Source organism: Gymnodraco acuticeps, unplaced genomic scaffold, assembly GCF_902827175.1.
Source record: "Gymnodraco acuticeps unplaced genomic scaffold, fGymAcu1.1, whole genome shotgun sequence".
Lineage (NCBI taxonomy): Eukaryota > Metazoa > Chordata > Actinopteri > Perciformes > Bathydraconidae > Gymnodraco > Gymnodraco acuticeps.
The window spans coordinates 273,153-337,995 of NW_022991325.1; the positions used below are offsets into that span (position 1 = coordinate 273,153).

Below are 64,843 nucleotides of genomic sequence, written 5' to 3' on the forward strand. Positions count from 1 at the left end.
TATGCTTTGAATTAAGTACTGATTGTTAAACAATGTCATAAAATAAAGAATTATCAAACAGTTATACAAATAGCAAAATTCTTTATAATGTTTGCCTTTTTCAATCCAGTTGCGTTTCTCAGTCTAAAAACAATAAGAGAAAGAAGAACATTTGGTAGCTTTGTGGGGCGGATGAGTGGAAAATGGTCCCCCACCAATCGGAGGGTCAGTGGTTTGATCCCTAGTCCCTGCGACCAACATATCAAATGGTCCTTGAGCAAGATGCAGATTGCTCCTGTAGGCATTTTCCAACGGTGTAGAGACGGTATGTAAGTCGCTTTGCATAAAAACCCTATGCAATGTAAAGCTGACTTCACAAAGCCGCACAAGTTAAAATATGTAGTTATAAACAACCGGCAACTATTGTTTTAAAATGAATGTTTAAACTCGTTCCGGCACAAAGCTGTATAGTTTTTCAACATAAAATGTATATATAATTATCTAACTAATCATATTACCAACACACAAAAAAGAACTGTGCCTTATTTCCTTCCTCATTTCAAACAGTCTCACAGTTTTCACTCCCATTCAAATCCTCAAAGTATGAAGCCTGGAAAGAATAAAGCCCTGGTTATCTACTGTATTGACATCCATCTTTTTCTTATACAGTATACACAGTAACTAAACAATTTGTGACATCCATCATAAATGATTGGTTTTCTTCTCTACTTTTTACAGTCTTCTAATTCTTGGTAAACAAAAAACAATCAACAAAACTTCTGAAAATGTACTTTTTATTTATTTATTCGCCCTTATATACAGCATACATTTTATTATGGACAAATAAAGTACCATTTGCTGCATCCTAATCACATACAAGTACAACACACAAATAGTTTTAAATGCACACTTATGTCCCTCAATGCAATTCAGGGAAACAGCTGCTAAACACTAAAACAAATCGTGGATGGTATTTAGACCAGTGGTTCTCAACTGGTGGGTCATGCGAGTGAAAAAAAATAATTGAAAAAAATAATGTTTTTTTTTTTGTTGAAAAAAGTCAAACTTTTGTTTTGAAAGCCCGATTTTATAACGCTGCGCATGCAGTAGGCATTGGACTGGAAATGCTGGAGAACATAAACGGTTTGAAAATGTAGTGATCATCTTCTCATTCATCATTCTTTGCTGATGTTTTTTCGAGTCTTCTGGCCAATCAGAATCAAGATAATGGCAGAATAACTTGGCCGTAGAACTACTCTTTATACATCTATGGGTACATATTCAGATAAAAATGAACACATAATGAAATATGATCCCCGGTTTGCTGATTGACAGGTTCACAGAACAATGGGGACTATCTACCCTTACCCACAATTTAAAGTAATTCACACAGACTCTCTCCTCTTTGCTCTTCTCTCTGTGTGGAGCAGCACGTTCAGCTTCAGAACAAAGTGAAAAACAAACAATGGCATAAAATATTATTAAATATGTCGGGTAGTAATAGATTTATTTATTTTCTTCTCCGACCAGAATGCGTAGAATCCCCCCAGAACCCCCCTCCTGGGGTTGGGTTTTCTGCATTTCACGTTTTTCACGTGTGGTGAATTTGCAGGATTGACTCCAAGTCTGCCTTTTTATTGAATACAAGTCAAGTGTGCCTTTTTTTGTTATACAGTTCAACCTTTATTCTAGAAGATTGATGACCATTATCAGATTAAACTTTCTTTAAAAGCATACCGGGGGATGCAGGCCTTTTTTTCACAAAACTGTGTCTCAGAGCTTCTTAACATTTAACAACCTATGAATGTGTCATACTCATTTAACAGGAAGAAACTGAGCTAACTGACGATACGAACCATTTTTACCGTAACAAAACACTAGTAACTAAGGTAAAGGAAGTGACTGGGAAGAAAATATCTCCATGGAGAAAGGCCATGACCGTGAGAGCAGAAAAAAGAGAGTGTCGAAAAGCTGAACGTAGGTGGCGAAAAACAAATCTCCAGGTTCACTTTGAAATCTATAAAGAGAGACTTGGCCTTTATCATTTGGAATTGAAAAACGCACGACAGTCTTTCTTCTCTGACATCATTACCAAAAACGCACGTGCCTTGTTTGCTACCGTCGACAGACTAACTAACCCCCCAGTGTCAGTAGCCTCTGAATTTCTATCCACCAGGGCGTGCAATGACTTTGCCTCCTTCTTCACTGACAAAATTCAGAAAATCAGAAAAGCAGTCAGTGCCTCTGCATCAGGAACAGCAAATGTGTTGTCCCTATCTCCACTTAACATCAATTCAGACATCATGACACAATTCCATCAGATTAATGATAAAAACAGAGGACATTATACAACTTCTGAAATCCTCCTCCTGCTGCCTTGATATTATTCCAACAGGATTTTTCAAAGATGTTTTTCGTTGCATGGCCTCAGATCTACTTCATATAGTAAACACATCTCTTCACTCAGGTATTTTTCCACAGGCCCTGAAAACTGCAGTCATTAAACCGCTCTTAAAAAAGAATAATCTAGATGCTTCAGTAATGAACAATTACAGGCCCATATCAAACCTGCCATTTCTAGGTAAAATCATTGAAAAAGTTGTTTTTCAACAGTTGAGTAATTTCTTGCATTTAAATAACTGTTTCGATGTGTTCCAGTCAGGCTTTCGTCCAAACCACAGCACTGAGACTGCTCTTGTAAAGGTCTTTAATGACATCCACTTAAACACAGACAGTGGCAGAACTTCAGTGTTAGTATTATTAGATCTCAGTGCTAAGTTTGACACAGTCACAACATATTACTAGACCGACTAGAAAACTGGGTGGGACTTTCGAAAACAGTTCTAAATTGGTTTGAATCCTACTTAAAGGACAGAAACAACTTTGTTTCTTTGGGCTGTCAGTCGATTAAAATATTTAATCGCGATTAATCGCATGATTGTCCATAGTTAATCGCGATTAATCGCAAATGAATCGCAAATTTTTTATCTGTTCTAAATGTACCTTAGAGGAATATTTTTCAAGTTTGTAATACTCTTATCAACATATGAGTGGACAAATATGCTTTATGCTAATGTTTATTATCATTTGAACAATGACAAATATTCTCATGAATATTAAACACAACAACCTGTGTGTGTGTGTGTGTGTGTGTGTGTGTGTGTGTGTGTGTGTGTGTGTGTGTGGTGTGTGTGTGTGTGTGTGTGTGTGTGTGTGTGTGTGTGTGTGTGTGTGTGTGTGTGTGTGTGTGGTGTGTGTGTGTGGTGTGTGTGTGTGTGTGTGTGTGTGTGTGTGTGTGTGTGTGTGTGTGTGTGTGTGTGTGTGTGTGTGATGGATCGTTGGAGCTATGTGCGGCATATGCTCCAACGGGAGCTGCCTGGACGCTGCAATCATGTTGCACTATCCGTGCTGAGTGTGCTGACTTTTCGTACAATGTCCCACTGTCTGGCTGCCTGCATAAAGTCAAGTGCTCGGCGCAGTTGTGGTGAAATGTCGCTCCTCTGTTTTCATTTAAACAGCTCCTTATATCCGTTAGCGCAGCTAGCTAGCACCAGATGCTAACAACAACAATGCACGTAAGGTCTCTCTCTCGCTCGCTCGGGCCACACATACACACACCCTCCCGGTCCTCCCAATAGCCAGTCGGTGCCTGCCGGTGAGCGTGGAAGTGTGGTCTGCTGCAAGCGGACGGCAGGAGCGGGGCTGTCAGCATCAGCTTGTAGATGGTATTTTAAACTCGATGCGCTCTGAAACTACGGAGCGGCCGAGGAAAAAAATACACATGCGTTAATCGCGTTAAAATAATTAGTGGCGTTAATTTTTTTTTGCGTTAACTTGACAGCCCTAGTAAATACACATCTGACAAATATGACATGTGGGGTACCTCAAGGCTCCATCTTGGGGCCTCTTCTCTTTAACATCTACATGCTACCACTGGCTCAGATAATGAAAAACAACAAAATAAGTTACCATAGCTATGCGGATGACACACAAATGTACGTAACAATTTCACCAGGAGACTATGCTCCAATTCAAACACTGAGTAAGTGCATTGAACAAATCAATGACTGGATGTGTCAGAACTTTCTCCAATTAAACAAAGATAAAACTGAGGTAATGGTTTTTGGAGCCAAGGCAGAACGTATAAAAGTTAGCGCTGAGCTTCAGCCTGCAATGTTCAAAACAACAGATAAAGCCAGAAATCTAGGTGTAGTCATGGACTCTGACCTGAGTTTCAACAGTCACATTAAAACAGTTACTAAATCAGCCTACTATCACCTAAAGAACATATCTAGGATTAAAAGACTAATGTCACAGCAGGATTTGGAAAAACGTGTCCATGCTTTTATCTTCAGTAGACTCGACTACTGTAATGGTGTCTTCACAGGTCTCACTAAAACATCTATTAGAAAGCTGCAGCTAATTCAGAACGCTGCTGCTCGAGTCCTCACTAACACTAAGAAAGTGGATCACATCACTCCTGTTCTGAAGTCTTTACACTGGCTTCCTGTGTGTCAAAGAATAGATTTCAAAATACTGCTGCTGGTTTATAAAGCTTTGAATGGTTTAGGCCCAAAATACATTTGGGACCTACTGCTAAATGATGAACCTTCCAGATCTCTCAGGTCTTCAGGGACTAGTCAGCTTTCTGTCCCCAGAGTCAGAACTAAACATGGAGAAGCAGCGTTCAGTTATTATGCTCCAAATATCTGGAACAAACTCCCAGAAACCTGCAGGTCCGCTGCAACTCTGACTACTTTTAAATCTAGGCTGAAGACTTTTCTTTTTGCCGCTGCTTTTAATTGAACTATTCACATCTTAAACTGCACTGTAACTTTTATCCATGTATTTTTTTTATTAGCTTTTCTTTTTAATGACTGATTTTAAATGCCATTTTCTTAATGTCTTTCGTTTTTTGTAAAGCACTTTGAATTGCCTTGTGTTGAAAGGTGCTGTATAAATAAACTTGCCTTGCCTTGCCTTGCCTAGTCTCACAAGAAGCGTCTAAATGAGCCCTGAGCGAAACAATGCATTTAGCACAGAACTCACGGTATAAATACTTTATTACTTATCGGATCTGCACAAACAAGATATCAGCTAGCAAACTGAGATTCCACAGATTCTAGAAGTATTAGTATCATCACTGAGCGATCAAAACTCGCGGCAGGGGAAGCAAACCCAGACATCACACCACGTAGCTTTACGGAGCAAAAACGGAAAATAGTCTTATCTTTGCTGTTATTCTGATCAAAAGTTGTGTTCAATGGCATTAAAACGATAAAAACGCTGCTGAAGGTTAATCCAATGTGTCTGTGTCACTTTGAAATGATTACTGATAATCCATCATTCCATTTTGATCAAAAACAGAGATTTCATATTAGCTGTTATTAGCACTATTAGAGCTACAACCATAGACCGTATATATAAAGGCTACAACCCAGCTTCCGGTTTTGGGCATTCTGGCTGCACATCACTCTATTCACCAATGGGTAATGTTTAGATGGATTTTAGGAACTTCCCTCTCGATTCTATTGGCTCTAACGGTTAAAAAGAGGTGTCAATCATCAAAATCGACCGAGGGGGGCCAGAGATATGTAAAATGCACCCAAATGACCCCAGAAGTGTTTTTCTTTTTCTAAATCTCTCTAAAAAGGTCACTTGTTTTGCATCAATCTTGATACAAGGTACTTATTATATGTTGTTTGGATCCCTAAAGCTTTTAGTCTACTATCCCATCATTCAAGGGTGGTTTTCACTTTAAGTAATGTGTTTTTTTTTGGACGGACACTATCATTTATATTTTTTTACTATGTTCAATCTGAATTTGCTTTAAAATAAAAAAAATTCTATATTAATTCTGACTTTTCTACATCCAACTCACAGGTTTAGCATTGCTTTGAGAAAAAAGATTATTCATTTAACCCTTTTAGAAGTGAAGTTATGGTCATTTGTTCTGGGAATGTCATTTTCGAGCCTGAGGCCTGAAAAACAGGCTCAGGGGTTAATACTAATAATAATCCTTATATTTATTATAGCGCTCTCAAAGCGCTTTACAAATACACATTACACATCATACATACATGTAATGTTAATCTACTGTGGACAATACCCACAGGAGCAAATTCGGGTGAAGTGTCTTGCCCAAGGACACAACGGCCTGACGCAGTCGGGCGGGAGCGGGTTTCGAACTGGAGTTCCCCAACGCCCCCTTGATCTGATGATCAAACGCACAGACCACTGCGCCACCCGTCCCAACAGGATTACGACCCAGTTAAACAACATTGGTGCTGCTTTCCCATTGTGAACCGTTAGCATTTTGCTAACGCGGACTCACCCCACCTGAGTCACTCTCACCAGTTTAGAGACGCCCATGGAAACTGTCAACATGTACAGAACAGGAACAGTTTTTCTTTTAAACTTATATGAAGGAATGTGTGCAGCCTGTCAGAATCGTTTCTCACTGTCTCATTAGAGAACAGAACATGTTCATCATGCCGTACTTGTCTTAAATCCTCTCTATCCTCTATGATGACATGGTTGTGTCATTACGATAAAACATAGTTAATGTTGGTGCACAGGTCTGTGAGATTGTGATGCCTTGGCAAAAATGGCCTTGCCTATAGAGTAGTCTTATATTATATCTGCCGTTTTATGTGCACTTTTTCATTTGATCTCAGTGTATTGAGAGTATTGAATGCGTTCTGCTGTCAATAACTTTTGAAGTACTGTCAATTCCCAAGCTTTGAACATGCACACACACATAGAGGGTTTTAATCTTTTTTTTTGTATTGCACTAAAAGATACATGTTATATTACAGGGAATATAGTTCACAACAAAAGAGCAAAAACAGAAGAAAAGGAAAGCCTAAATCAATTATACCTAGGAAAGTGCACTCAGTAAAGTGATGATCTCAGCAATGTTGACTGAAAATAAATTTAGAAGAGCGGTGAGTAAGGGAAAGTCCCTATGCTGCTCGACTGGCTGTAAAATGCCTTAAGCTTAAGCTAATATTGGTGGCTGATGATTGAGAAGCATACATCTAGAATATGATTTAATTACAGTGTTTTATCTTCTGTGTGGTAGAGGTAAAACCCTGCACCTTTGTCATAATAGGAGATTTGTCTTAATACCTTGCTATTGAAATAAACTAACCACACCTGTCCTGGTTTAGGGTGTAACCTGAGTTACATTGACTGCACTGTGGCATTGTCTGCATTGTCAAGCATTGAAATCAACATTGTATAACAGCTGGCAGCTTCCCAGAGCTGTCTCAAACAGCTGCAGACTGTCCTTTAAAGGCAGCACATCTGCTTTATAGTGACAATGGCCTCAAGTGATTTTAACACTTACAAATGTATACACCTCTCTTAAATGACTGACACCATGTCCTTGTCCATGCAATGCAGTGAAACCTGGGTTGCGGTCGAATAGTCCGTTTTGCTTATGAACCTTCCTAACGGAGTGAAATTACCCGGAAGTACCTTAGTGGCAGCCATGATAAGTGCTGGGTACTAATAAATGGGTACTAGTCGAGGGCCGGACTGTTTCAATGTTTATTGCAGAACTTATTGAAATAAACGTATTGCACATATTAAACCTGGAACTAACAAAGCTTCAATTATTGCCTATAAAAACAACATTAAATAATCAGTTGCATTCATTTCTTATGGCTCTATCTGCAGCTTTTCCCGAGTCATTTCTTATGATTACATTTCTCCACAGGCCAACAACAGCTTCAAAAAAACAATTTCCCTCAAAGAAAAAACCAAACATGCCCTGTTGTCGTGAGAGAAAAAGTGCAGAAGGAAACATCAATTTAGACTGAGTTTGCTGCTCTGTGATGCTAGTTCAAGCCAGATACTTGGCATCTCATCTTGGGTGCAAGTTCATCAATGTTTGGGCTCAGGCTCTGAGCGGAGGAAACCCTCAGGATTGAGTGAAGGTGTGCGTGCAATATACCAGCGGGCCAGATCTAATAGTAATTAAAAATTATCCTGCGGGCTGAAATTAAATCCACCACGGGCCTGATTTGGCCCCCGGGCCTTGAGTTTGACACATGTGCTCTAGATGATAGGAAAGGAGGTTTGAAACTTCCTTTATAACCTCCTTTAGCTTAGGAAACAGAGAAAATGCTTCCCCACAATGCCTTGCGGACGCAGCATTTACTATCATACAACATTCGGCCGTTCACGGAAACAACCGATTATGACCGAGAAATTATATCATGAAAGTTACGGTGCTTATTAAGCATTTTAAAACATATGTGGTAAGTTGCCAAAGTGCTTTGTTTTGAGCGTTCATCAGTATTATAATCAAAAAGAGAAATATGAACGTTACTTTTTTACTGAAATTATCAAATAAAGTCAACATTTCATAGTATTTACTCAGCTCAGTCAGCTGTGTGGGGTTTGTTAAACTTTTAAAAGATGTTTGAATGGTGATATAGCCTACACAGTGATAGATGTTAAGGACTAACACGTTGATAATAAATACATTTGTATTTATGTTAAGTTCTTTTCATACAATCATACGTATTGGGATTCATGTGGATTAATACGTGTCGTGTGAACCGGAGGGTTTCCTTTTTTATTTAAATTCCAACCTTGTTCATGAAGAATATGTTTCTCTGTTGTCCACGTTCATAAAGCAAAAAACAACCCCATCAGAGCACGGTGCAGAGTATCTAGATGCGTTTACAGTAATCCGCCGTTCTTATTATACATCCATGTTGTAGTCCGCTGCATAGAAAACTGTAGTTTCCCCACAGCAGACGCACATTTATGACGTCCGCTCGCACATCATAAATACGTCGGATAGTGAAAGTGCAGTCGGATTCTCAAAGCATCGCAGTCTCTTCTCCTAAATCTTTTTTAATTCTCCTATCCACTATCCCTTAATCCCTTGACGTTTCACACAGAGGTCAAGGAATAGATGATAGGAATAGACGATAGGGGCTGATTTTTGGACTATTCAACTGCAGCCCAGCTCTTCAATTTGCATGCTTTCGCCATCTTGTAACATGGCTGTTAGGACTTTCCACAGCCCCGGAGGCCCCTACAGATTTGAACTAGCAGCATGTATTCACAGGCCCCTGGAGCATAGCCAGAGCAGCAGCTTGTACAAAGAACTCAGTCTCCCATTACTCGATCTCTATCTTACAAATGTCTCGCCTCAATATCTGACCTAAATCTAAACTCCGACACACCAAACCTGGTTTTGTACATTATCATAGATTACAGGCACTTCCTAGAAGATGCTCTCATCTATAGAGAAATTAAAGATACATTTTTCTTATAAGGGAAAATTGCACCTGTTCTGACAAAGTAGATACGGGCCAATTTGCGTTATTATCTTTTGCTGTCCAATCTCCATACTCTTACAATTGTGACCTGTAAAGTCATATAATTATGTCCAGCCAACACCCAGTTATTTCAATTGCATATTGGCTTGCAACATACTTCATAGGTCAGAGTTTCGGTGTTATGATTCACCAACACTCAACAGGCTGTTGTTATACAGTATCAGCAGAGTTCCGGCTATAGCTTGGTTTCAGTCACGTGACTTCTATGACGCGCGAAATTCAAGTGGAGGTCAGGAAGTGAAAACGCAATCATTCATCAACGCAGGAATCATGGAGGACACCGACTATGTCAAACAATTAAATGAACCTGCACGCCGCAGATATCGTGAAAAAAATCACAGCACACATCGGATACGATCCGTATCAGCTGAAAAAAAACGACTTTTCTCGTGATTTATCCGATTTGCCCGCTGTCCAGGCGATGGATATCACCAGCTACCTCGTCCTTCATACCTCCTACTACACGGCTAGCCAGATGAAAGCGTATAAAGCCTGGAAGCTTTCAACTACTTCGTGTGTGGATGGGTGAATGACCTCGGCACCAAAGAGGCATTAAACAAATGTCGCCTTGTTTTTGCCCGGGTGGGTGTTAACTACCTATACCTTCTTACCTCTAAGTAGCATTATTAGGAGACATCTAGCTAGCTAACTTTAGCTACATGGACTCATGTAAGGCAGTGTTACGGCTGTCGCCTTGCCTTCAGCATTAACTGGCCTGTGAGTGTGTTGTGTGTTTATATATGTGTATGTTTGTTATGTGTTTAGCTTAGGATATATTGTGTTTTGTGTGTATAGACAGCTCAGAGCCTTTGAACAGCCTGCACGTTGTTTATATCACTCTATGTTGAGGTTAATATTAAAAACAACCTCTTTACCAAGACCATCTGGTTATGTGTTGCTTGTGATGTTGTTAAATGTATGTTACCAACTCGTAAGTTGTGAACTGGAGCTTCAATTGTGTAGGTCAACCATTCCCAGAGGTCTGGAGAAACACCATTAAAAACGTGGATTGTAGCTAAAGAAGATGGAGAGGTTGTTACAGCACACTGTAACTGTATGGCTGGGTAAGTCATAAAATAAATATCCCAACCCAAAGCATATTTGACACAACACTTAAGCTCAGACAAAATAATGCCTGCTATAATATTCATGTTATACCATTACTAGCTTTTACGATCAATCTAGTTATTCTAGTATGTCTCTGTCTATACAGTTTGTCAGAATCCTGCTCACATGTTGGAGCAGTTCTGTTTGCAATCGAAGCAGGTGTGAAGATGAGAGAGACTGCATCCTGCACCACTGAGAAGTGCAAGTGGCTAATGCCATCACATGTCAAAAAGGTATTCAGACCCCAGTGGTCAGTCAGCTGTTCATGCCGTCCTTGCCTGTCTCATTGTTACACTGCACCTACATGTATGTTCACATACATGTTGGTCTGTCTCTCACATGTGCAGATTCCTGCTGCTCCAGTTGCGATGATAGACTTTTCATCCGCAAAATCCAAAAAGCAAAAACTGGATGATGCCATTGCTGGAAGGACAGGTGAGAAGCACACATTTCAGCGTCCCACAGTCCAGGGTTCAAAATTGGAGCGAGGATCAGAGAGGTATATGCAGTTTTTCAAGACTTTGAGCAGAAATTCCCCAAGAAGTGCTGCACTGATGTCCAGGGAACCATATTACAGAGAATTTGTCCCTAAATCTGTGAGCAAGCTACCTAAACCACTACCTCAGTATAGGACACCAGAGATGCTACAGCTATCCCCAACAGAGTAGCAGAATGCATGCCAGGACTTCAGACAGGAAGAGCTGACACAGCCACAGGTCCAGGCAGTAGAGGAGGAGACCAGAAACCAGAGCTTATCAGCAATATGGTTTAGCCAAAGAGCAGGAAGGATCACAGCCTCAAGACTGAAGCAGGTTCTACAGACTAGTCTTGCACAGCCATCAAAGTCCTTGATCAAGTCCATATGCTACCCAGAGGCATACAAGTTCTCTACAGCTGCAACAAGGTATTTATTAGGGATTAGGGAGCCAATCAGAAAAGCAAACTGTATACAGTTTTTCTCAGACGCGGAGGGATACCGACTTGTTGTGAAAAGTAACTTACAATTCTACCCGTGGTATACGCTGATTAGATCACGTATATCAGTAAGTTACAGTACAAGTAACTTATAACTAAAGTCATTATCATTACAAAACATGATTCACAAAATATTCAATGCATAAAAATACAGAATAAATGTGTGTGTGTGTGTGTGTGTGACGGGTATGGATGCAAATACGAGGCAACTGCCCGAAAGCAGTATGAAGGAGTACAAAGTCTGCACCACCAGGGTTTCAGCTGTAAAGACAGCGGGCTTTGGCTGAACCCTCAATGGCCATACATGGGAGCGTCGCCAGACGGAGGTGTCATGTGCACCTGCCATGGAACTGGTATCTGTGAGATAAAGGTAAGTTATTTGTTCAGTATTGTGCTACAGTAAAGCGGGTAAGTATAGGATTGTGACGTGATCCTGAGTCTGGGGATCCTCTCCCAATACATTTTGAGCTGCAGACACTTATTTACAGTACAATATATTACTTTTCTTTTCATTGAACTTTTAGTGCCCACACAGCAAACAAGAGGAGGCCAATCTTCGCCTGTGTGCTGGAGAACAGGGCTTCTGTCTCGTCAACGATGGGGGCACTGTGAAGCTGGACAGGAGACATGCCTACTACCATCAAATACAGGCTCAGCTCCACCTCGTTGATGTTGACTACTGCGACTTTGTTGTCTGGACTAAAAATGACCTCTTTGTAGAGAGAATTGTGCGTGATGTGGACCTGTGGGACAACATCATTCCCAGAGTTGAGCGTTTCTTCAGACTATGTGTTCTCCCTGAAGTGTTGGGACAGCAACTTACAAGGGGAAAGGTAAAAGTCATAAAGAGTTGGCGTGCTCATTTTTTTCCACAAGAACATGTTAGTGCATAACTATCAAGCCTCCTCTCCCTGTCTGCTGTTCCATTTTTCAGTTTCAGTTGCAAGATGATCAGGAGGGAGAGAAGGCGTGATTACCAGCACCTGTGGTCTGTCCTGGTCCCGGAAGTTGTGGTTCTCTCCTTGTTGCATTATTATTACGTGCCGTAGTGGGTGCTGGTGTTTGGGTGTGTGTGGGTGTCTTTTTCTCTCTCCCTCTGATCTCCCCAGGTGCTCCCAATCTTCAATCAGCGCCTCCATATAGGACATGAGGAAGGTTGCAGTCGCTCTCCCCTTATCTTAAGCTTTGTTTGACAAGTTGGCTGGTGAGCCCTTTTTCGTTGTGTTAATTAAAAGACCACTTTATGGCGTCAGAGATCAGTTTCCTCTCCTTTTTCTCTCGGCCGGTTATGTTGTGTGTCGCTACTTCCCTTTGTACCCCTATATTTACAAGGGAACGTAACATTTGCACAGTGGCAGCTCTTTAACCTGCATTACAGCACCTTCATATTCACTGACCACACTCACTAGAGGAAGTAGGGCTGTGTGATATATTGCTATTGTAAAAAAGATGTTTACTGAAAAGATTAAATGATACTAAGACTGAATAATACATGGTTTCTTATTTACATTTACAATAACCCTCAATGGCCATACATGGGAGCGTCACCAGACCAATTGTCATCTCTAGATGACATCTCTATTGTTGAATGAATTAAGCCTGAATGTAGATGAAAGTTGTATATTGAGTAGGGCTACACAATTTTCAATACAAAAAGATGTTTACTGAAAAGACTTGAACACAAGATGTTTGAACACAAAAAGATGTTTACTGAAAAGATTAAATGATACTGAATAATACATGGTTTCTTATTTACAAGACTACAGCTCCATGACTTTACTCCAATGGGACGACAGACACTGACAGATTAGACAAGGCACAGCAAATAACCCCAATCTTGTCAATTAATGCTAGTGCCTCACCTGGTTTTGTTAGCATGTGCTCTATGGGCACAGCCCTGCTTTGCAGAATCTGATATTTTCTTCTGACTAATCCTATGACTCTTTCAACATGAATACGCACATTAGCTATTTTTCTTGTCTCTTCCACCTCATATGCTGACAGCTGACTTTTCCCCCTGGTGAATGCAGGCATCTTTAGTGAAGCACAGTAAAATCCCACACTATCGGCAATATCGAACCCACGGTCTGCTAGGACAATATCTCCAGGTAACAGGTTTTTTAGGAGCCCACTCTGTATTGTGATCTGTTTATCACTAACTCTTCCTCCCCAGGCACAAGATATGTAGGTAACATAGCCTTGGGGAGCAACACCAATCAGAAATGTAACAGTATGGTGATGCTTGTAGTTGGACCATGTTTGTGCTCTAGCTAGTAAATTAGAGGGCCTCTCAATAAAAACTTCAAAACAGTCAACAATCACAGCAACTCTACATCCAAATGCCTGTCTGAATCCCATTGGCATTGTAGCTTGAAGTACATGTCGCTCTGGCCACTCAATTATAAATTCTGTACTCTCGTGAAGTATGTCAATTAACTTATGCCAAATTCTAGAAGCAGTGGAGAGAGAGATGTTGAACCTGAAAGCCAAATCTTTCAGAGGGAGATTTAGTCTCAGCCTCAGCAAAACTAAAATGAACTGTTCAAATTTGGAGAGCACAGACATAGGGCCACAGGTGCTGTAGGGCTCGCACAGTTGAAAAACCTGAAGTAAAACTAAGAAGTTGGGGAGCCCGGTGTAAAACTTTGTTTTCTCTTCGTTGTTCTCAAAGGACTCCTGGTTGAACTTTGTGTCCAGTGCCTTTGTCCGAAGATCTCCCAGCTCTGTTGTGTTCTGTCTCAGAACATCCTCCATCCTCTCGATGTCCTCCATCATTAAATCAGTCTGGCATCCTGCATCTGCATACAATATAGCAGTAGCAAGCATAATTAGTTATTTAAAATAGTCAAATATGAATGTGAATTTTTGTGGTTATCTTTTTGACAACCTTTTTACAGACATGCAAGTTCTCTGTTCCAATTATTGCAGATTCTCAAATTAGTGCTCTATTTTCTAAACCTAATTCAAAGTTTGCATTGATTTTCTGACAATCACATTTGTAATATTTAATAATAATGCTGGTGGTTAATTTACCTTGTTGGTCATTTAATATCCCACTGGTGTCCTCTGGTTGTGGGCTGTCAGACGGGGGCTGCGTCGGTTCTGGGCTCTCGGTTGTCTGCAGGAGATCCAACAAAGCCTCTGCACATTCTGATTGTCTTTGTTGGTCTTCCTTGAGCTCCATCCTCTGCTCTCGTCGAAGAGATGCCTCTGATCTGGGCTTACTTGTTGTGTGGTAACCGAGGCTAACAGTGGGAGCCCAGTCTACCGACTCAACGTCACCCAAAGCGCTAGGGCACCCTAAAAAGTCCCAACAAAGTCCATATTAGACTACAGGTAACTTAAACATGATCAGTATTACTAATAGGGGTGTAACGGTATACGTACCCGTACCGAAATTATTCGGTACGGGCCCTTCGGTTCGGTACAGGTGTGTACCGAAGTGTACCGAACGAATATAACGTTAAACGTAAAAAATTGAGAACGTGAATAACTTTTTGGAAGTAATCTCAGGTGCTGCGTCGCAGCATTCAGAGTAATTTGCTCACATTGGATTCAACGCGTCATAGAGCGAGCAAGTCATTTCATTGGATGAGAGGCATACTATGAGAGCTGGTCAGAGGGATGCGTTCAAATGTAGTCAGTAATTTGAGGAACTGTCAAAAATTAATGGCGAACGCAGATAAAGTTGAGCTCGAAAATCCTCCAGCATCATTGAAGTCTCCGGTTTGGGAACATTTTGGTTTCACAGTTACGTACAAGGATGACGGACAAAGACAGGTGGACTGAACCAAAGCTGTTTTTCGGCATTGTTCAACTAAAATTGGTTACGCGGCTGGCAATACATCAAACTTGCACACTCTTGAAAAGGCATCACCCGAACGTGAATATCACCGGTACCAAAAGAAAAAAGACTGAAGTGCAAACCCAACTCCCACTAGCATTTAAGCCTCCACCACTCGCAGAAAGATCAGACCGAGCCAAAGCTATTACAAACACCAAATATCCTTATGTTGCCATGTTAGCAAAGCGCTACCTGGCTGTATCGGCTACCTCTGTCCCTAGCGAGAGGGTTTTCTCCACATCAGGAGACATTGTTAGTGCCAGCAGATCTGCCCTTTCGGCAAGCAATGTGGACAGGTTCATCTTTCTTTAAAAAAACATGAAAATACAATGACAAGCAAGTCCTAATGTCAAACTGGCTGCTTAGGTGCTAGTACAGTACAGTTCAAATACAGATTATTTCAGTTCATCGAAATGCTGCACCTTAATGTTCATTTTATTATATTTTGTATTTATTTGAGTGAATATTCACAGTTTAATAATAATTAAAAACCCAAAACTAATAGTTTGTTTTGTGAGTACTAGTACAGTAAAGTTCAAATACAGATTATTTCAGTTCATCGAAATGCTGCACCTTAATGTTTATTTTATTATATTTTGTATTTATTTGAGTGAATACATTATTCACAGTTTAATAATAATAATAAAAAAATATATATATATGTTTTGTTTTGTGAAAAAAAATTCTGCTGTACCGAAAACGTACCGAACCGAACCGTGACCAAAAAACCGAGATACGTACCGAACCGAAATGTTTGTGAACCGTTACACCCCTAATTACTAAGTAAATACGCATTTAACCACAACCCAATAATACCTAAACAAAGCCACAAAAACCAAGTTAGCTAATACCTCTGATGAAGTGGTCGCTGCAGACCCGTGCATTAGACGACTCTGCTCCTCCCGACCGCAGATGTAGGTTTGAAAGCCATTTTTTCCGGCGTTCTTCGGTTAGCTTCTTAAATTGCTCAGCTTTATGGACGACAACCTTCGGCACTCGGTAAAACCTCTTGTTTTTCTCTCGGCCGGATCGATTGGAACAACCGTAAACTACACAACACACCGGCATTTTCACAATGGTAACAGCAGCTAGATCCTCTGTAGAAAATTACTTCCTGACCTCCAATGGAATTTCGTGCCAAAGGAACGCAACGGTGTGACGTCACGTGAAACCAAGCTATTGGCAGCACACTGTCAAAAATACAGTAGGCTATATCACCGTCTAAAGTAAGCGACTGCTTTTATAAAACTGTCATCAAGCATGGCAGCCTAAAAGTTACTGGCACATTCATATTTAAATAGTCTTTTGTTAATTAATAATAATGTTCACAATAAAACAGTTCCTTGTAAGCTAGCTGGCGAGGTGGTTTCTATGGAACGTACATAGTGCTGCGTACCGGTACGCCGAACCGGTACTGGACTTGTAAAAAGTTTAGGTTCAAGTCCGGTTAAAACCGGAACGTCGGGAACCGGTACTTACGTATATTCTCCTTTTTGTTGTAAACCATCTAAAACCTTCCATAGATCGAGAAATTTGCGCTGAGAAAAGACGAAAAACATTGTTTTGGCTACATGGCGGCCATTACTGAACTCATGAAGTCTCGCAACTGCTCGCGAGATCTGTGTGACGTCAAGGGAAGCTGGTTTAGACATAGTGGACACTGACAGCGTGGGATTCTGGTTGCCATATTTGGTAGTGTAGTTTACTGACAGCGTGGGATACTGGTTGCCATATATGGTAGTGTAGCTAAACTAACTCCTTTGTATGTAAACACAATGCCGCGGTGCTTTAAATCCAGTAAGGTGTGGGACCATGTCACGAAACTGCCGCTAGATACTGCGAAGTGTAACCTGTGCGGGAACGTGATCAAGTGCGCTGGGGGAACATCGAACATAGCGAGGCACTTGAGGAGAAACCACAACATTGAAACTACTCCACATGCGGCCTCAGCCACATTGGCGGCGATGTTTGGCGACAAAAATAACAACGATCGAGGTAAGCGGAACAATACTTTTTGGAGGATTTTCAGTTAAGGAAATAGGCATTCTTAGCATTATAGCAAGATATACTAAATCAAATCAAATCAAGTTTTATTTATATAGCACATTTATAAAGATTTTTGGTCGAGCCAAAGTGCTGTACATAAAATAAAAATAGCCTACAGTAGAGACACTTTACAGCAAATACAACAGCACAGATTGTTCAGAATATCAGTATGAGAAAAATGACACGCTCTATCCTATTACTAGTAGTAGCATCGGTCCGACTAGCCGACTAGGGCGTTTATTCAGCGTCATCTTTTATTATTATTATTATATATATATATATATTATATATTAGTATTATCAACTGATTCATCAATACAACATTTTTTTTTAAATCATGGCAAGTTTGCAACGGTAGGTATTATGACATGTATGATAGTCTTATTTATGTTGCATGATCACCTGGCAAGATAACTAATAAACAAGTAATACTATATTAAAGATTGCTTATTTCCTTTATTATTTACACAGTAACCCTGAGAAAGTAGGACTATGCTTTGGTTCAATTGGTTAATCAATTTTATTTTGCTTTCAGCCCAGGCCCAACCTCCACGTGCCCCACAGCCCCCACCTGCGTCCCACACTGCCACTACTGGGACACCTGCCTTATCACTAGATTCATTACCGTCAAGTTCCACTTCCACTGTGGCCAGCACTACTGTAACGCCTTTCACCTTGGCAAAGCTTACCAAGATGCCTGCAGAGAAACAGCATAAGATAACCGGCAGATTGTGTCATTACATTGTAAAATCACTGCGCCCATTCTCCATCGTGGAAGACACATACTTTCGGGCATTCCTAAGCGAGCTGAACACATCCTACAAAGTCCCAAGTCGTGGAGAAGTATCGGAGAGGTTCCTCCCCAAGATGTACGAAGCAGCCCTTCTCAATCTCAAGACTGAGCTGCAAGAGGTGGAGTACGCGGCCTTGACTGGAGATGGTTGGACATCTAGGGTGGCTGACCATTACTTAACACTGACTGTGTCCACTACATGAAAGACTGGGAGATGAAAGTAAGAGTCCTACAAACGTTGAAGGCAGAAGTTTCCCAGACAGGGGACAACATCGCGGCCGAGATTATACAGTGTTTGGAAGACTTCAGCCTCAAGGGCAAAGTAGAGGTAATGACCGCTGACAATGCAAAAGCCATGGTCAATGCTACTACCAGTGCAGGGATTCCACTGTCTCTAGGATGTTTTGCCCACACTGTGAATCTTTCCACACAGAAGGCCATGAATGTGCCAACTGTAGGCACAATGCTAGCTGTCATCAGACCTCCCATCATATTTTTCCGCAACTCATATGTTGGCAAGATTGTGCTAAAGGAGAAACAGAAAGCGCTGGACAGAACATCTCACAACCTAATCCTGGATTGCAAAACCCGCTGGAACAGCTCTTACATGATGGTCGAGAGATTTGTGGAACAGTACCCAGCAATAGTGGCTGCATCATTCGATGAGAGACTTAAGAAGAAAGACAGCTTTAAGAAGCTGCAACGATGCACAGACAAGGACATTGAGAGGATGGAACACTTCCTGGAGGTGATGAAGCTCCCTTACATGATAACTGTGGCCATGTCATCTGAGAAACGCCCAACATCAGGACAGGTGCTCCCCATGATCGACAAACTGGAAGTCCATCTGGCTGAAAAAAAAGAAGATGAGAAGTTCATCAAAGACATCAAATCAGCAATCAGGAATGATCTATCTACCCGGTACCAGGATGATGCAAGGAGAGAATTCCTTCAAGAGGCTACCGCCCTAGACCCCAGGTTCAAGGGTTCCCCTATTGTGACTGTGGATGTGTGGGATCGGATAACAAACAAAATCGAAGTTTCCCAGGCCCAAGTACAGGTGAAGAAGGAAGCTGAGGAGGGGGGAGCTATGCCACAGTTGCCACTACAGGTCAAACAGGATGGTCTTCGTGACACTGACACACCTCCTCCCGCTAAAAAGGCAAAGCTAACAGCCATGGAGGAAATATTCCAAGATGAAGACGATGTCATGGTGACCCACGTTGAGCCACCCCTGCCTGTCCGACTACGTATTCAACATGAGATCCTGAAGTTCAAATGCATGCCAAAGCTTAAATCAACAGATGATATTATTGCTTTCTGGGGGGGGAAATCTGATGAGCTACCATTGCTCAGTACATTGGCAAGGAAGTACCTGATTGTTCCTGGTACAAGTGTACCAAGCGAGCGAGTCTTTAGCACTGCTGGTGATATAGTGTCTGCCGAAAGAGCAACACTTCACCCAGACAATGTCAATATGCTGTTGTTCTTGAACAAGAACACATAGACTTGTACTACTCTTGCATATTGAGTCTTGTATGTACATCACTATGTATGTAGTTGTGTTGTGTAGTTAGTAACACATGTAGAGTTGTAGAAAATACATGGTGTAGACACAAGTTGGAAGGGAGCACAATAAACCTGACGAGTTTAAATTTGAGTTGATTATGAGTTTATTTTCAATTGATAATTAGCTTACAATAAGTTCACTTTGGTCACACAACTTGACACAAGTCCGGACTTATAAGTCCGGACTTGAACCTGAACGTCTGGACTTGAGTCCGGACCTGAACCTGAATGTGAGTCCAGGTACACAGCACTAAACGTACAGTGGTAACTAGCTTAAAGCTGGTGTCTTACAGTCTATAACAGGTATGGGCAAACTAAGGCCCGCGGGCCATATACGGCCCGTTGGGCTTTTTAATCCGGCCCGCTGAATATTGGTACAAAATTGTCCAAATTATAGTAAAGACCGCATTCATTTTGCCTTTTTCCTGCAATACCCGGCATTTCAGTTGATCCCACTAGATGGCGAACTCTAGACACAATTGACCTTTGCTGGAGTCGGCAACCCAGCAAGATCTAAGAACCAAATACGTCACGCTTACATCGGAGGAGGTCGAGATTAACATGAGCAATAACAGTTCATGGCGAGTACAGCGAAATACAAGTTGTAACCTATGGTTGTAACAAGCAGTAGCGCTGAGCAAAGTGACTAGAACGCGACCATACACTTATTAAAAACACTTATATAAAGACAAGCAACACTAACCAGGCTTAGTGTGATTCTGTTTATTTTATCTTACTTTAATGACCATCCGTTCACTGTTATTGACCATTGTGAAGAGCAGGCAGACAGTTTCCTGTTGTTTTGTATTATTGCAGCTATCGGATGGAATCAATACATGGGCTACATGTGGCCATCACAAGTAAAATCATAACGAAAACTACGCCGGTAAAATATGCGTGTAGAAAACGGCTTATGCCACAATATGATAGCAACAAGTAGTCAAGATAGTCTGATTAGCTTTGATTGCTATGCTAACATCACCTGTAGAATGCCAGAGAAACTTTCATAACAGCGTCAATTCAGACTGAAATACATTCACTGATGGGGATGGGGGATATTTATCAGCTGCTTGTGTGACAGTCAGACAGTGAATACTTTACAGCGGTCGCTGCCACGAGTTAACAGTAGAATAAACTCTGGTGGACGAGCAGCGCTCGGTAAATGCTGCTGAAACACATTAATAAACAATGCACCACGGCACTCTGGAGAAAAGTATAAGGTTGGAGAAGTCGTTCTTTAATTGAATCTGGCTTCGTATGATTAAACTACCCAACGCAGTCCTCCATTGGTGTTGTTGTGAGCGGTGTTGTGGAGAAAATCAGCGACGTAAAACGTTGTGTGGGTCATAAGAAGGCACGTAAATGGTTACGTCACCTTTGAACCTGCATCTGTAACAATGAGTGGACCAAAGAAAAGAAAAGTCGACATTGAGTGCAGAGTGTTTAATGAGGAGTGGACAGCTAAATATTTTTTCACCGATCTGCTACTGGCCCGGCCCATCTGACACATTTTAAAACTCATAGTGGCCCCCGAGCAAAAAAGTTAGCCCACCCCTGGTCTATAACCACACATTCATCCATTCCTTACACCATTCTACAAACCATTTCAACGCCATTATGTTTACTTCAAGATTCAAGGCTTTTATCGTCATTTGTATATAGCTACAGTGTAGATATATCAATGAAAATCCTAGGTCACAGGCTCCTCCAACAGTGCAACACAATAAAACAGATAAAATAGTTAAAATAGTGCAAGTAAATACAAATAAAATAGAATAGAAATAGTGCAAGGAGAGTCTATATACAAGTAATTGGAATGTGATATATTAGATAAATAATTTGTAAGTTGCAAACAGATTAATGTTTTATGTTCTTTCAAAAGTTCAGGTGTTTAACAGTCTTATGGCCTGTGGGATGAAACTGTCTCTGAGTCTGGTGGTTTTTAGTCCTGATGCTGCGGTACCGCCTGCCAGACGGCAGCAGACAGAACAGTTTGTGGCTGGGATGATGGGGTCTTTGATAACCCTTAGGGCTTTCTTCCTGAGCCGCTGGGAGTAAAGCTCCTCCATGGATGGCAGCTCCGTTCTGGTGATGTGTTGTGCAGTTTTCACCACCCTCTAACACACACAGGATTGAGGGCATTGCAGCTGCTGTACCAGGCCATGATGCAGCCGGTCAGGATGCTCTCTATAGGCCACCTGTAGAAGGTCAGGATGCTCTCTATGGTGCACCTGTAGAAGGTTAGGATGCTCTCTATGGTGCACCTGTAGAAGGTCAGGATGCTCTCTATGGTGCACCTGTAGAAGGTCAGGATGCTCTCTATGGTGCACCTGTAGAAGGTTAGGATGCTCTCTATGGTGCACCTGTAGAAGGTCAGGACCCTCTCTATGGTGCACCTGTAGTCAGGATGCTCTCTATGGTGCACCTGTAGAAGGTCAGGATCCTCTCTATGGTGCACCTGTAGAAGGTCAGGATCCTCTCTATGGTGCACCTGTAGTCAGGATGCTCTCTATGGTGCACCTGTAGAAGGTCGGGATCCTCTCTATGGTGCACCTGTAGAAGGTCAGGATCCTCTCTATGGTGCACCTGTAGTCAGGATGCTCTCTATGGTGCACCTGCAGAAGGTCAGGATCCTCTCTATGGTGCACCTGTAGTCAGGATGCTCTCTATGGTGCACCTGTAGAAGGTCAGGATCCTCTCTATGGGGCACCTGTAGTCAGGATACTCTCTATGGTGCACCTGCAGAAGGTCAGGATCCTCTCTATGGTGCACCTGTAGTCAGGATGCTCTCTATGGTGCACCTGTAGAAGGTCAGGATCCTCTCTATGGTTTACCTGTAGAAGGTCAGTATCCTCTCTATGGTGCACCTGTAGAAGGTCAGGATCCTCTCTATGGAGCACCTGTAGAAGGTCAGGATCCTCTCTATGGTGCACCTGCAGAAGGTCAGGATCCTCTCTATGGTGCACCTGTAGTCAGGATGCTCTCTATGGTGCACCTGTAGAAGGTCGGGATCCTCTCTATGGTGCACCTGTAGAAGGTCAGTTATCCTCTCTATGGTGCACCTGTAGAAGGTCAGGATCCTCTCTATGGTGCACCTGTAGTCAGGATGCTTTCTATGGTGCACCTGCAGAAGGTCAGGATCCTCTCTATGGTGCACCTGTAGTCAGGATGCTCTCTATGGTGCACCTGTAGAAGGTCGGGATCCTCTCTATGGTGCACCTGTAGAAGGTCAGTTATCCTCTCTATGGTGCACCTGTAGAAGGTCAGGATCCTCTCTATGGTGCACCTGTAGTCAGGATGCTCTCTATGGTGCACCTGTAGTCGGGATGCTCTCTATGGTGCACCTGTAGAAGGTCGGGATCCTCTCTATGGTGCACCTGTAGAAGGTCAGGATGCTCTATGGTGCACCTGCAGAAGGTCAGGATCCTCTCTATGGTGCACCTGTAAAAGGTCGGGATTCTCTCTATGGTGCACCTGTAGAAGGTCGGGATCCTCTCTATGGTGCACCTGTAGAAGTTGCAGAGTATCCTGGAGTCCATTTTGAACCTCCTCAGCCTGCGGAGAAAGAAAAGCCGCTGTCGAGCTGTTTTGGTGACGGTGTTTGTGTGATGAGTCCATGTCAGTTCCTCAGTGATGTGGGCACCGAAGCTGCTGACTCTCTCCACCATTGATGGTGATGGGAGGCGTGTCCCTCTCTCTGCTGCTCCTGGAATCCACAATCAGCTCCTTGGTTTTGCTGACGTTGAGATGGAGGTTGTTATCCTGGCACCAAGATGTCAGGTTTTCGACCTCCTCTCTGTACGCCGTCTCATCGCCGTCTGTGATCTGGCCGATGACGGTCGTGTCGTCAGCAAACTTCACGATGGTGTTGGAGCTGTGTGTGGCCACGCAGTCGTGTGTGAACAGGGAGTAGAGGAGAGGGCTGAGCACGCAGCCTTGAGGGGCTCCGGTGTTGAGGATCAGGGTGGAGGATGTGATGTTTCCCACCCGCACTGCCTGGGGTCTGCCCCGTCAGGAAGTTCAGGATCCAGTCACAGAGGGCCCTGTTCATTATTTTATGTTAATTTCAGGTTTTTTTCCAGGTTGTCAAGCTTTACTTTAAATAGATAGACATGTTGTTGAGCAGGTAATATTTTTTCGAGATAGGCAGTGCACATACTTGGGCTACCCAGGAGCACAACGTTATGGTCGCGTTCCGTTTTATAGCTGTTTTCAGTTTGCTTAACCTGTATCTGTTAACTGTTGCATTTTGTCAGACAGATGCAAAAGGAAAACATTAAGTCTGCTTTTTGTTATAGAGTGGATGGATGATATGGACTAAATTGCCAAAAGATGGGGCTGACCCTAAGCCTAAAGGCCCGGACACACCAAGCTGACACCAAAGAACTGACACGGATGGACCCCCGACTGTTGTGTCGCCCCGCGCGTCTCTGCGTCTTGGCCATGTTTCGCACTGGAACACACCGCAAAGACTTCAGCCAACGGCCAAGAAGCACGTATGAACTGCGCATGCGTGAGTGGCAATAACTCTCCTTACCAGCAGGCGGCGGTAGTGTGTATTTGTCAATCAAAAGAGGCAACAACCGGAAGACAGACTGCGTGATAACCGAGAGAAGAAGAACAGACTGCATGATATAAACAAACAACAAATAGCGTGTGCGTTCCATTTTCACTCTACAACGAGAAGCTCATGGGGCTTTCCAGAACCTGTCGAGAGCTGGAGTTAAATGAAATCCCAGATTTGCCTTCTTAATAGTTTGTTTGGGTCCCTCACTTCCGTTTCGCTTCTCATGCACTGATTCGCTAGTTGAACAGCCAATCAGAGTGATTTCTTTTGCCGACAGCCTTTGGCCGAAAACCCACCGATTCGACATGTTGTATCGTTGGGTTTTCGGCCAAAGGCTGTCGGTGTGGCTGAAAAGACACGACGGTGCGGGACACACCAATCTGAGTAGGGCATGTCGATGCTCATCGTTGGCAAAAATTGGCTTGGTATGTCCGGGCCTTTACCCAAAGTAAGAGTCAAGGGCCATACTCATACCTCATTCACACCAACGGTGTTTCAGGGGCTGGTGCTTGAAAAGCACCAGGTTTTCCTGTTCACACCGCAGTGGAGCAGCCTCTTAGCTCCGGAATCCGGTTCGTTTCAAGCACCAAAAAATTGTCCGGCCAGAGCAAAAGCACCGCATACGTCACGCTTACGTCGAGGCGGGGGCAGAGACAGGATCAACTCCTGAGTTTTATCCAGTTTGTACACAACGATGGAGAAACTTAACAAGAGTTTCAGTGTTTCTGCCATAGACTGTATATATAAAGGTTTCTGCTCATGGTGAAGCAACGTGTCTGCATGTTAAGGTGGAACCTGAGCATTCACGTCGATCACCTCTCATTATAACTCATTATAAATCTATAAAACTATAAATATTAAACTTTACTTCACGTGTTCATTTGAGAACAGCTGTTACATACCTGGGTGAAGGCATTTAAATGAAAGATACAACGTTACTCCACACTCATGATTCAGTGCACCTTAAGAAATAAGACCGACCTCGGAAGCAGTTGTGTTTTAAAAAAACCTTTATTGACACGAGTACACTTTTTTTATAAGAATATAACTAAACCACAGAAATGACTCTGGAAAAGCTGCAGATAGAGCCATAAGAAATGAATGCAACTGATTTCATCCGCGCGGTTTGGCTTTATGAAGCAGGCACGCAAACGGTTACGTCATGACGCAAACGATGACGCAATGACGCATTACCAGTCGGACTCTGGGCGGTGTGAAAAGAGCCAGAGCTAAACCGAAGAACCGGTTATGAACCTGAAAAGCTCTAGCACGGAGCTTGAACCGGAGTTGCGTTGGTGTGAATGAGGTAAAAGTCCAGTTTAGCCAGCGATCTAATGGTGTAAGCTAAGTAAAATAAATGTCAAAAACAGGAACAATTATGCAACATCTAAACCTTTTAGTCTTTGTTTCTTTTTTAACAATATTGCCATAGCAAGCTAACGTTAGCTTTTTTTGTTTTTTTCAGCCAGTATAAATGTTTGTGTTTTATTTTAGGTGTGTTAGTTGAGCTTAAAAAGTCTAAAAAAGTCTTACATTTGATAATCACAATTTAAGGCCTTAAAAAGTCTTAAATATGATCCAAAAAATTAGAAAGGTCTTAAATATGATTTAAAAGGTCTTAAAAATGTTTGGATTTGAAAGGTACTTCTGTGTTGCGATCACGTCTAAATGTGTTTTGGGGGAAAGGTCCGGGCTGCAAAGTAACCAGTACAGTAATAGCCTTATACTGTATAACACACTACAGGAAAGGGAAACCCCAAAAAGCCTAGCACGGCCATTTTTAATGTTGTACATTGGACGACTTCCATATATTTTTCTCTGTCACCATCACATTTAACTGTCACCTTAATCAGCTTCCTGCCATTCCAATCTGCTTTGATCTTAATAATAATAATCCTTCCATCCATCTTCTCCCGCTTATCCGTGGTCGGGTCGCGGGGGTAGCAGTTCCAGCAGAGAGCCCCAAACTTTCCTTTCCCTGGCCACATCAACCCAGCTCTGACTGGGGGATCCCAAGGCGCTCCCAGGCCAGCGAAGAGATATAATCCCTCCGCCTGGTCCTAGGTCTACCCCTTGGTCTCTTCCCAGGTGGCATCCTAACTAGGTGCCCGAACCACCTCAACTGGCTCCTTTCGGCGCGAAGGAGGAGCGGTTCAACTCCGAGTCCCTCCCGGATGACCGAACTTCTCACCTTATCCCTAAGGGAGACACCAGCCACCCTGCGGAGAAAACCCATCTCAACCGCTTGTATCCGCGATCTCATTCTTTCGGTCATGACCCATCCTTCATGACCATAGGTGAGGGTAGGAACGAAAATGGCCCGGTAGACAGAGAACGTTGCCTTCTGGCTCAGCTCCCTTTTCGTCACAACGGTGCGGTAAAGCGACTGCAGTACCGCTCCCGCTACTCCGATTCTCCGGCCCATCTCACGCTCCATTGTTCCCTCACAGAGATTGGATGGCCCTGAGTAGAGACCCCCTCACCCCATACTCCCGCAGCACCTCCCACAGTAACTCCCTGGGAACTCGGTCATACGCCTTCTCCAAGTCTACCAAACACATGTAGACCGGATAAGCGTACTCCCAGGCCCCCTCCAGGATCCTTGCGAGAGTAAAAAGCTGATCCATCGTTCCACGACCAGGACGGAATCCGCATTGTTCCTCCTCAATCTGAGGTTCGACAATCGGCCTGACCCTCCTTTCGAGTACCTTAGAGTAAACTTTCCCGGTGAGGCTGAGTAGTGTGATGCCTCTGTAATTGGCACACACCCTCTGATCCCCCTTTTTGAAAAGGGGAACCACCACCCCGGTCTGCCACTCCTTTGGTACTGTTTCCGACTTCCACGCAACGTTGATGAGACGTGTCAACCATGACAGTCCCTCAACACCCAGAGCCTTCAGCATTTCTGGGCGGATCTCATCCACCCCCGGGGCTTTGCCACTGTGGAGTTGTTTGACGACCTCAGTGACCTCCCCCCGGGAGATTGGTGTTGATCCCCCGTCATACTCCAGCTCTGCCTCTAACATAGAGGGCGGAGTTGTCGGGTTCAGGAGTTCCTCAAAGTGTTCCTTCCAACGCCCTAACACTCCATCAGTTGAGGTCAACAACGTCCCATCCTTACTTAATAATAATAATTTCAATTTTTATAGCGCCTTTCAAGAGACCCAAGGACGCTTTACAATGGGAAACAAAAATCTTAAAGCACATCATCAAAATACAGGAATAGCTTTCTGCATTTCAGATAATTTTTTAGATATTCTTTCAAATTACGTCTTTACATTTCCATATTCCCCATGGCTATTGGATTTACGTCATCCCTTCCATTGTTTACCTATATAGCTTCCCTTTGTTTGCATCAACCCTTGACAGTAAGGTAGACAGTAAGTTCACCCACAGGAGCGGAAAGTTAGTCAGTGTGAGAACGCCCCTGAGCCCCCCTTCCCCCACTTTATTTCCTTCTCTCACAGAGGACTTTGCACTTCACAGCTCACTGTTCCTGTCAACGGTGTGGTATGTGTTTGCTTTACTGTGATTAGGAATTATTAAGGCGCATGGGATCTAATGTTTCTGTGTCAGGAAGAGGCTTTGTTTGTGGACACCAGCTTGACTCAGAACAAATCACGCTTCACTCTTTTTGATGAAATAAGGAAGAGGTTTATGATGTCATTAGATATTGAATCAGCAGTCCAAAGCAAACAGACGTTAGTAAGCCACCAAGAGTGTGAATGGAGGAGACAATGTTTGGCTCACTCGATTAATGTTTTTTTAGTGTGTGTGTGTGTGTGTGTGTTCAGCTCTGTTTGCACCATTCTGTGTGTGTGCCAAACCTCATACAGTCCCATCACATAGGTCTTGTCTTACAGGTTTTTCCTACACGCCCACAAATAAATGCACAAATACTTTGACACAAACACCCACAGGGCGTGGAAAGCTTGTCCCTTTTTATAGTTATTTTCTAACGCTTCTAGTCAGACAGCTTTTTGTCTGCTTACCGGGCTCAGGGTGTGTGTTCGCTCCGTTTGCTCTAGCGGGCTACCCTCTATCTTTCAAACACACATAACACACTCAGGATGGCAGGGGAGTGCGTTCCTGAGGGTCCCAACCTAGGGGAGATGGGCGAAGAGGAACTGTGGGAACTGATTAACGACAACCGCCACCGGATCTCCCTGGGGGTGAAGCCGGGCATCTTGATCCCTTACCTGAGGCAGGCCAGGGTGCTCACGGAGATGGACGAGGACGAGATCGTGTCGTGCCACAACCTCACCAACCGCAGCATGAGAACCAGTGAGATTTATGACTTGCTCGTCTTGGATTTTAAACAAAGTTAATAATCTGCCATAGGGGTTACAGAAGACATAATATGTCTCAGTTTGTAGGTAACAAGTGGATTGTTTACGTCATCTTTTACTGCACCTGTTTGTTTACACTGACTGCTTAGTGTATTGTCTCCAAGAGATAGAGGCAGTTCCAGTCACACTTTAGGACAAAAACTAATATGTATTTGCTTTTAGTATTTGCTTTCATGTTTGTCTTCTTGCTTAGTTTTATTATTATTAATATTGTTATATATGTTTTTTACTGTGATTATTGTAAATAAAACATGGTTTTGATGCGATACAAAACAATGATATATAATTGTCAGATCAAGTCTGAAATCTAGTACAATAGAGGGCTTCACTCTCCCCTTATTAAATGATGGGACCCTGTATCTCCTCTTTGATGATTACAAATCAGTTCGATTTATTTTTCTTTGGGCAGTAATAACATTTTTTAATTTTACTTCTGTAGTGACACTTGGGGAAAGACTTATGTTTGGATGAAGTCTACTGCTTTGAAGGTGAGCTATGATACTGTATCTAACATTAACATTATTCCAGGCCATATGCTGGACCTGCTGAGAACCCAGGGCAGGAATGGTGCTGTGGCCTTGCTGGAGAGCCTGATGATCCACTACCCCCCCCTGTACACCCAAGTCACTGGACGCAAACCCAGCACTGAGCCTTCAAGATTCAGTGGTCTGTAGCTTTAAGTGTTCCTGCGTTTTAAGGGAATATTTGTCTCTTTGTTTTTACTTGCTTTTGACTGGTGTTGCTCTCCTGGCAGGCCTGATAAAGTACTCAGAGCTGACGGAGTATCTGGTCAGAGCAGTAACGGGGATGCAGAAGGAGCTCCAGCAGGCGCGTTACGAGGCGAGCAAGAAGAGCACTCTCTGTGCCTCCTTGGAGCTGGAGGTCAGGCAGATCATGGAGCATGAGGAGAAGTCCAGATGCCTTCAGTCTGAAAACCAACGCATACGGAGACAGCTGTGTTCTTTGCAGCATGAAATCACCAAGATGAAGGATGAAAAATGTGACATGTATGTGCGATACACAGCAGCTATTGAGGATAAATCAGCTGTGAACATGCGCCTCCACGACCTCAACATACAGGTCAGTGATCCTCGATACACTTTCTCACCCTAAAACAACTCAGAAATACTTCTAATATGTTTCTCCTCCCTGAAAAACAAAGCTGTGATCTCAGGGGAAAGTGCTAAAAATGTCAGGGCTAAAGAACTTCAATCTGCTTAATGTCAATTTAGAAGCTTATACTAAATATGCCTCGGGAGCCACTTGTGAAATGTGTTTCAGGTCTCTTGAGTGATGGGTAATTTTGGTTTAGGCTCGGGGACTACAATCTTTTAGCAGTTGCATTTTCGGAGTGAGCAGGACCCAGTGTTTTAAGAGCCAGGATCTCTCAGCCTGTGTGACATGTTGACCGTTGTATTTAAGTCTTCTGACTTTTTTTGGACTTGGACCGAATCACAGACACAGCCCTTTAATTATTGCTCGGTATGACATGATGAGTGCCATGACAGAGCAGAGATCAGCGCTGTATGCACAGATGTGATGGTTTTGTTTTTGTTATGGCATTTTGGATTTAACTTAGCAATATTTTGTGCTGATTCAATTATTTGATTACAAAATAATTGACCATACTTATGAGTTTCAAACATTTCAATTTTTGAAAGATACATTTGACTCTATAAGCGATGAATAAATATATAAAAACAAATGTTGATAAAGACCTCTGGAAAAGATTGGTAAATACAAATATTTTTTAGCCTAGATGTATTAGAACATTTGAAATATATCACAACAGAACAGAGGGGTTGTGAAAAGTCCAATATAAGCATACTATTATTCATACATATGTTTCCATCCTGTGTCTATGACCTTTATTTCTTATGAAAGAAACGGGAAGAAAAAAGTGGAAATATGTTTTTGTTTTCCAGGTGAATTCCTTTTCTAAGGGACTTTTGTACATTTTTTAAACAGGTGAAAAACATGTTTGCATCCCTCCCCTTTGATTATGCTTCTCATCTGGATGTTCCCCTTTCCTTCTATTGTTTATTTTAAGACCCTTCCTATTTGTTTGATGAAATGGGTGGAGTCATACTTTTTAAATGAATCATTCTGTCTCTCCATATGCATACCTGTATAACATCACTTGCACACACACAATGAAGCAACCTTTTTTTAGTAAGTACAGAGAGAAATTAAAACTCACTACGAACAAATCATTAATCATTTTGGTCCTATTCAGAACATGGAGTCAATGTCTGAGCCTCTTGTGGCCAATATTAGTATTACAACAAAATGCAAAAAAATAGACCTGCCAAAACATGTTTAGCACCGGTTTACCAGATTATTAATTTGTTGTTAGGACCATGGAAAGGTCCTGGAAACTCCTTATTTTTCACCCATTGTTTTTGTCATAAGCAATCTATTTGCCAAAATCGCTAAATGTGTCATATCTACACACAAATGCACAAACTGTTTAGGAGATTACATTTGTTGTATTAAAAAACCCTGCACTCTGTATTGAGCAAATGTTTAGGGCCAGCTCTGTTATCAAAATGAAAAGCCATTTATTTTTGCAAAAATGCGAATGATCAGTTTCTTTCCAGATTTGCTGCTTTTCTCTTCTCTTTGATATTGATTTAATACCTTGTGATTGTCAATCAATTTGTTTAAACATGTAAATAAGCACTGTTGTTCTGGTGTTGTTGCAGATGTACCAGCTGCAGACTGAGCTGCTGAAGGCACAAACAGAGAATGCGTTCCAGAAGACTCCACAGCTGCAGGAGGAACTCAGGAGTCTGCGCTGCCAGCTGTTGAAGGCGGAAAAACTGGACCCAGTGAGAAGAATCACTTAATCATTCTGTGTTATATGCTCATTCATGTGGAGTATCCTCGTTCACACATAACCTTTAGACAGTGAAAGAGTCAATATCCACTTGTGTCTCAGTCTTTCATCTTATCTTGTTCTCCACAGGCGCATCAGGACATCCTGGCCCAGGATCTGGCCGAGGCCATCGACAGCCAGGTGGAACTGGCAGAGCAGCTCCAGTGTTACAGACAGGAGAATGAACAGCTGCTCTCGGAAAAGCTTGGGGTGTGTGTGTTTATATTTTTCTGTGTCATCACCGATCAGGACATTTCATGTAAATTCAGCAAAACAGTTACTGCGTGATGAAAGATGACACTCCAGATGATTTTCCTACTCCTACACAGTCCCATGACGGGAAGAAGCCAGAGGAAAACTTCTGTTTTTAACTAAAAACATGGGCATTAGGCGCGTTCACACCGGAGTACTTTTACCCGTAATTTTCCCGTTTAGTTCCGTTAGTGCCTGGAATTTTGCGTTCACACCAAAAAGGGTACTTAGTTCCGAGAACATTTACCCCCTTTTTAGTGCCTGCTAGAGAGGTGGGACTATCCTGGGGAGAAAAAAGTACCAATTTCTGATTGGCTGGGTGAATTGCAAACCACGCCCCGTAAAACTCTGAAAAGTTTTGTGAAACTGCCATTGTATTTGCTGGCATTAGCATTATTAGCATTAGCATTAGCACCATGCACCAACGGAGAGAGAATAACTTATGGCAACACAACAACAAAAACATGGGAGCGGTGGAGTGATGAGAAAGTGTCGGCGTTCTGGCGATTTACTCAGTAGTGAAGTATTGAAGCCAGTCCCCAACTCCGGGGACTTCGGGTGGCAGCATACGCCGTGAAGTGGTTTGCGGCCTGCCAGTAAACCCAAAGCAGAACAAGAAGAAGTGACGTCAGCGGCTTCGTTTGCGTAATCTTCCCTCAGGGAACTTATTCTGGTGTGAACGCGATCTGTACTTAGTTCCATGGGGGTACTAAGTGCTGGGAACTAAGTACGGCAAAGTACTTGGTGTGAAAGCGGCTATTGTAAAGAGTGCTGTAGGAATGTTTTCTAAAATCCGGAAATTAGTTAGTCCCTCTTCTTGAGGTCAAGAGTTTTTTTAAACATGTTTTTGGTTAGAGGCCTGAAATAAGGTCAGAGGTAACATAAGCTTAAGAAAATTATCCCATTATGTTCTATGACATTAATTATGTCAATTAATAACCGATTTGTGAATTTCCAGAGCTTCTATGTGTTTTAAAAATGGCGTTTGCAACAAGGGGCTAAATGAGACTGCTAAACATCATCACACCAAACATTAGCTACCTTTAGTTTAGCAGGCTATTGTGTAGCTCATTTATAGCATAGTGATAGATTTTAGCATGTTTGAAATACTGTTTGTGGAGATTATCCTGCTGAACAAATCCTATTGCTATTTTGGCTCAGCTTGTTTGGCTAATTAATTCAGATCTGATGAGAAAATTCTTCTTACAGTTCAAATATAAAGGTCAAAATACCAAGATCAAAAGGGTATTATTTAAGAAATGTGGTGTTGAATGGGATAATAAGTGAATGTATGAGAGTTTCTGGTATAAATAACAAACTGAATGCATACGTTTCACTTACAGGTGACCAAATCAAATGAACCGTTACCTAAATTTGAAAACTGTTGGAAACATTTGGTTGACCTAGGTATACAACTCAACAAAATAAATAACACAGGTCCACACATTTAAAAAAAAAAAAAGTGACAAAAGTGATATTATATCTTTAAATGGTTACACGATATACCACCAATATTTACATATATACACGAGTTCACATAATGTGTTTATTTGTGTAGCTGTTGGGCCAGAAGGAGGTCCTGAGCCTCCAGGTGACGCAGCTGACCCTGGACTGCACCATGCACCAGCAGAAGAGCACCGTGATCCAGAACCAGATGAAAGAGCTGCAGGTAGAGAGAGACCAGGTGAGGAACTGACAACAATCTCATCGGTCCTGTCTTTCATCAATTATTTTATTTCTGTTTGCCCTGCAGTCTAGGATTCTATTGTTAGGCTTAGTTGGAACTGATCTTGCATTGCATCACACTGTTTGTTTTTCCTGTTGAAATGTCAACCGGTCGAGTGTGAGCAGTTTGGTTGGAGACGATAGAATATCAGCTCTCTTACTTATTCTACCTCTAACTCTCTGTTCTGAATAAGATATTTTTCTAAAATGTAGCACATTACATCGAGGTAAGTGGATATTATTCATGTGAGGGCATTCTTTGGACATGTGTTCAACAAATTCAGGATAAGCTACTGATCTGGGGCTAACACCTGCCCTATCTGTTGGTTGTGCTAGTAGTAGTTACATGTTCCAAAAAGAGAGCACCTGCATCTGTCAAGAAGGAGAAACACATACATTATTAACATTATGAAGGAACAGGTATGTAGATATGTGCACATATCGTAATGCAAACTGTTCAAAGATGCAGGTGAAAGGAATGAAACAGGGTGGTCACAATAGCCGTAACATTTGAGACAAACAATAAGTAGGACAATAATAATAATGACTTGCATTGGGAAAGAGACGTTTGTAAATCAGCTTTTATTTCTTTCTTTTGGCTAACTCAACTACCCAGAACGAACACTTGAAAGCCCCTTTATTCAGTCTATTAGGGTCTAAAGTTGTAAAATGCGCTGGCAACCAAAATATAGTTATTTTTTCCTACTCCATTCAATTGCATTTATTATGTTACGTTAAAGCCATTCACTTGAAATAATTTCAATAGAAATGTATAGTCATTTCAAAGCAAGTTTATTTTTAACACTCACAACAATGAAATAAAACATCCACCCACACACACACACACCCACTCTCAGTTGTTCACAGAGCTGCCAGCTGTTCCACTGGAGCTGTGCAGAAAGCAACAACACACCAGGGTAATAACTGACAGCTCAGGGGTGTGATGGGTGAATCATACCTGCTGTAAGATGTGTGACGCACAGCATCTGCATGTCACTATGGGGTTGGCATACCTTGTGTGTCCTGCCTCTCGCTCTTAAAGTTATCTATTTTTTTTTAATCCATTAATGACAGGAAAATCCAAATTCCTAAATTTGAAAACCAGGCAGGAAACACTTAAGGGGACAGTTCACCCCATGAATCAAGTATACATGTTATTCCTCATAGAGCTACTTATCGGTGTAGAAAGTCGAAGTGTTATTAGAGTTGTTTAGGTATCAGCTGTAGAGATGTCTGCCCTCCCTATCATATATTGGAACTAGATTGCACTCAGCGTGCGTGGTCAAAGCGCCAAAATAATACATCTGAAGATACATGACACATGAAGACATCTCCATTGACTTTAGATGATCCACATATTGTAGTGAACTATTGCAGGAACTCTTTTCTTTTTACTGAACTGTTCATGATACGATGCACCTGTTCTTGATTTTTGGAAAGAGACTTTGCTTTTTAGTTTTTCAAATGTATAGTTTTGACGACTTGAACACCACAAGCCGAGTGACATCTAATCAGATTGATATAAAATGCAACACAGTGTGGAGTAAAATATATCTTTCATTTATTTTCATTAAATCGTTCATCACCAATCACATCGGTTATGTAACGTACAGTTCTATCATGCATTATTATACATGTCTCAAACGTGGTTGCTGCTCCAAGTTTTCTATCATGTATTGTTCTTGAGTTGATATGTTCACAAGAATGTGTCGAAAGCTACAAAGCTACCAGCCACAGACGCCACACTGAAGACATCCTGCATACCTCTGTGGCAGCCAGAGACTGATTCTGCTTCATCCAGACATTACCTGATTGAGTGATGTGCATATCAACGTTTTGAGTTACGGTTGGCGTGAGACAAGTTATGCCATTCCACTCATAATTGGGATTTTTAATTGAGGCGTACACTTGGCCTGAGTGCGTTTATCTGCACGAATAAGAAATAAGGCGTTCTTTGTGCAGTCAATTCTGTGTCATTTAGGTATTGTGATGGAAACTTCTGAAGAAATGGAGACGAAACTCAGAGAGACACGGGGAGAGCAGGAGCTTTGATGGCAAACACTGACGGTTTATTTGGAGCTTCGGCCGGAGAATTCAGAAGGCATGTCGTGTGCCACGAGGTGACACAGCGGTGGCCAAACCAATTCTGAAGATCTCTACCCCAGACCCCTGTATGTAGCTGGTTCTGAGAGAATAAGCAACATGCTGCATAACAAGATGAAACAGGAAAAGCACAATAACAGCTCTCTCAGCTGACGCCAACAGGCAGGAACAGGGAGACAAGATACCGAGAGCACAGGGTGGCAGGCCTGTGAAGTACAAACTGATCAAATGGGTCAAAGTTATGGGCCTAGGAAAATATTTCCCCAACAGGTATGTCAAGTTTAATGTTTCCTGTGCTTTCAGGCGTACGTGTCCCGAGATGAAGCCCAGGCCATGATCGCCCGCACCCTGGCTGAGAAGGACGCCCTGAGGTGTCAGCAGGTGGAGCTCCAGGAGCGCGTCTTCAGCCTGAAGGCCACCACGGGGCGCCGGCAGAGTTCTGATGTGATTCACCACTCAAGCCCATTTCAGCACGCATAAACACACAGCATACAGACTTGATTATGCTAATGTAGGTGCTCTTGTTAAAGGGTTTGGACATGGATTGGGAGAGCCCGAGATCCAGCTTTGAAGAATCCCCATGCCTGTCCAGAATGCCCACCAGACGCAAACTCTGCCGCATGGACGCAGTCAATCCACTGTCAACCAGTTTCTGCAACTCAGAGGTGAGAGTGTGAAGTCTTTTTCTCTTGTTTTATTTTCTGTCAAATTCATGTACAGATCCTTGTGTTAAGAGATCAGGCTGGAAGTTGTCTACATGCTTGATATTGTCTACAAATACCAATTAATAGCAAAACCACCAATGAATTGATCTTAGTAGCCTAAGTCTTACAGTATACTGTATCTCTTATTGCCAAAGAGCTCAATCGTCCATTTAATGATGATCAACATATCCAAATCATCCCCTAGAAAATACACTAATGTTTCATTTCTGAGTGACAGCAAATAACAGATAACAGGAAGGAAACAAATTCGTTTTTTCCAACTATAATTTTCACCCATTTTTCAAAGAGACCCTATTTTGCTTTTGGGCAAAACGCCTTAATGGGAATACTGTTTGCTTCCATAACGGAACAACATCACTATGTAACACTCGCGCTTCTATCGGCACAAAATACAAATATGAACCTGAAAATAAGTATAATATGTCCTCGTCAAAGATTAACATTTGTAGTATCAACCGAAGTGCTTGGGGCTTTTATTGTATCTTTCTTTTCAGGTGATGAATTGAAAAAATCATGTTGATTTTGGAACTGAAGCTTAGGTATCACTTTTGTGCTAATATTGACATTTCAAAAATGATTTAAACTTGAACTATATTTGATATCTAAGTGTTAGTGCTATTGTGGGTCAAAATAAATACGTGGGAGCCAGAGGATTTTTGATAATATTTCAGAGAATTTTCTAGATTTTTACTCAAGTGTGTGAGTTTTTTTCTTTTAATCCCAGAAATTCCGATGTATTAATTTGTAATATCTTTTTTTGTTGATGCTTTCAACAAACCAGTATATTAAAATCGTTTTTATTATATTCTTTTTATTTATTAGTCCTTTTTACACGGTAAATAATGTATATTTGTGTATAGTGTGAAGATGCTGCAGCGAGTAGTGTCCGATCCCGATACGCAGAGCCCCCCAGCCCCGAGTCCCTCCGCAGAAGAGAGGAAGCTCTATATGCAGACAGCAGGTGTGTGTTTCCACGTTCATCTACACTATTATTATATTGATTGAGCTCGTGCTTTGATTTGAAAAGACGTTATGAGTTCCAGCCGGCGAGGCTTTTGGCATGACACCCAGCAGGAAGAATTAAGTAAAGTTGTTATTGACCACTGCTTTCCAGGAAATGATTCATTAGGATCTTATTATACCAAGAACGAGGCAAAAGCTGCCCGCAGAGCACACTGTGAAAAGGTTCTCGTACACTCAGACTCCTCAACTCTTGTATTTCTGCTTAAGGGAGCTTTTTGTATTCCCATGTGCTGACAAACCATTCATCTTTGTCGTCATAGGAATATAAATATTCCAACTCACTAAACCAATCTGTGGGTTATAGCGCGACAGATAATTATCTTGTGCTTAGCATGAAATCGGGCTCAGTATAAAGAACTAAACTCATCAGTGTGTATCTACATGCCTGTATGGGCAAGAAAGTTGAAACGTGATAAATGTGTTCATGTAGCTTTTTTTCCTCTCTTGCAGCTTGGACACACTGGAGAATGAATCTGTATTGGACGACTTTGTGTTTATCCCTCACAGTATGGAAAACTTTTTTGGCTAAGTGACTGTCTGTGTGTGGGGGGGGGGGTGCTGTTGTTTGGCAGCACTTTCATTAGCTTTTGTTCAATGTTGGACCTGTGCCAGGGCTGTGAAGTGACACACTAACTCACATGCACATTATTCCTGGGGAAACAACCGTGATGCCAAATGATTCAACAGCCTCTCTTTTGTTCAGTGGAGAGTGCAGACATGCAGAGACACAGGCGTTCCTCTTCCCAAGGCTCCAGCGCCGGCAGGTGAGGACCAACATTGCTATAAATAAACAGTTTCATATTACTAAGCCTTTTTGTGTAGAACAGAAAGCAGTCTACTTCAATTACTGGCAAATGGTTCAAATACATTTCAATATTTGCTAATTCACTTATCTAGTTACTGTTATATCTAAATGTTAAAATAAATAATGTAAATTAAAAAATGCGTTGACCATCACAAATGGCCAGTATCACCATGGCAATAATACACAATTAATGGTTTAGAATGCAGTGACACAAAATAATAGCTCTTTAAATGAAAAAGTAATTTGGTGGTATATCCCTGAGTCAGTCAAAGAAATAGGACCCTTAAAGTGAATACATTAGAATACATGTTGGTGACATCACACATATTAACAACCCAGTGTATTATTTCTCAATTTGACATGTTTTATTTCTTGTTTATTTGGAAAGGTGGTCCTTAGAAGTGGGCTTTAAGTAAAGAATGCCTGATATATACTGTAAGATCTCATACAGTGCATACAGAGCACAAAGAGGGGAAGGGACTTTATCATCATTTCATCCAGCACACTAGATTAGATATTCAACAATAACTGTGTGCTGACCCTCACAGTTAAAGGTATGGTCAGCAATTGTCATCCCAAACCATTTTTTCAAATCAGCAAATACATCCCAGAGAAAACAAAATATACAGCCCTGGCTTTTTAAACTGAAAACATACAAAGTGGCTCGGAGCGTCCATAGGAAAGGCCTTTGGTGTATAAATAGAAGGGCAGTGGGAGCTAGAGGGACCATACATCTTGAGGGGGGTATAGGTGTTGAGGTCAAGTAACAATACCACACACTGGGTATAGGTTTGTAGGCTGTATACTTTGAAATGATTGTCTCTGTTCTCAGTGAGAAGTAACATTTTTCCATACCATTGATGTCACTTTTAATAATTAAAATGTTTTTCTGATGTTCTAAACTTTCCTCCTCTCCTTATTTCTCCTCACCAGCCTATGTAAAACCCTAGCCCCTCCCTTCCTGATGCGCTCTCGTCCGAAAGCAATTCGCATTAACGGCCGCGTTCTCAGCATCTCCCTCCAGGGAGACACGCTGCTCAGCCAGCTGGCAGTGGTGGGAGGGAATAAGACCGGAGTGTTTGTGCACCAGGTGACAGAGGGAACCGCTGCCCATACTGTGGGCATCAGCCCCGGGGCACAGATAGTGGAGGTGGGTTTAAATATGTTTCTAAACACATCATTTTGCCTAGAAGACGTCTACGGAAGCCCAAAAAGACACATGATCCACTTTTTGGTTTTGATCCAAGTCGTTTTTTTGCTCTTGTGCCAAAGACTTAAGTATATATAAAAAAAAGTTGATTTAATTCTGCTGTCAGCTCAGACATAAATATGCCATTACTTACTGAATTACATGACAATATAAAAATGAGATGATAAAATAAAACATTTAATACATTAATATGCTTTTCTTCATTTAAAAAGAAACCTGAAAATCGTTATACTTGTTTTCAAGGATAAAAGAAACTTTGAAAGACTATCTTGGCAAATGTTAGTTTTTTCAGCCACATTTTTTTGCACCTGTTCCACAGATGAAAAAGATATTAAGGAACGATTAGAGAAAGATTATCCTGGCAAAATCTTCTTTTCACCTGTTCTTACGTCATAAACAAAGGAGAGAAAACGATTTGGATTAGATTCAGAAAACTGATCACCACAGGGTTTTTTCTCTCTCTTGCCTCTCATGGCTTGCGTACATTTCTCATATAACTGTTATTGTGCAGGTGAAGTACGAGCAGAACCAGAAGGCTCTGAGGATGGTGCTGGAAGATTCCACTTTAGAGGAAGCCATGTGGGCTCTTGGCCAGGTCACAGGCCTCTGTCACCTCTCCCTCCGGCCCAGGCAAGATGGTACGTCCTGCATCATGTACATATAATACTTTGGCCCCTTGTAACCAAGATGGTACGTCTCATCATACATCCCTAGTATCTCAATCCAAGTAACCAAAAGAATATCATAATAGACTACATTTCCCATGTCATATCCAAAGACCTGCTTCTTCATGCTTTGCCCTTTACATTTTCAAAAAGAAAATGTGCCTTTGCATACAAACATACACACACAAGAGCAAAATCATACGGCTTGACTTCATCATTTCAAATCACAGTGACTGTATCTTGGCTCTAGCAGGAAGTGAAGTTTATGGTTCTGCTGTTATGAAGCCTTCTCTTGAGATTAGATTGATGGCCAGCTGCCATGTGACAAATCTCATCTATCTGTGACTTGTTGAAGTAGAACCAGGATATAACTGCTATTATTAGCCTGCTGTTTTTATGAGGTGTGCCGTTTTAATAAAATAATGATTTTTATACAAACAACAAAGTTATATTAAAAGATACAATTAAAAATGTAAGTATTTATTTATTTACAATTTAACAGTAGTGTTTTGGTATGAATGAGACATCAATGCTGAATTGCACAGTTTATAATGTTTTGCTGCTTATTGTGAAAAAATCTTAGTTCCAATCATCTGACGCTCTGAGGGAGAAGTCAACAGTTTAATGTCCACAGCCCGGAAGGACCACCATCTTGGTGGAATGAGTCTTCCACTGAAGCGACTCCTGTGTCTGATCAGTACGCCAAATATACAGTGTCTGTAGTTACAGTGTCTTCCTCTGCCTGTTTAGACTATGAGGCTCTGCTGCAGCTGCTGCAAAGCGGTGAGACGTCATCCGGAGACTCCTTCTACGTACGGGTCAATATGTCTCTCCCTGCGGGCCCTAACGGAGCTCTGGCCGTGTCCTGCAACGACATCCTTCATGTGACCAACACAAGACCCGCCGGCACTGAGGACTCATGGAGAGCCAGCCTGGTTCACCCCTGCCAGCTGCTGGACCTTCAGGGCGGAAATGTACCCCACTATTACAGGTCAGTAAAATGATGTGGAATGTGGAAATGTTTGTCAAACATACAGTAGATGGGGTTGGAATCATCAGAATATGTCAAAGTTACAAATAAATCTCCACAACTGCACATTCTAATGATTTTCTGATTGCGCAGGGCACAGCAACTTCTGATTCGTGCGATTGAAGACATGAGCTTTCAAACAAAGAAGTCCCCAAAGGTAAAAGTATTCCAAAATACTGCCACACCTTGTTCTAATACAGAATATCACTGTAATAACTCATGGGGCAACCACTTCTCACTCCCAGCATCTTAGTCCCTATGCATCACTATAACCCTCTGACGTCAGTGTTGTTCCTGCAGGGCTGCCTGTATGGGATGTAGTATTCATGACCAGAGTTCAAGTGGAAGTCAGGTCATGCAGGGTGAGAAAGTGCATAGAGACGAGGTTGGGGTGGATGGAAGGGGACAAACAAACAGGATTTTCACAGAAGAATGAAGTTGATGTCCTAAATGAAACCAAAACCTAGCAACTTAATTGAAGTGACATAAAGTAGCTACGTAGTATACTGTACTTATTTCTGTAAAATAGTACATGTTGAGTTGCTATGTTAACAAAGGCACTTGTAGCACTCAAACATGATCCCTTTCTAATCCTAACCAAGTAGTTACATAACTCATTTAACTCAAGTGACTTACATAATGTTATTTACATGTTGAAGTAAGGGCTGGGAGAGCAAAAAAACATATCAGGATATTTCTGATCCAATATTTCAATATGTTTTTGGGACGATAATGTACCGTTGACTGTGGGTGCTTGCATAAATGTGTTTTGGTTTTTTTGATGAAAAAGAATCACTAATGACTCTGACCTAGTGGTGCATAATAGAACAGATCAAATAGTGTTGTAAGTTTAGAAAATAACTTTCAAAACCAGGAAAAGTTCAGATGAATGATATTACGTGAACTAATATGTAAGACGATCTATTCTAATATTACAGGTGCATCTCAATAAATTAGAATATGGTGGAAAAGTTCATTCATTTCAGTCCTTCTATTTAGAAAGTGAAACTCATATTATTTAGATTCATTACACACACATTAAATGATGTCAAGCCTTTATTTGTTTAATCTTGATGATTGCGGCTTTTACAGCTAATGAAAGCCACACTGCAAAAGGAGTCCCAACCAAGTAGTGAGTGCACATGACACATACTTTTCAGAAGGTCGACATTTCTTCGACCTTCTTTTAGTCTTGTGTAATATTCAAATGTTGAGATTTCATTAGCTGTATGCTGTAATCATCAAGATTAAAACAAATAAACACATGAAATACTGAAATGAATGAACTTTTCCACAATATTAAGATGCAACTGTATACCAATATACTGCCCCACCCTAATGTAATTCTATTTGACTACCCTGCACATACATCGCTCTCAATGGGTACCAATTGCAGTAAAAAGTGACGCCATGTGACTAGTCGGGAGTGAAAAGTTGAATATTTTCCTCTGCTGCATCAGGCTGGGCGTCTGGTGGCCCAGAGTAAGCAGAAGGCGGTGAGGATTGTGGGCACCATGCGCCAGGGCAGGAACCCCCTGTGGGTCAGTGTGGAGGAGGAGCAGCCCAAGAGCACCGAGTCAGGTACAGCCTGCAGCAGCACACGGCGCTAACTGTGTTCAACTTATATCTGATCTAACCTAATACAGTTACATTTGTTGACATGACATGACATGTTGACATGGGGACGGGTGGCGCAGTGGTCTGTGCGTTTGATCATCAGATCAAGGGGGCGTTGGGGAACTCCAGTTCGGAACCCGCTCCCGCCCGACTGCGTCAGGCCGTTGTGTCCTTGGGCAAGACACTTCACCCGGATTTGCTCCTGTGGGTATTGTCCACAGTAGATGACCATTACATGTATGATCTGTATGTGTAATGTGTATTTGTAAAGCGCTTTGAGAGTCTTTGATAAAGCGCTATAATAAATATAAGGATTATTATGATTCAAGTCAACGTTTCAGTTTTTTCAGTGCAGTCACAAAAGGATATTATCTTTCTTTAAAGCATCTGCTGTTTGATATTCATTGAATTTCTTTTTTTGTAGGCGATACATCTGCACCCAAAAGCTGTCTGACCCTCATGCCCTACAGCCTGGTCACCCCCCACTTCCCCCCCGTCTGCAGGCCCGTCCTGCTGCTGCCCTCCATCCTGGGACACATCCTGGACAAGAAGCTGCCAGACTGGCAGGGCTTCCAGCTCTGTGAGCCTGGTAAGAAATACTCTGCTATTAGGGAACCGTGTCATGTTATATTTCATATCTGTGTCCGCTGGAGCGAGACGCATCTTTAGATGGAGAGGAGGGAGGCAGTTCCATTTGCTGCTCTGTTTGACTTGACAGGTCATGTTTGTCTGTTGCTGCTAACCAGGAAGGAAATACACTTTGTGAACCCATAGTAATATGATAGAGGCTATTAAATGTTTGCCCAGTTTCCTGCAACGATAAGGTGTAATTAAAGTTTATTTGTCTTTTTATCTTTATGGACTAGTGCAGGGGTGTCAAACTCAAGGCCCGGGGGCCAAATCCGGCCCGTGACTACATTTCATGTGGCCCACAAGAGCTTGCAAAGAATATAATATGTTTATTATACGGTTACCGATTTACAGAAGCACGTTGCCCATAAACTACATGTCCCACAATGCATCTCAAATTTGACTTTTTCTCAGCACCTGACTTTTTTTTCAAAATGTCACTATTTTTTTTCAAAACTTCATTTTTTGGGGGGAATTTTGACTCTTTTTTTCCAGAATGTGGCTTTTCTTTTTAAATCATTTTGTGACATTCTCACTGAAGAGACTTGCAATTGTTTGCCCTAGACTTCTGCTTTCAGATGTAGTTAATTATGAAGTTATTACCCTATCAGATAATAATCCAATGCAGAGGCAATCATGTAATATAATACATTATTTTATATATATTAAATATTTATATATGTCTTTTTATATAGTCTTATATATAAAACTGGCCCTCTGAGTGCAACCATGATGCTAATGTGGCCTGAGTTTGACACCCCTGGACTAGTGTATTCGAAAGAAAGAAAGAAATGCAGATGAAAAAAACTGGCACTGCCAATAGATTACATTTATGTTGAATCATTTTCTGAATTTACACTTTCATGGAATTCTCATAAAGCCTGTAAAATGTATGAAATTATAAAACTAGTTAGAATTTTGAACTGCAACTGTGTGGAATAATTGATCAACATGTACGACGGAATTATGAAGCCAATTTTATATGACAGAAAATAGCATTAAGAACATACATAGATGATCTCTTCATGCCTAACCTCCCTGACCCCCCCTCACCCCGCTCTACAGAGGTGCTGAGCTCCAGTGAGCACGCAGCCCGGCTGCAGAGGTCTGAGATCCTGGAAGAGTGTGAGCAGGGGAGAAACTGCTGCTACACACTGCAGAGTGTGGAGAAAGTCATGAAGAAGGTCAGAAGACTCAACACACAAACAAATCATCTTATATTTGAAATCTCTCATTGGAGGGTGGTCAAATCCATGGATTAGTCCATTTCATTTAAATGGACTGATCCATGGATTTAAAACAGTGAAAATAAATCTTAAAAGGTTTCCACACTAGGTGGGGCTCTATGGATGACGCTGTTGTATCACTGCTTTAGTCCAGACTTTATTCCATAACCTTCATAAATATGCAGCATCACACATATAACGCCATGTTCCGATCATTCATTCAGGCTTCTACAAAGTGCCCACACACACCTCTACACACATCACACTGGTCTGTTATAACTCCATATACTGAAAAAGTATATTAATATGAAAAGAATATTACGTTTCAGGATCACGTTTTCTTCATTATGAAACACGCTGTTGGATCACATGTTAAGATATCATTTTAGATATAACTATATAAAAAATATAATACAATTGTGACAGAAAAGGGTTGCATTGGTGAGGCACATTTACCTTAAACTGCACAAAGTATTTTATTCATATGTTTCTATCATCATTTCTCTAATGAACTGTTTAACAAAACACTATCTGGCTTTAGATTTGCCATGAAAAGTAAAAACAAGGATTAAATCATTTCACACATCTTTACATATTATGCCTTAAATATATTTAATGTAATAGCAATCCTCTTTATAACCCCTCTTCCACATGTCCCTCCCCCCCCCCTCTCACAGGGGATTCACTGCGTGCTGCCGTTGGGGCTGGACTGCGTGCGTCGGCTGCGCCGGGCTGAGATCTTCCCCATCATCATCTTCATCGGCCAGACTGCACGTAGTGCACGCAGACTGAGGTCAATCTTTGTCCTTCTTCATAGAAATTCTAAAAGACTTCTCTCTGAAATCACATTTAGACAATCACGATAAGCCGGACAATGTTTACATAGTTTAAACTTGATCTCAACACTGATACGTTTCTATGTTCTGAAGGGTGAGTACAAATGACAACACATATATTTACTTTGATCAGTTATTACATAACAGAAGATTACCTTTTTTTCATGTTGCATGCTTTAAAATGAAGAACATCTTATTATAATAATAAATTATTAATTGCATTTAATGTAGCGCTTTTAAAAGGGCTCGAAGCGCTTTACATGACATATTACATCTATCAATACTGTGGATAATACCCGCAGGAGCAATTTAGGGTGAAGTGTCTTGCCCAAGGACACAACGGCATGATGAGTGCAGTGGCAGTCAGGTGGGATTGATCTGAGGAGCAGCGCACTTATGCTCCACTTAAAGCTGTAGGGACTTGTCATCAATTGGCACATGCTGCTCTATCGTCTAGTGCCCCGGCCACACGAGGACGAAAACGGCTAAACACATAGGATTAACGCAAACGCAATCGCAAACAAGCTTCCGTCCACACGCAATATTCACCGGATAGTGTCTGCCCACACGAGACCGCTCCGTTTAGCTCCAACCGCTGGAGAAGCTGCAGTACATATGCAGGAGCCTGTACGTGGCGCTGTAACTTCCTCCACAAAAGCAGCGAAGAAGCATGGTTGTCACGGTTGTCCTTCTGTTTATTCTCCGCGGTGGGGGCCGAGGGAACCGGGCAGAGTTTTCCGCCAGTCAACGTGTATTAAAGTTTAAATCTTCCGACAAAATTATAAAAGTGCCGGTCAAAGGTCTTCTTTGTTATTTATTGAGCTTTAAAACAAATGAATAACGACTCTATATAATATAATAATAAAATACACGGAGCCTCTCTTTTTCCTCCCTCTCTTTGGACAGCGTCAGTGTCTGTCTCATGCAGCAGCTGATCCAGGAATGAGTGACCCGGCCGACAGTAAAAATAAACATATTTATAACTAGTTTAGGTAGTTTGAGAGGTGTCTCCGTCCTGTCAGATTAGACTTCACTCGCGTTTATGTCCATATCGAGAGAAAGATAAATAATCTGAATTCAGTGTGCAGTTTACTTTGACGCGGGGGTGAGCAGCAGAGGTGGGGAGAGGCGGGGCTATTGCCTCATCATTATCAGAAAATGATCGTATAGGGCGTACACACGGAGCCGTTGGACCCCCCAGAGCGTTGCGTATGCCGTTCTATCCACCTTGGGACCCGTTATCGTTTCCCCAGTCGTTTAGTGCCGTATTCGGTCGTCCTCGTGTGGCCGAACGGTCTATATGACACTAAACAGTAACGCAAACGACCGTTTTCGTCCTCGTGTGGCCGGGGCATACTTTACAAAGTGAACATTCATTCCTGAATAAGACTTGATTTAAATTGAAAGCATAAACCTAGGAACTTTACAAAAGTAAAGAAATGTGTACTGATCTAATCAATCTAGCAATAAGTAAGGTCACTTTCTCATCGACCTCAATACAATCTGGGTACTTTTTGCTAAAGTCAACTCCTGCTGGATGTTAGATGTTGCCACTTGAGAGTATTAGCCTCTCTCCCTTTGTGAAGTTCAGTGTATACCAGTACAGTAGATACATCCATCTACAATGACCCTACTTTTTCCTGAATGATGTTTAATCCTTTCAACTAACAGCTCAAACTTCCAACCTTGTGTTGTGGGCTAAATAAGCAATAACATGAGAACAGCATGTCGTTTTCCCACTGAAGTTAAAACAACACAAACGTGTTTCCTTCTTTGTCTGCAATGTGTTCTGGTCCATCGAGCCTGCTGCCACTGGACAAACTGATACTGTACCTCTGCTTTACGTCAAGAGTGAAACCTGATTCCTCTGATCAGGAGGTTAAATGTTGATCTTCTAAAGAACTTTCTCCCCTTAAACTCAATCGTAGCCGATAATAAATATACAGATTTATTACACTGCTTTGATGAAAACATGATTCTGATTGGTCATTTTGGACATTCTGCAGTCTGCTATTTCTCAGTAGCAGTACGCTGCACAGGACATACTGATCATAGAAGCACGTTCTTTCATATCAATGCTCAAAAAGAAGTCTCGTAAATGTAACAATCTGAGCTGGTTAGAGGTTAAACATTGACTTACATTGGGAAGGAGACTACTGTAAATCAGCAGATCATATTTGTTCACATAAATCAACTTCACACAACGAATACTTGAATGGCCTTCATTTAAATGTGTAAAATGGGCTAAAAGTAGTAGGCGAGGCTCTTGGAAAACATAAGTACGCATGCTCTATGGGCCCAATGCATGCGGAAGATCCCCAGGAGTTTCCTGCACCACTGAGCATCTTCCATATAAGAACAGGGCCCTGCCTCCAACGCTGCACCCAGTTCTGATCATTCATGAAAAGTAATGGTCTGCATATGGAATTTGCCAACAAACAATATGATCTTTTTTTATTAATTGAGTTAATTCCTCCTACACTTCCAGGTCAAAGCTGCAGCGCCACAACCAGTCAGAGGAGAGTCTGCTGGCGTGTTCGAGGAGCGAGGAGCCGCTGCTGGACAAGCTGCCCTGCCTGTATCACAGCGTGGCCCCTGACTCCTGGTGTGACCAGGCCTCCCTGCTGAGCAGCCTGCGCACCGTCATCTGGGAGGAGCAGAAGAAGATCGTCTGGGTGGAGCCCGACCTGTGGTGAAGCACAGGATACAACAGAAAAGAAACCTAGAAAATAGGAAAAGTATAGGAATTTGTGATAATATCTTAAAGGGCTTGTTAAGAATATATTTAGCTTTACAATCAATATTTTTGTAAACATGAGTATGTGTCTATGATACTTATAAGTGGGTGACTCTCATACAGTGCAACCTTCTGTACTTTTAAAGTTTATGAAGCTGTATCGTTATATTTACCATAACCAGAAACATGTTCTACTCTGTGTTGCCTCCTTTTTGGAGGCATTTGTTTAAAGGAAACAGGTTACCACTAAAACACAAACATACTGTATGCACTTTATCTCTACAATATGTTGTAGATCATTTCCCACTAGGAGGGATTCTCTTTTAATGCCTAGGACATGTCATCTCTTGTCTTTGAATATTTTAATAGTATGAGACAGGATTCTAAGAACAAATGCTGAATTGTAAAATGACTTCTATTGTTACACAATACTTTGCCTTTGAGTGGCCCACAAAGGCAGGTTTCACGGTTGAGATTGTATACCGTAAGTTTTCATGACATCTCTGAATTTGTGTGGAAGTTTTGTTTGCAGATTCTCCAGGCCTAATGGTTTCTTTAGTGTTTGTTCCCACATGTCTCACTGTAGGCCTACTCATAAGATGTATTAATAGTTTGTCTTCATGTCAGTGAATTCAACATTTAATGTAGGCTATTAAACATGGGTTTACATTTCCTTATTTTTCTTTTGAACTAGTTATACAAGATGTGTTCAGCTGATGGACATTTGAAAGGCAGTGTGTGTGCTTTCCAAATTAGCCTATGGTTTTTATTTTCTCAAACTATCTCATCTGGACTTAGTTTAGACTTTAACAAGGAGAGACACAACATTCATAATGTAGAAAAATAACTTTTCTATAATGGCAGGTGCATAACAACATTTGATATTTGATTAGACATCATCAGGCATATGTTTAGCATAACGTAAACGGAGATCTCGAAGCTCGGCGTAAACTGGGTAGGCTCGCGCCACGCTGCCTCGCGAGAGTTCAGTCCCATTAGTAGTTGCGCCACCACAAGAGGGAAACGTTTGGCCCTTTTTATTTTTCAGGGGAAAAAATTCCAGTAGGCCATTTACAAAAGAGTTTGTTTATTTATTGACCATTTTCATACACCACCCAGGGGGGGGGGGGTCTCACCCGCGGGAACTGCAGCTCGAGCTACGTGAAATGAGACAGGTACGTGCTGCTAGCTTATTGCTGCTGTGTAAACGAATTTGTGGAAGGGACTAAATAGTATGATCTAACAGTAACTCAATGCCATACAACTAATATGTTTCCCTCACTCAGTAGGCCTACAGCTCAGAAGGGGACATTTTGCTCTCAGGCCTCAAGTCAAACCTCTGCTTTACAAAGTAGGCCTGTACATTTCGTGTAACGTTTAATTTAGTAGGCTACAGTCTCACAACGTTGGATGTCGAGGAGCAACTGTAACACAAACATGACTTTCAGTTTATTTAAATGTTAAATGAACTGAATCATTTTAAATATAGGCTACTGTTTGAATTATTATGTTCACAGAAGTAGATATGTCATGTCATTGCTAGGTTAACACGGGTGCAATTAATTAATGTATACTAGTATTAACACTTACTTGTGGTTACGTTGTTATTATTGTGTAACAGCCATTCTCGTAGCCAGCATGCACTTTACCAGTGCCCTAACCCACCTTAATGGAACGGGGCCATTACTAACACCTGCGTTTACCCTGCAACGCCATGTCAACGTGGCTGCGGTCAGAAAGGCCCATACACATTAGTTTAGTTGTTTGTTTGATATAAAATCATGTCCATATTTCTTGAACAGCTACAGTATGCAGCACTTATTTTACAATATCCAAAATGAGGTTATATTTAAGTTGGAAGTAGGACTTGACTCTAACAGGGTTTGTCAATGGCTATGACTTTATTAAACGTTTTAAAAGTTATAGAATATAAGTACACCACAATGGTTAAAAAAGTAGCAGCACTATAAAAAAAGGCAGTTAACAGATAAAAGTAAAGCAGTAATACCTGTATTTTCACATAACAATTATTGCACTTGTTTTTATTTTATTTCACACGTTCTTTATATGACATGTGTTGGAGGTATTTGAGGCATGTAATTGTTTGTATTAAACAAAAAGGTATAATTTATTTATAATGAAAGGATTATTGTCAATGACAAAACTAACAAGTCATTGGTTAGATTTAAGAATCCTGTAAGTATGCTTTATATTGAAGAGGTAACATGTGCTGGAAAGAGTTCCCATTCACCGATTGAGGAGTATATCTAAAATAGCTACCATGACCATTAGCGTCCACAGGGGGGAGGCAGAGAGAAATGAATGTGTGTTGGAGGGAGTCGGGAGAAGAAAACATGGTTCCTACCGAGAGAGGAAGAGCAGGGAGAGATGAGAGGGGACACTTTGGTTTCTGACTGTCATGCTGTTGGCTGTTGACCAGTTGTTGATTTGACTGCCTGTGTGTACTAGCCAGCAGAAAACAAGGGAAATCAATGCTCCCCACATACGCCCCTTCTCAACCCTTTTATTTATCTGGTGGTGATTATTGACTGGATCTGAAGGATTTTTTTCTAAGACTTCCACTGAATTAATTTCCTCTCTTGGAAGATATTGTTGGCTCCTTCAGGGTCCAGAACCCTAAACCCTCCCTCCTGTTGCCTGGAAACCACTCCAGTGATTTGTGTGTTGTTAGAGTGCATTATAGACACTGACATGGATGGAGAGAAAGAGAGAAACCTTGGCTCAAATAGGGGAAAGAAAGAGGGAGAGGAAGAGAGGGGTGGGGGTTGAAGAATAAAAATGATTACATGCACATCTTCTGTGGCTCCCATCGCTTTCTTGTACTGTCTCTCTCACACACACACACACACGCAGCACTGTAGGGCTTGATTAACATGCTTTGATTCCCCTGTCTCACGCCTGCTTGCTTTTCACTGGCATTTTAACTCTGTTGAGTTTCAGCTTTTGGGATGAAAGGAATGAAGAATGTGTTTGGTAGAAAAACTGTTGGGGAGAACATTTGATGTTTAATTGATAGAGGTTGGATGTCAAAGCAGAAGGCTGTTATTTGCAATTACCCTAAATCACAGTGAGTATCAGTGTATGTGAATATCTGTCTCTGTCTATGTCCATACGTGTGTGTGTGTGTGTGGGGGGGGGTGTGTGTGTGCGTGTGAGAGATTTACTGCCGTAAGCCGTGTCGTTGTGCACTGAAAGTGTGAAAGATTTCATACTACGGTCAGAAACGCCTCTCTGCCACATTCCTCTCTCCTTGATGTGAGAGTAAAACTGTCACTTTAATTCAAAACAATAGGCCGCTGCTCTGCAGTGCTTTGCCTCTTACTATGAGGAAACCTTTTGCGGGGTAAATACTGTGGGTTTTTCAAATGCGAATCTGAGGTTTTCTCAAATGCACAGTCTTTAGAAATCCATGGTCTTCCTGCCTGTTTCCAGAGGTGTTGTTCAGTCTTCTTCAGACCACTGAGGGAGCCGGAATATTTGAAACACCTCTCAAAATAATACAGTTCAACAGCAGAACAAACTCCATTGTAACGTTCATAAACCTGCAAGAAAGTGCATGTGTTGCAACAATACGACAAAACTGCAAGCTAATAAAAAAGAATATACCCTCTACAATCTCTGACATATACATTTGCAACATCGTCAGAGTACTTTTGAGCATTCAACAAAAATGCGAACTTTAAAAAAAAATCATCATTAGTTATGATTTGTTTTCATCACTGTTTGCACCGGTTAGTAATAAACACATCTTGTATTCCTCCACTGGCAGCCATGGTGCACCTACACAGGTGTTATTCATTCATGAGTATATTAAGAGCGCTTCTCAAATTGTGTGTACGTGTGCAGACTGGGCTTCAAAGACTTGCTCTTAGTCTTTGACGTCAACGATAGCCTATTTACCCGTCCAGCAGACACAGAGCGACATTATGTTTCTGTCCATTCAACCAATATTAGTTCAGTATTCACTTTATATTTAAGCTTGGTTTTGGTCAACTCAATATCTGGCTCTTCCTTTTCCAGTTTGTACTCACATTGTCTGTTCGTCATTGTATGCTAGGCATCTAACATACTTTCATATGTCATTGAAAACAGCTGCCGGCTGTGTGCAAACATGTGATACTGTCAGAGGGGTCAAAAGCTGGAAAGCTAAACTATTATTTAAAGAAGGCTTAAGAAATGAGTAGATCACAGTTTAAAGTCATTCTTCATTTTGATTTTGGTTTTTTAGTGGGAAGGATTAATAAGTGCAGCTTTCAAGGTTTTCATTGGAAGCAAGCTGAGGGTTTTGGTTATTATATAACAATTCTAATTCAGTGGCTTCAAACATTGCCTCATTTGTTCTTAATGTTGTGGTTTTAGGCTGATATTCAAAATGGTAACATAAATCCCCTCTCTCTGCTTGCAGCGCTGACCCTCTGATGACCCCGGATGGTGTGAGACACGTCACATAAGAGTGGCAGCACACCCATGTGAGTCTCTGTCTCATACACACACACACACACACACACACACACACACACACACACACACACACACACACACACACACACACACACACACACACACACTCAGAGCTCACCTTAGGGCCGCCCTGCCTCTTTGTGTTCCCGCATGGATTAAAGCTCTCATGGGAACTCTGCTAAGTCAACAGTTTTAAAACTTATCCAGCCTCTATCATCACTAACCCTAACCTCCCTGAAGACACACGTAGCCCCACAGCACAGCCCCGTGTTCTGCATTAGCTCCCATTCTGTTACACATGTACCTTTTGTTTCAGCAGCAAATATAATGTGAGGGTGACATGTCACCACGTGTAGTGAGAGGTAGACAGCAGAGGTGACTGAGCCGTTGAGAGTGGTTTGTGTGGGATCTGCAATTAATAGTTCTTTGGAGTGTTTACATTGGACCTGCCCTGACAGGCCTGTCAGCTTTTCTTTGTAACATGTAGTATTTGTATTGGTTTATGTGTAGGGAACACAAATATCATAAATCCGATTGAAGTAAAAAGATAATAATATTCCAGAGAAGGAGAGCATGGCAGATGCGGGATATGCCGTCTACTGGCAGAACATCTTCTATAAACGTGTGTGTGAGTTTCAGTCATGATCTCAACCTGTCTGAATAAAGCATCAGGAATACAGAGACATGTTGATCAAATGGTGTACCAAGATGTTTCTGATATAATCCCAGAATCAGTTTCAGGTTGAATTAAGGGATCAAATAATAGTGAACAAATGGACAGAAATGACAAATATAGGGAAGAATGTAATAGTGAAGAACATTAATGGAATACAGAAAGAAGAACATAAACAAACCATAATGTGTCAAATGTTTCCATTTGAAATGAAAGGGCTGTTTTGTGCCGGAATAACAATGAATATAAACGGTGAAACAACAGAAAGTGCAGTCAGCGAATGTCCGTGTGATAAAGCTTCAGTGGAAATGTAGATCAGCGCAGGAAATACGCTAAATAATTACATACGTGTGCATTTAAAAATAGAACCAATAAGAATGCTGCCAGCACACCTAGTTGACTTTCATGTATGTCCGCACGCACATACTTTCTCTCCCCTCCTCCCGCTCCATCAGCCACTCCTCCTGCGCCTCTATTCTCTGGCTGACAGTGAGGGTGGAGGCTGGCTGGAAGGCTGTGAGTGGAGCCATTGTGCCCAGAGGTCAGAGAGAGTCAGAGATACACAAAGCCAGGGTCAGAGTCACTGCGGTGATGGCCCGGCCAATTGGCAGCACCGTCCCACTCAGTCAGATAAACCTCAGTTGGAGGGAAAGTATTCAGAGAGAGAGAGAGGGAAGAAGAAAGACGAGTGGGTACAGAGAGCAAATCAACACAGACGCTGTGCCAAATAATAGCCAAAAAAACTGTTCAGTGAAAATCTCTTCTGAGAATCACAAGGAAAGAAAGAAATACGGTCTTTCTGATAAAGACCGTCACTGGTAAATACTTCTAGAGTTCAAAATAACACGTAGCACAGATATAAATCCTGAAATAAACAAATGGCTGTGTGCTTGTCTAGGGAATAGTTTTCAAGGCTGCTTTTGATGTGTAAATGTGACATTTCTTTGGGTTTCTATTATGAGTCTCATGAAGATGTTAAGATTTGTCAGGACAGCCGGGTTTTTTGGTCTCTTATGACATTTATTCAGATAGATGTACTTGTTGTTGCCACCAGCAACACCAAGCAGAAACCACAGGAAGAGAAGTTGTTTTAGAGCAGCCTGTTGTTTATTAAAGAAACCTATGATTAAAGTATGTTTTGTTTAAAGGCTGTAGCTGTTTCTGAGATACCTTGATTGTCTAAAGCACTATAATGCAGAATGATGTTTTTCCATTTCTTCAGAAAAGCCCTATATAAAAACCAGACATAATGCCAGTGTTATGATCAATAACCCCCACTTGTAGTTTACTGCACATCGCCGCTTAAGCGCTAATGTGCCGGTCTGGAACTCACTCTCCAGTCTATAAAGGTAACCTGGGCTGGAATAAGCACCATCTATTAGCTGACCTGCTGTCACCTAGCCAGAAGACAATCAATACCCACTGACAATGATGTCATTTACTCACAGTAAAGCACAGATAATGAGGAGACTGGAGGTCTCCTGTTATTACCTCATTTCATGGGTTTGTCTCAATGCACGGATCGGCCGTTACACCAACCCTCTCACGAGGTGTAGAGGAAGAAGCTTTCGCGCAAAGACCTGTGTGTAGCATGTGCTGGAGTCGGATTGATGACTGCTGTAAAATGAATTGATCTAAAAACAGCAAGTCGAGGCTGAATGGGATCCATAAACAAACTGAAGCGGGATACATTCACAATATACTGGATTTCTGATATTGAGTAAAAATGCACATTGTTTGAAGGTTTTTTTGTTTGTTGAATAATGGTCTCTTTCAAACGTTCCAACATTGGATTTAGACTTTGGAAATACTGCCTATTAGGTCTGCACGACTTACAAAAGAACATATATTTTGCTTAATGTGAATGCTTGCAAAATAATGAAATGATTCCCATTATTAGAGGCAATGATCATTTTGAACACATTATTCACCTTATCATTGAAAAATACATTCAAATTAACATGGTGTGAATTGTACCAATCATTTATTGAGTCTGTAGAATACCGCTTGGAACTCTTTGCAGAATCACAATACTTATCTAAACACATTTTCACATATTGCATTTAATGCGATTGGGATATTCCACTAGTTCGTATTGCCAAAATAACATTTCTGTTCATTTTGCAGCCATTCTGCCTTTATGACAAAACACATTAGGGTACTGATATTCAACATTATTTTATAACATTTGTATGACTTGTTGCTGAGTTGGGGTTAATTGTTACTAAACTAAACCCCTTCTTATCACATGTCAAAGATGAAAAAGCATTGGGTTTAGAACCTCGACTTTATAGCAAAGCCAATATTTCCTAAATGAAAAGACCCCAATAGGCGCTTTCACACCGCAGTACTTTTCCCAGTATAGTTCCGATAGTTCTTGAAATGTTGCGCTCACACCAAAGAAAAATCCGGAATTAGAACTTAGTTCATGAGAACCTTTTCACCCCCTTTTCAGTCCCTGCTAGAGGGCAGATACTCTCATGGGAGAAAAAGGTTCTCATTTCTGATTGGCTGGGCGGATTGCAAACCACGCCCCGTAAAACTCTGAAAGGTTTTGTGAAGCAGGCATTAGTATTATTAGCATTAGCATTCGCATTCGCCCAGCACCAACGGAGAGAGTCTATATTATGGCAACACAGGTGGAGTGATGAGGAGGTGTCGGCGTTCTGGCGATTTACTCGGAAGGCTTCAGCAGGGGCGTCACCTGGACCTGGAAACATTCGGGGCTTAGCCCACAGTGGCGGCGGCCGCGGTGCTACAGTGGAATTTTCTACTGCAACACTCCCCACACGCACACAGTACACCCGCGACTGTTACAATGAAGGCTCGATAATCAGCTCACGGCATATAGATGTAAGCAGGGGTAAAGAGCTATTTTTAAGTGGGGGGGGGGGGGGGTCCTAACATCCTCTAGGGTCCGGGGGCATACTCCCCCGGGAAGATTTATTTTTAAATATTGAAGTTAAAAGCATCAATCTGGTGCACTTTGAGAGCAAGATGAAGAGATCTATGGAAACATCTCTCAACACCCAGATGAAACAGAACTATAAGCAGATGTTCTTTTTCTTTATGGGTATTTTACAAATCACTCCCCTTTTAAACTCTATTCTTGTTTTACTGCATATAGTATTTCATACCTGTTTTTCATGTGTTACTCTTATATTACTATCTGACATCATATACATCCTAGCATTAAAGTTCACAGTTTATTTATAATTAAAAAAATAAAAATAGTTTTCTTTATAATTTTTATAAATAAAAAGCCTGGCCCTCCCACGGCGCCGGGTCTGGCTATAGCTACTTGCTAACGGTTTAGCTTACCCCCGCGATTCAAAGTAACGTCAACGTAGCTGTAATGTATGCTTTGCTTACATGTTTGCATAACTTTGAAGTTTACTTACATTGACATACCTTGTTTACCTGGCTCAAGTGGTGGCTCTTGGGTTGTTGTGTGAGCCACCACTTGAGAATTGTCATCTTTTTTAAGACATTTTTTTATTTTGTCCATCTTCAAAAACTCTGAGTCTGACTGACATTAAACATTGTCACAGGATAGGTACCTGTCAGCCAATAAGACAGATGTTTATTTCCATTAAACTCTCTGGTTGGTCTGGTGTCTTGCCTCTGTTGCATTCACTGAACACGGGAAATTACAAACCTTCCGTCCTCTCTAGTGTCATGATGAGGTTCAGGTAAAGCACGGTTAATGTATTATAGTATTGACGGAGAATTGTCCGGGGCTACAGAAAAAAACCTGAATGCCCAGGCCAGGCGACGCCACTGGCGACGCCACTGGGCTTCAGAAGAAGCTGCTGGGAGTCCCAGCAGCTTCTACTGAAGCCAGTCCCCAACTCCGGGGACTTCCGGCCGGGGACTTTGGGTGGCAGGATACGCCGTGACGTTGTTTGCGGCCTGCCAGTAAACCCAAAGCAGAAGAAGAAGAAGTGACGTCAGCGGCTTCATTCGCCTAATGCTCCCTCAGGGACTTATTCCAAGCTCCCAGGAAGTGCGCCGGACTCTGATGAAAATATTCGTTGTGTCCAAACGGCGGTACTACAATTTCCGTTTCAGTCCGTGACGTCACTGGGCCCAGAAAGACTTTTTCTCATTGACTAACATTGGGAAAGAGACGTCTGTAAATCAGCGGATACTTTTTTTTAAAACTAAATAAACGACCCAGTATGAACTATTTTAAAGCCCTTATTATAATCATTCGGTCCTTAAAGTTGTAAAATGCACTAAAAGCCGAATCTAGATCTATTTTCTCTCTCCATTCATTCTACTGAGCCGAGAGTGGGAGTTCCGGGGACGGGGCTTAAGGGGCGCATGCTCTGTGAGCGCACATACGGGTTCTTCTGCTCTGACAGCCACGCATGACGGGTAATCTGTGACGTGGTGCTCTCTCAAAAGTTGGGCAATTTTGTCCTCGTGCGCCAATGAGCAGCTCTCATAGGAAAGAACGAGACCCCGCCTCCCACGCTGTATCCAGTTCTTATTATACATCCATGACTTATTCCGGTGTGAACGCGATCTGCTCTTTAGTTCCGATGAACTAAGTACTGGGAACTAAGTACGGCAAAGTACTTGGTGTGAAAGCGCCTATAGTATCAGTCTAGTTCCATATTATGGTTATTGTAATACACAAGTAGTGATGATAACTGTCATATTTAAAACATCATAATTATACATTTTTCCCATGTTACTGTTTTAGTTTAGTCGGTATCGTTGTATAAGTGTTCTTTCATACGCTCTTGCACAGTCATGATGACAGACCAGACCCGGCGCCGTGGGAGGGCCACGGAGGGCCAGGCCCTCCCATTTGACATTCCTGCCCTCCCCCAATAAACACGTTTTATATTATTTATAAATGTTTTATTTTATTTTTAATTATAAATAAACTGTGAACTTTAGGATGTATGTGATGTCAGATAGTAATATAAGAGTAATACATGAAAAACAGGTATGAAATACTATATGACAGTAAAACAAGAATAGAGTTTAAAAGGGGAGTGATTTGTAAAATATAAGAAAAAGAAAATCTGTTTACAGTTCTGTTTCATATGGATGTTGAGAGATGTTTCCATAGATCTCTTAATGTTGCTCTCAAAGTGCACCAGATTGATGCTTTTAACTGCAATATTAAAAAATATTCCCCCTAGAGGAGGTGAGGTCCACCCCCCACTTAAAAATAGCACTTTACCTTTATGCCGTGATCGAGCCTTCATTGTAACAGTTGCGGGTGTACTGTGTATGTGTGTGTGTTGCAGTAGAAGATTCCACTGTAGCGCCCGGTACATTAATGGGAAACCCTAAATGTTTGAGCACCCTCTATGAAACGTCAAGCTACCCCACAGCACCCCCAAAAGAAAATCTCTGGCGCCGCCACTGGCACATGACGGTTTTGTGTGCCCTCCCATGAAAATCATATGCCCTCTGTAGATTTGTTCTGGCGCCGGGTCTGTGACAGACCCTCATTCTACCTCCCCTATTTTGTCATTTGGGTGTTATTCATTTGCCAAAAAAGAGACAACTGTTTCTATTTTTGAAATGTTTCTTATACATTTTAATAATACGTTTTATTATTAAAATAGATTATTTATTCTTATGGCCACAATAATAATGATGTAGTGAAAACGTATTATAAAGACAGCCCCTCTCCACATATAGTAATATGTAACCTCTCCTCATGCAGCTATCAGGAAGGATCCAGTTTTGACTTTGAGTGCTTGTTTGTAAGGCGTTCCAGAGCTGGTCATAAAGAGATGTAGCAGTGGGAGCTGTGTGTGCAGGTGTAGAGTGTGTGCGCATGTGTTGTAAATTCATGCTGAGGTGAGGTCTGAGCCTCCGGTTGATCCACGCTCGATCTGACAAGAAGCACAGGGAGGCAGAATCTGCCTCCAGCCAACTGCCCCCCACACACACACTTTTTACACACACACCCCTGTTCCTTGGTTTGCTGCCTCCACAGCCTCCCCCTTCATCCATCCATCCATCCCCTCCTCCTCCCTCAAGGATGTGGGTAAAGACAGCCAGGCTGAAGTGGATGTCAGGGGGAATTAGATGCTCGCAGACAATTTGATTTCTTGGTCTTCAAGGCTTCCTTTTCCTCCACAGACACAGAGGCTGCGATGCTCACATAGAGCAGGGAAGCACGTTTGATAAGAGAAAGAAACTCTGATATAAACAGACAAGAGAAAGAAGCACATAATGGTAAAGGGTCAAAAAGACATAGAGAAATAAGAGGTGCAGTTAAAAATGGCAGTTTGAAACATATACCAGTGAATTACGAGGTAGATTATTCAGATTGACGAGAAAAAGATATAACAATAAAAAGGAGAAAGCAGAAAGAAAGACCAACTGAGCAGGGGAAAGGTTGAGTGTGTCAGTGAGAGAGAAACAGAGCTAGACAATAGGAGAGGCCATTTATGTAGCCACTTATCAGTCCTCCCACCCGCTGCTGTCCAAATGGGCAGATTGACGCCTGTTAGCTCCTGTTAGACCTCCGATAATGGAGCGCAGCTTAGGTGGGTGGCAGGAAAGGGAGCTATCCTGTCCGAAGTACACGATTCCTCAGTTGTGTGGTCTTGTTTCAGCTCCTTTCAGCACATCAGGGCAGAGAACAGATTCAGTGCTCTTACCTCGCTGCGATGATGAACACAGAGCTTCACCGACCCACAGACCAATGTGAGTGGCCCACCTTGTCCTTTCTTAATGTCACTTTGAGTTGTGTGTGTCCTGCTAATTATGTACGTTATGAACATAACACACATACTCAAGGTGTGTCTTTTGTTTGTGTGTGTGTGTTTTTATGTACAGTTTACACTTGATGTGTGTTTGTGTTTTAGCGGAATAAGGACGTCAGATTGTGCAGAGGAATGCAAGTTGAGTTATAGAATTATATTTGGTATGAACCGCCGCCACATGCACTAATGCCTTAAACCTCAGGTTATACAAACGCTTGCAGTGAGTCATCATTCATGCCACATAACTCGTTTTTAATTGTAGTGGAAATTCAACAGAATTTGTGTTTTAAAATGTTGCAGAAAACTTTCACTCTGAAAGAATAATGGATCTTTTTATTTTCCCAGGGGGAAACTCTAAAGCCTAGCATACAATACATGCACTGCACAAAGTGAACTACAGGTTATATTCACTTCACATACAGTGTCCCCCAACAAGTCGTTCTAATGAAACAGCAAGGGTTAAACTTGCTTTCTCAAAACGACACGTAGTTCTGACATAAAGTCGTTATCGGCAGGACAACATCATTTGTTGTTGCATGTCATCGGCCTAGTAATTCTGTATTTCACAGCTTGTTGAATCCCTTTTGATACACAAAATGGTTCTAAAATATATATATAAATATCCCCCTCTGCTGCAGGCCGCTCTGCTCCCTCAGCTGTACAGTTACTGATGCTGTCGGGCATGTAGCGGGGGAGAAAACTGTCTTTCTGCTTCAGTTGTGACCCTGAACACACCCAGAGTAACTTGTTAACCGTGCCCACCATCAGCTATGCTTTGCATGTTTCCAGCACCTCCCAACCCCCTTCCCAGGTCTGGGTTGCCAGGTCCTCAGTCCCCCCCAGATGTCGGTTGCCAGATCGTAGTAAGCCCATGCACCATGTAGGGGGTCTGAGATGCTGGCTGAGGCCGAGTGTCACACTGGGCCTCGTTATTATCTCCAGATGACATCAGCATGAGCAGCAGATGCCTTTTTGGCCACAGGGGCTGAACAGGGAGAGAGAGAGAGTGTGTGTGTGTGTGTGTGTGTGTGTGTGTGTGTGTGTGTGTGTGTGTGTGTGTGTGTGTGTGTGTGTGTGTGTGTGTGTGTGTGTGTGTGTGTGTGTGTGTGTGTGTGTGTGTGTGTGTGTGTGTGTGTGTGTGTGTGTGTGTGTGTGTGTGTGTGTGTGTGTGTGTGTGTGTGTGTGTGTGTGTGTGTGTGTGTGTGTGTGTGTGTGTGTGTGTGTGTGTGTGTGTGTGTGTGTGTGTGTGTGTGTGTGTGTGTGTGTGTGTGTGTGTGTGGCTGTCTGCATGCTGTTCTCGGCAGGATTGGGCTATTTATTACCTCCCCACTTATCAGGCCATCTCCCGCACTCAGCTGGGAAGGAGTGTCTGTTTCGTTCCAAAACGACCATTTCTCCTCGCGATGATAATGTAATCATGCAAAGACATACACAGAGATGAACCGTTTAATAAGAGTAGTCATTATCTATTTGCCTCCGCAGTAACGCTAGCCTACACATGTGGAAGAATGACATGATAATTAGCCTCGTGAACAATAATCATGATGATAATGATGATACTAATTGATAGTAACAATCCTAGTAATGGCACTGAAAGAAAACAGCTTGATGTCACACTGGAATAGATGAGTGTAAATGCACACATAATGAGATGTACACTGAAGCGCACTACCAGGAGACACTGCAGTTAATGATGGTGATCAGGTTTTGCTATGTAGGTCACCTGTGTGTCTGTGGCCAACTGTGTGTGTGTCGTACGGCTGAAAGATGCTGCTTTATTTATGCCTGTGTTTTCTTTGAGAGACAGGCTGAAGAGGCAGGAGATTAAAGTCATGGAAGCAAATCAAAGCACAGGCAGACGATTTAGATGAAAGCTCCTGCACCTCGCCAGGTTTATCAAGTGCACGGCAGTGTGTAGATGTGTGTACATTTACACGTGTGCCTGTTAGCCTGCAGACACTGCACACGTTCACTGTCTATCACCTCAGTTATTTAACTGTCCTCCTTCCCTGCAGCTTATTATATACAGTCTCTCCCTGCTCAGCTGCGACCAATTTAATGGAGGGAAAAAGACAGGCATCAGGAAATGATATTTCTAATCAGACAATGGCAAAGGGCCCCTTTTTATTAAAGTGGGGGTGCTCGCTCTTTCTGTCTTTCTGTCTGTGTTCAGAGCGGTCTACAAGGCTGATAATGGCCCTGGCTGGTCTGGTGTCTTTGTATTAAAGCACACACACATTCCCTCTCATCCCTCTATGACAGTGTTTCTCAAACTTTTTCATACCAAGGACCACTTAACCAATAAAAAAACACTCGCGGACCATCCTAACTCCACAAATATCCAAAACCACATCGTTTTTTACAAATCGCCTGAAAATGGTACAAACAAGTGGCAACATGTGGGATGAAGGTGTTTATCTGGGCTATATCATGCAATCGAAAGTGAAACTTAAGCTCGCTCCATTGCGGAGATATTCCCGCGAGAGTGCGGAAAACTTAAATGTATTTATTTATTTCAAATGTGAAATGTTACCAATATACTCACGGACCACCAGTGGTCCGCGGACCACACTTTGAGAAGCACTGCTCTATGACCAACTCCCTCATATTCTTCCTGCTTTGCCCTTATAGTCAAAATGGACATTTTTGTTGTTCTTTCTTTAACTGCTCGATACCGGTGTGCATTATACTGTACCTTTGAAAAAAGAGAAGATACCATGTTTCCAAATGTCTTCATGGACTCTATGTTGATAGGTGATCAAATCTGAGAGTGATTCAAATCATAACCTTTTGAAGGTCAGACGTCTTCATGAAAAGAAAGTGGATTTGTCAGATGAGAAACTTTTCCTCTCATTCCACAAAAGACTAAGGTCTAAGGCTTTTAGCAAAACGTCACTTAAGCGGTGCTGCTTTGGGGGAAAGGATGTAATCCAACGAGAACAATGTAATGACTCTGCTTAGAAAGGACTTTCAAATGCGTCTGAAAACATTTCTGTTTGTATGAACACTTGTGATAAAACTGGGATTCCATCTGTACTTTGAGCTTTGGACAGCAATGATGACACACAAAGGAAACTCTTCAGCAGCTGATGGACTACGACTGATGTTCTAATCACATTGTAACACCTTGATATGAGACACATTGGATTCAGCACGTTAGTCTGGTCCTTTTTACGTGTGAGAATAAGTGGTCTGTCTACATAACAATGTCACCAATGTTCCAAATGTATAATGTTTCTACACCATTACTAGACTGTTTTCATGTAATTATATTTATTTATGTATTCTATCATTTGGTCACATTATATACAAAGAAGTTAGAACTAAACGTTTGTTGCATAAAATGGTCATAAAATAACAGTACCTTTGTGTATTGAAATGATTTCTGGAACGTTGTGTTTTCCAACAGTTAAAGTAACCATGACAGGACAGAGGAGTGTGATGGCAGATGATATGCAGTTTGTATCTGAAGTTGGACAGACTAAACAGTTGCTCCGGGTTGCATCAGTTGTGTTTTTCTAACTCTGCGCCATATCATCATAGTGGAGCAAAATCCAACTTAAGTCCTAATTACAGGCCGCTAAAGGCTACGTGGTAGTTTCCCCAGAGGCAGTGGTTAGTGTGGAAACAGAAAGTGTCACACAGGTAACAAAGCCTGGTTGTTCCACTCTAACTCTTGTGCACCTTTCTTTATTTGAGATGCATAAACTGCAATAAACACGTCCTGCTTTACAGGATATACCAGCAACGTATCTCTCTCTTTCTGTTGCTCTCCCTACAGTCAGTGTGTTTGCTCCCAGAGACCCCTGCTCTGTCCTGGAAGTTGACCGTTGACCACAGGTGACTGCACGGCTCTGGAAAACCACCGGCATGTTGTCACAGAAACTGAGTCACCACCTCCTGGCCTTATCTCAAGGTAAACAAGAACGCCACCAGCACACACAAATATGCATATACAAATACTTGGCACAAAGTGACACACAGCCGATCTGCTGACTTGCTGGATGATCTCATAAATTAAAGCTGCTGACGTGGGCGTTACACACACACACACACACACACACACTCAAACACACACTCAAACACACACATGTATGCATATGGTCACAAAGCAAACATTTCATCCCGACTTATTAAAACACTCATCCCCACCCTGACCTGTGACACACAGTTTATGGTGTGCTGAATACTTGGCCTGTCTGTTGGCGGTGTCACTCCATCTTACCCCTCCCATCCCTCCGGTAAGTACAGCATGTGACAAGTGCTCAAGGATTCAGGGGAGTGGTTTTGCTTTTTATTTTCTGAGACAACAAACAGCCTCCTTGCGTGCAATTGCATTATTCATTTGAGTGTGTATTGTTTTTGCAAAAGTCCAGCGGTTATCTTTCTACCTGATTGTCGACATAACTGTGTCATCGCCTTGTCGTAGTTATGGACAAAAGGTTGTTGACATGATTTGTTGTCATAGTTTTTACTGCTGCACTGGTAGAAAATAGCTGACAACAATAAAAACAGCATCATTTCATCTTCAAAATATAAAAGCATGTTTATTTTTGTATTAGGACGTGTCCTGCTTAGTATCATTCTATAACCACAGTGACAATATTGAGACAATGCCCAGTTCGTGCCACACGCACAAGCAGATACCCATGTACAGTGATAATACATTGGTTTGAATGCCAGAAAACACAATCCCTGTGAGTTGATGGCCTTGCCTGCGCTGCCACAGCGGAGGCAAGGCCCTTTTAATAGTATTGACGGCAGGTTTCAGCAGCGTTCTCCCACCACGCTTAAAAGCCCATGTTCCACTGATTAGCTCATTAAAACCTAAAGCAAGGGCTATTGATCCAGGGGAAGGGCAGCGGGGAGGCATCTGTCCCTCAGCGTGACATG

General features: G+C 41.9%; 3 protein-coding genes across 4 annotated transcripts in view; 2 read left to right on the forward strand and 1 right to left on the reverse strand.

Annotated features, from left to right (window-relative positions):
* ccdc40 (coiled-coil domain containing 40) overlaps positions 1–64 on the forward strand; it is a 19,085-nt gene extending 19,021 nt beyond the window's left edge. For both annotated transcript variants that reach the window (XM_034240386.1, XM_034240387.1), the window contains exon 19: positions 1–64. This exon is cut by the window's left edge and continues 395 nt beyond it. The gene's annotated coding sequence lies outside the window, so the exon portion shown is untranslated.
* A 12,924-nt stretch (positions 65–12,988) lies between these two features.
* Positions 12,989–16,392, reverse strand: LOC117562528. The gene is made up of 4 exons (XM_034240372.1): positions 16,119–16,392; positions 14,457–14,723; positions 13,987–14,221; positions 12,989–13,022 (listed from the first exon to the last, which is right to left on the reverse strand). The coding sequence occupies exons 1-4, from the start codon at positions 16,333–16,335 to the stop codon at positions 12,989–12,991; spliced, it is 753 nt and encodes a 250-aa protein (XP_034096263.1). The 5' UTR covers positions 16,336–16,392.
* Positions 16,393–28,220: 11,828 nt separating this feature from the next.
* On the forward strand, positions 28,221–48,709 carry card14 (caspase recruitment domain family, member 14). The gene is made up of 20 exons (XM_034240377.1): positions 28,221–28,525; positions 29,119–29,256; positions 29,345–29,670; positions 31,296–31,421; positions 31,559–31,678; positions 33,279–33,404; positions 35,852–35,992; positions 36,079–36,213; positions 37,134–37,234; positions 37,747–37,802; positions 38,000–38,060; positions 39,035–39,251; positions 39,823–39,949; positions 40,727–40,967; positions 41,100–41,163; positions 42,467–42,587; positions 43,048–43,212; positions 44,319–44,437; positions 45,157–45,272; positions 47,804–48,709. The coding sequence occupies exons 1-20, from the start codon at positions 28,312–28,314 to the stop codon at positions 48,009–48,011; spliced, it is 2,922 nt and encodes a 973-aa protein (XP_034096268.1). The 5' UTR covers positions 28,221–28,311; the 3' UTR covers positions 48,012–48,709.
* Positions 48,710–64,843: the final 16,134 nt, after the last annotated feature.

What these genes read in the sequence shown, in the direction of transcription:
- card14 (XM_034240377.1), top strand. Translation starts at nt 28,312, where the DNA reads ATGGCAGGGGAGTGCGTTCCTGAGGGTCCCAACCTAGGGGAGATGGGC. An exon ending in TGAGCCTTCAAGATTCAGTG is followed by an intron (nt 29,257 to 29,344) that starts GTCTGTAGCTTT and finishes CTCTCCTGGCAG; the next exon opens with GCCTGATAAAGTACTCAGAG. An exon ending in AAACAAAGAAGTCCCCAAAG is followed by an intron (nt 41,164 to 42,466) that starts GTAAAAGTATTC and finishes CTGCTGCATCAG; the next exon opens with GCTGGGCGTCTGGTGGCCCA.
- LOC117562528 (XM_034240372.1), bottom strand. Translation starts at nt 16,335, where the DNA reads ATGCCGGTGTGTTGTGTAGTTTACGGTTGTTCCAATCGATCCGGCCGA. An exon ending in CAGCGACCACTTCATCAGAG is followed by an intron (nt 14,724 to 16,118) that starts GTATTAGCTAAC and finishes GGGACTTTTTAG; the next exon opens with GGTGCCCTAGCGCTTTGGGT. An exon ending in GATATTAAATGACCAACAAG is followed by an intron (nt 14,222 to 14,456) that starts GTAAATTAACCA and finishes TATTGTATGCAG; the next exon opens with ATGCAGGATGCCAGACTGAT.